General features: G+C 34.7%; 6 protein-coding genes across 9 annotated transcripts; 2 read left to right on the plus strand and 4 right to left on the minus strand.

Annotated features, from left to right (window-relative positions):
- Positions 1-8,217: 8,217 nt before the first annotated feature.
- On the plus strand, positions 8,218-15,304 carry PHT4;1 (phosphate transporter 4;1). The gene is made up of 10 exons (XM_047310576.2): positions 8,218-8,676; positions 10,127-10,234; positions 10,346-10,501; positions 10,745-10,960; positions 11,190-11,399; positions 12,406-12,543; positions 13,100-13,201; positions 13,635-13,700; positions 13,864-13,948; positions 14,822-15,304. Exons 1-10 carry the CDS (start codon positions 8,329-8,331, stop codon positions 14,917-14,919), a joined length of 1,527 nt encoding a protein of 508 aa, XP_047166532.2. The 5' UTR covers positions 8,218-8,328; the 3' UTR covers positions 14,920-15,304.
- Positions 15,305-16,348: 1,044 nt separating this feature from the next.
- Positions 16,349-18,358, minus strand: LOC124835605 (cytochrome P450 86A1-like). The gene is made up of 2 exons (XM_047310570.2): positions 17,656-18,358; positions 16,349-17,453 (listed from the first exon to the last, which is right to left on the minus strand). Exons 1-2 carry the CDS (start codon positions 18,339-18,341, stop codon positions 16,571-16,573), a joined length of 1,569 nt encoding a protein of 522 aa, XP_047166526.2. The 5' UTR covers positions 18,342-18,358; the 3' UTR covers positions 16,349-16,570.
- A 12,486-nt stretch (positions 18,359-30,844) lies between these two features.
- Positions 30,845-31,437, plus strand: LOC124835610 (thylakoid soluble phosphoprotein). The gene has a single exon (XM_047310577.2). It carries the CDS (start codon positions 30,946-30,948, stop codon positions 31,219-31,221), a length of 276 nt encoding a protein of 91 aa, XP_047166533.1. The 5' UTR covers positions 30,845-30,945; the 3' UTR covers positions 31,222-31,437.
- Positions 31,438-35,345: 3,908 nt separating this feature from the next.
- Positions 35,346-43,449, minus strand: THIC (thiaminC). 3 transcript variants are annotated; one of them, XM_088091901.1, is made up of 8 exons: positions 43,291-43,449; positions 43,048-43,167; positions 41,784-41,828; positions 39,314-39,636; positions 39,025-39,152; positions 37,491-38,317; positions 36,381-37,057; positions 35,346-35,545 (listed from the first exon to the last, which is right to left on the minus strand). In XM_088091901.1, the coding sequence occupies exons 4-8, from the start codon at positions 39,622-39,624 to the stop codon at positions 35,536-35,538; spliced, it is 1,953 nt and encodes a 650-aa protein (XP_087948027.1). In that variant the 5' UTR covers positions 39,625-39,636; positions 41,784-41,828; positions 43,048-43,167; positions 43,291-43,449; the 3' UTR covers positions 35,346-35,535. The 3 variants fall into 3 exon arrangements, with proteins under 3 accessions (XP_087948027.1, XP_087948028.1, XP_087948029.1); XM_088091902.1 differs by lacking the exon at positions 41,784-41,828; XM_088091903.1 differs by lacking the exon at positions 35,346-35,545 and having other exon boundaries at positions 36,377-37,057.
- A 4,652-nt stretch (positions 43,450-48,101) lies between these two features.
- Positions 48,102-54,936, minus strand: LOC148198672 (uncharacterized). Its single transcript, XM_088091405.1, has 5 exons — positions 54,663-54,936; positions 49,379-49,790; positions 49,071-49,294; positions 48,714-48,971; positions 48,102-48,615 (listed from the first exon to the last, which is right to left on the minus strand). The coding sequence occupies exons 1-5, from the start codon at positions 54,881-54,883 to the stop codon at positions 48,102-48,104; spliced, it is 1,629 nt and encodes a 542-aa protein (XP_087947531.1). The 5' UTR covers positions 54,884-54,936.
- Positions 54,937-58,974: 4,038 nt separating this feature from the next.
- Positions 58,975-69,079, minus strand: LOC124828373 (ATP-dependent zinc metalloprotease FTSH 9, chloroplastic-like). 2 transcript variants are annotated; one of them, XM_088091900.1, is made up of 13 exons: positions 68,061-69,079; positions 65,293-65,358; positions 65,051-65,185; positions 64,841-64,906; positions 63,669-63,854; positions 63,141-63,227; positions 62,932-63,045; positions 62,695-62,819; positions 61,605-61,713; positions 61,186-61,311; positions 60,213-60,533; positions 60,014-60,137; positions 58,975-59,457 (listed from the first exon to the last, which is right to left on the minus strand). In XM_088091900.1, exons 1-13 carry the CDS (start codon positions 68,862-68,864, stop codon positions 59,345-59,347), a joined length of 2,376 nt encoding a protein of 791 aa, XP_087948026.1. In that variant the 5' UTR covers positions 68,865-69,079; the 3' UTR covers positions 58,975-59,344. The 2 variants fall into 2 exon arrangements, with proteins under 2 accessions (XP_087948026.1, XP_047157614.1); XM_047301658.2 differs by having other exon boundaries at positions 60,213-60,536; positions 68,061-69,073.
- Between the last annotated feature and the right edge of the window lie 3,010 nt (positions 69,080-72,089).

The raw sequence follows: 72,089 nt of genomic DNA on the forward strand, positions 1-72,089 counted from the left end.
CTTGTTTAACGTCATTAGCTTGACGGATTACTCAATGAAGTGCAACTGTTGATGTTGGTGTGCTCCTTCCACCAACTCTTCTTGAACCACATTCTAGCCACCAAATCAACTCTCAAAGCTTGAATTCTTCTTTTTAGCCCTTCCACTACCTTGACATCTTTAAATACTCAATCCTCTTGATTAACTTTTGCTTGCTAGGCTTGAGTTCCTTGTCTCTCATCAAAGGGTGGTGGTGACTAGTCTTTCTCTTTTCCTTCTCCCTTTCTTCATCTTTCACTTAGCACTTGGAGCATCTTCAAAGGAGGAAGAATTTGGGGCAGCTTGTGATGCTCAAGCTAGTTGTCTCCTTGTGTCCTATAATTCCTTCAATCTTTGGGTCTTCATGATGCTTTTGAGGCTGCAGTCCTCCTTATGTGAACATCTCCCTGCATACACTTAGACACAACTAGGCTAAAGCCACAAATTAGCCCAAGTAAAAGTGAAAATCTATTTACAACAAAAGAGTTAGTTATATATACAAAATCAAGTCTACATAAGTTAGAAACCTCACAAAAGTCTAGTATTGACACGAGTCCCCGGCAACGGCGCCAAAAACTTGATGACCCAAAACTTGTTAGCCGTTGCTAGGACTCGGGTTCAATCCCCAAGGACAACATGTGAATCATCTTCCATCCCTAGAATCAATGAACCACAAGGACTCCTATTTCAGTTCAAGGTTTCATCTTACGTCCCCATAATCCATAAAACCCCAAAATCAAGCCATGAACGTTCCCATTACATGCAAGCTTTAAGATTGGAAACAAGAATACTAGCAATTGATAGAAAAGGCATATATATAATCAAATCATTCAACAATTACACAAGAATTCAAAGGCTACAACTAATCCCAACAAAGATGGGTTTGGTTCTCCATTTCCATGGAGAACCCTAAAGCTTACAAAATGGCCATGGAAGAAGATGAAGAACCCAAGAGGAAGAAGGGAGTGTTCCCACGAACCCTACCAGCCCTCCAAGCTCTCCTCTGAGTGAAATCGCGCCTCCAAAGATCCAAAGACCCCAAATGCTTCGAGACAACTTCAATAAATAGGCAATTTTGACACATCAGCAGCGTCACCGCTCAGCTGTACCCCAGCGGCAGCCCAGCGACAGCATTCCAGAGAGCTGGCGCTCAGCTGTACGCCAGCTGCACGCCAGCGACAACATTCCAGAGAGCTGGCGCTCAGCTGCACAAAACTTGTACCGCTCAGCGGCAGAAGGTCGGATCAGGTGGCGCTCAGCTGCACAGGACTGTACCGCTCAGCTACAGCAAGTCGGATCAGGTGGCGCTCAGCTGCACGCCAGCTGCACCCCAGCCACAGCATTCCAAAATTCTCTCTTTTTTACTTGCTTTTGTGACTGGTTAAGCTCTATACATTGGTGGAGGTTCTTCTAAGCTTAATATTACCTACAAAATAAGGGGATTAGTGATGATAATACATCAATGTAGCCTAAAACACATTTATTTAGAAAACATGACAAAAGAAGAGGATTAAACAAGTTACAAGTTAGAAAGGAGTTGATTTTGCTACTAAATTGATGCTTAAATAATGGTAAAAATTAGCATTATCAGGTCCATTGACCACGGGGCTTTGTTTCCTGTATATTGTTAGTAGGAACAGAAGAACCAGATGCAATAACATCCCAAATTTCACAATTAATAGATTCAATAAATATTTGCATTCTTACCTTCCAGAATGCATAGTTCTCACCTGTGAATAGTGGGGGTCTATTGATTGATGCACCCTCTGCAAAGGTTTGATGTGATCCTGCCATTTGAATGACTATCAAAGCAAGCTCTGATGCCAATTGTTAGAATCGCTGCAACGGAATTATTAGCGTGGAACAAACCAAGAGGGGGGGTGAATTGGTTATATACTTTTATTGTGCCTTTTATTATTTTTCTCTTAATTTTTCTTACTGGGCGAATGATTAAATATAAATGACAGAGTAAGGGAAAGAGAAAAATTACACAGGTGATTTTATCCTGGTTCAGATCACTAGGATCCTACGTCCAGTCGCTTATCTCAAACAAGATAAACCTTTTTCACTAACACAAAACACTTACAAATATTAGTCACAAAGAAAAACAATTTGTAAGAGTTTAGAAATACCACCTCTCTTGAAACCACAAGAGATGAACTTACACTTCCTTTGAATCTTCACAAAGGATGATACCACCTCTCTTGAAACCACAAGAGACGAACTTACACTTCCTTTGAATCTTCACAAAGGATGACCACCTCCTTCGAATGCTTCACGAAGGATGATTCTCTTCCACGCACTTCCTCGGACACACCAAGGATGAACAAGCTATTCCTCTGTCACCGCAATAGCACTTCAGGACTTTGCAGACAAGAGTTTCCTTAGCTTCAACAATCTCACAGAGTTCTCAAAGAGTTCAGAGATCTTTTGCACAAGGGAAGAGTTATTTTTGAGATAAAGAGTGAGCCATTTTATAGACTCAGCCTAATACCCTTCCATTATTTGAAAACGGGCCATCTAACGCATTTAATCGATTAACATAAATATTAATCGATTAATAATGAGTACAACGGCTAGTTTTTCAAATCTGAAACCCCCAACGGCTATTTTTTCAAATCTGAAACCCCCAACGGCTAGTGTTAATTGATTATTCTCAAGGAATAATCGATTAACTAAATAAATCAAATATAAATTACAAGAATCAACCCTAATACATATTTGAGCACTATTACATCAACTTTGATTATTATAAAAGCTTTATAAAATACAGAGATCTTCAATTTGTCTTTGTGGATCTTGACTTGTGCAAATATGTTCATCATCAAAACTTCATCTTTGATTTTTGCTAACACCCATGTCATCAAAAACTTAACTCCATTAAACCAATTTAACGGTAGGGGCCCAATTGAGTCAATTTTTCATTAAAAAGGACTAAATTGACGAAACTGATAAGACATGGATCTAACTGAGAAAAATCCACATAAATTGGAACTTCTGAAGGAGTTTAACCTTTAATTTTTTTGTATAGCATAATAAAGTGTGACTTTTTTCAAAATTTAATGATCAACATTAATAAAATATTATAATAAGTTCTTTAATATTACTCATGACATGAAACTTTAATTATTGATATCCGTAACATTGGTACTTTGTGTGTATTTAGGTCAGAATGAATTTGAAAGAGGCTCAAATGTTTGTATTGATTTATTTGCAAAGAAGTGAGAGCATGCATATTGGAAGAAAGGGATTCACAAAGTGTTTTAGTGTGAAGAAATGGAAGAAAGGTATACTAAAGTGTCATGTGTTTTTAGACTATGCTCGAAAAAGATTTGTGGTCTGCATATTTAACCCTTTGAAAATGGTAGTTGAATGCATATAGTAGAGTTCATACTTTCAATTTTCTTGTGGTTGTTTGTATGAGTTGAGTTTGTGGTGTGTGTGAAGTGTGGGTGAGTTGAGGTTGGTGGAGTTGTTACTCATGAAGGGGTTTTCCTGGACAAGCATTAGGAATGATGGTTGCTAAAGTTCATTAGAGGAGCAAAGGTAAGATGTCATGGCTAAAATTTTTCAATTTTCTTTGACTACATTTGCATAGCTTGGAGTTAGCTTAAGGTTGATCTATATTATTGTTGTGTTGTTGGTGTTTTGGTGAAGGAACATGTGATTTTGTATATGTTCAAACATCCTATGTTTATTTCATTGCATAGATCATCAACAAGTATGTTCCAAACATCATATGTTATGTATATATATGTAGTCCTTTGGTTGATCCATAAGTGTAATGTGTTCACTAACCTTCATAGTGACAATTGGTGAGGCATGAACCAATTATGCTTGAATGAAAATTGGTTATGTGTGACGTATAACCAGTTATGGGGTTGTTTGTGTGAAGAACGTATCCCTTTAATTAAACACTTCAAAAATAGTTTTTTTAATATTTGACTTTTGTCTTATAAATACTCATGAGATACGAGAGACAATTATAAGTTTATATATACAAATAAATAGTTTGGTTGACTAATATTATCATTGACTTATAGTACAATATTGTCATTGAACTAATATAATGAAATACTAGTAAAGTCAACATTTTCTCTCTCTAAAAAGGTAAACATTATAAGATTTACTTAAGTATAAAATATTAAATATTTATGGTGTATTTGTCAGGAAGACTTTTGAAATAACACATGAAAGAGATTTTTCATATTTGGATGAGGGAGATACAGATGACGATATGGTAGGTGTGAAATTTAATTTAATTTCACACCTACATGAACAATTAAAAATGCATACATAAGTAGAAATACTTACAATCCTTTGCATTATTGCTTATGGATTAAATATGTTGTGGAAAAAGAGATCATTGTGGATAGAAGTTAGTGTCATATTTTGTGCATACTGAGCAATGTCGTGATGTTATTCACATGAGACCAGAAACATTCATTAACTTATGTCAACAACTAAGGGCTAATGAATGATGTATTATGGTCAAAATTAAAGGAATAAATCGCTAAATGTTTACACACCTTGAACATGATGTAAAAAAATTAAATGTTTCATTTTCTCCATTAAACTAGGAAAACTATGGCAAACACTTTTGTAATGTGTTGAATGCAATTCTCATGATGGAAGGAGAATTTTTAATTCAATCATCTAGTAAGGTCCAACCTCATATCCTAAAAAACAACAAAATTTACCCACATTTTAAGGTAACATTATTATAAATTAAAGTGTTACTAGACATACTACTACTTTGTTATTCCTTATGATTCTTAAGGGTCATATATGGATTTCATATATAAAGGTCCCAAGATCAAATGCTCCTTACTTTATGGTAAGAAAAGATTGGTAAACTCCTAATGTATTCATAACTGGTGATTTTGACATGAAATTCATATATATTCTAGTCGGTTGGAAAGCAATAACATCTAATTTAAGAATATTAAAGGATTCCTTTATCACAAAGGATTAATTGCTAATAACAAAAGGTTAGTTCATTTTTGTTTTGTGTACTTCGTGTGTCAAGACTTAGTGTTAATTAGTATAAATACAATCATATTAGGAGTACACTAACTTAGGGATGTTAGATCTTTGTTGAAAAGACAAATAAATACAACATATTTTATATACCACCTAATAAGAACTCCCAAAGAGGTTCACATAAACCACGAGAGTTGTTTAATCATTATCGTTTGTAATTTAAAAATGTAATTGAAAAGACATTTGACGTGCTAAAAAATATTTCCCATAATAGTTACTGGAACAAAACCCCATTACTCTTTTGGGATAATGAGAAATATAGCTTTAATATATTGACATTATGAAATATTTTAATAATTTTGTTATTTAGTTTATCTAAATGATTGTTATTAGAAACATAAAATGTCTAATGATTAATGATTTCATTTGTTTGAATATGTGTAGTCATCGTTTCATCTTCATCAATTAGAAGATAGAAAAATGTCAAACAAACAAAAGGAAAAACTCTTACCACAAATTATGAAGTTCTTCATAAAAATCTATCAGTAACTGAGAATATATTGAATCTAACATGACTTATTAGCAAGTGTGATCAAATGATAGTTCTAATATTAATATTGAAGATAATGAATTTTTCATATTTTGTATTGGAGTATTTTATTCTAACCTAAAAGTTACTTAACTTGGTAACTTCTACACGACAAAAATCAAAAACATGAAAATTGATTGTACATGGCTAATCTTTATCAAAGTAAAAAAAATGTTATTCTCAAACATTCCTAAAGAGCTCCATTACAATTGTGAGATGATATTAAGTATTATGATCATACAAGATATGTAAGATTGAAATGTTAGGAATACAACTACTTTGAACATTAAGTACAAAGACCAACTTTGCACAATTATTACATAAACACATTTTTATGTCATGGACCACGAAAAATAACATTTTAATTAATTAACTTCACTATATCATGCAACACATGATCAAATGTAGGAACAACGTGTCTTTTTCATGTGACATTCTTATCATATACATCATGAATTATTATAGGATGAACTTATTTATCGATGTATTTGTCCAATTAGGCTAGTCACACTATTTTGCTAAAAAAATCTTTAAAAAATTAATGTTGTTAATGCTTATGAGACCTAACAATATAATAATGTGATCAACGAGATAAATAACATTCTAACAATTAAGACTCATCAATACATAACAACCATATTGACATACAATAACACCTAACCCATCATGATGTTAAAATGTTTTCACAAATTTTAAATAATATTCAATAAACATATAAAGGATTAAATACTTTGAAAATAAATGTCAATAAAAATATTATGAAGATATATTGAAAAATTGATTGATGACTTCAAATATTCTACCGAAAGAAGAAACTCACGATATCATTATTTTGTTTTTCAATTATTGTAATTTAAATATGTTTCTTCATATTATTTTATTATACCATTGTATGTTTAATATTAATTACATACTGTATTTTTACACAATTTCATATATTTTTTAAGTTTTACTAAATTTACGATTTCACTTAAATATTTTATATTTATTTCTATTTATTAAAATTTATTTTCAACGACTTATACTTTTCTCGATAACGTGATATAATTCATAGTGATTTTTTTTTTTAAATAGAGCATATAAATAGTAAATTTTAATGTTTTAACCACTCGCAAGCAGTGTGTAAAAATAATAAATTATATTTTATTTTGAATATATTTTAATGAGAGTAAAATTGTAATTTTATAATTTTATTAATTAATTTTTTTTATTTATCACACTCATCAAATTATTTACAAAACTTTTTTCTAATTTTACATTTTTTATCTTTTAATCTAAAACAATCTCATTTTCTACTCTTTTGCTTACAAATGCACACATTTGGTGTGCTTTTTTTATGGTAAAATATCAGGATACAAATTTTTTTGTTATTACATATATTTTGGTGGTGTGAGTCGTGGTATGAAGAAGCGACTTCATTATAGTCAAAGTAGAAATCATAGGCTATGGAATCGTGTTTTTCTTAGTGAAATTATAGATACTAAACATTATTTTACATTAAAACATTATAGTGAGTGGGGACATAGGATACATAAGAGAGGAAATTATCCATTTTACAAAATTTCATCCTTTAGAATCTTCAACAATTACAATTAAAACATCTATTGAGTGCCAAATTTCCTTTTGATTATTTTTTTTTCATAAATAAATTATCTCTTTAATATTATTAATAATTAAATCAAAATTGAAAATTATATTATTATTTATATGAACCATATAATTACTTACAAAAATAATTACTGATTACTATATTTTCTATCCTAAAAAATTACAATTTTTATCTATTTCATACTCAACTATCATCCACTACGTCTTTTTCCTTTTAATTATTTTAAAAAAATAAATACAAACTATCACATTAATATATTCTTATTTTCAAAAGAAAAAAAAAACAAAATTAGTGTTCATAACACATGACTTCTGATATAAAAAAAATAAAAATAAATTGTATGACCTTTAAAAATGACTTCATGTTTGCAAATATAGTTACCCTATGACTTCTATTTTAATTATAATAAAACCCACGACCAAACTTTATAATAAAAAAAATTCTTCAAACCACAACTTAGACCAAACTTTGTAATAAAGAAAAATTGACCATTCTAATATTTTACCAAAAGAAAAAAAATTCACGATATAAATATATTTCTCTCTCTTTTTTAGTTTACATATTTCAAATCCACCTCTTAATCCAAATATATATTTAATTTATCATATATATATATATATATGTTTTTTTTCTTTTCTGTAATTATTTTAGAAAAAAAGAGAGAAGTTTTCATATAAATTTTAACACTTAGATATTTATTAAGATATGTTTCAACAAGTTCTAAAAAATAATCTTTATAAAATAAAATTTTACTTTTCATGAATTAAAATTAGATTATAAAATAAATGCACTTTTTGTTATATAATAATAATAATAAATTTCAGGATTTTATCTCTGACTTAAAATACAATTAGGAGGAATTATATCAGGAATTTAATTAAATTGGAACCTATAAAACCGGACAATGATTAATTATTAATTACACAAGAACTAGGATCTTTTTCTGTACGCAATCTCCACGTGTCCAAACAAGAGCCAGTGCTGATAAAAAATCCCGTATCTTTCCTTAAAATATCAACGGTGGTGTCACAGTAACTGCAACCCAAGAACCAAGAGAAGAAGAAGAAGAGAAGCAGAGAAGAAGAAGAAGACAATAAGAAGAAGAAAAGAAGAGAAGAAGGAAGCCACGATGAGTGGCAGAGCTATTGTTTCCTGTTTTTCTCATCCATCAACGTCGTGCTACATCCCTTTATCGCGCCGGACCCAGTTCGCACATGCACCTCCACCGTCGCCGCTCCTGCTCTCGCGGCGGAGTCACCTCCTCGCTGCCGGCGGAAGGGGAGGCGGGAAGATGTGGGCCAATGTGAAGTCGGAGAAGAACGTGTCGGAGTCCCGTAAGTACGAGGATGTTGTCGTTCAGAAGGCGCGGGATTTGCATGACATGGAGGAGGAAGGAAAGTGGTGGAAGGTGTTCCCTAAGAGATGGGTCATTGTGGTTCTCTGCTTCTCTGCTTTTCTTCTGTGTAACATGGATAGGGTATGTACCTCTGCCCTTTGTTTTTTCAACTGCATTGATCCTTTCTCATTGCATGCAATTTTGTTTATGGAGAAGAAGCTGTAGGACCGTTTTGTACTGAATTTAAGTTGAGCCAATTCGATTAAGCATGCCAGTTTCAGTGTTTGGAGAACTTACATTGGCTAGTTATGTAATCATAATAGTGTATGAGTGAGGGACAACTCTTCTAACTTCATGGACTGGATTTTGAGGATTGGGTTAGTTTCAAACTTAATTTAGCTTTTGAGGATTGAATTAGCTCCGAACTTAAATTTCAAGATGACACGAGAGTCTATCTCAGGGGTTACTATTTATAGAGACTTTGGTATTATAGCATGTTTAAGCCTCTCACATTGAGTAGTATGAAATGTTTCATAGAGTGAGCACTAAAATGGAAATTCTTTCCATGTAAAATGCAAATTCATTGGAAAGATTATTGAATCTTGCTGAAATTTATATTTTGTGGCTCATTCTTTTACGTTTGATGGCACTAGAAATTTTAGTAGTTCATATTTATTGTTATTGGAATTAGTTGAGATGCATACAAATTTGCAGTATTAATTTGTCACTACTTATAATTAGGATAAATGGCATTAAGGGCAATTAGGCTAGATATTCATCTATTAAATATTTCTTAATCCTTATGCAATACCCTTAAACATGAAAAGAAATGGGAAGGAGGGAGTAGCTGATGGTTTCTCTAGTGCTCGCGTGGTTATCAAGTGGATTGAATCAGATTCAAATCATTTTTTAAGATGGTATCCAAAAATCATATTTTGCGTGGTTTATCTTAGTTGTTGTTGTTAGGGTCACCAAGCTACCTATGCTTGACATGTCCAGATATGAGCTAGTTTATATTTTTCTTACTTTTTTTTGGATTTGAATTAGTCCCAAACTCAAATAAGAAGGGGGTACTTTAAGGATTTGTCAGGACAGGTAAAGTCTCCTTTGGAGATTTCTACACCTTGAATGGATTAATATTCCACTGTACACCTTGGATTATGCCAAAAGAAAAATACTGAATCTGATTAGTAGCTAAATTTCATTTACTCGTAGTTAACATTTTTAGTGTGAGCATGAAAGAAATTTTAGAAGTTTTCAGAAAGTGTTATGCTGTTCATATAAAGGTTTTGTAGTTTTTGGAGTTACAAAATAATTTGTTGTATTGGTACGAGGTTAAGGGTAACAGCTTTGGATTATAGGTATCATGAATGTTAACCTTCAAATGTAAGAATCTTGGGTAGGTTTTAGTGTGTAGACTTTATACAACACATAATGTATTGAATTATGTATAAATATTTTCTATATTTAGGTTTTGTTTGAAAATATTTCATAACAGGGTTCACTGAATTAAATCCATCTAATTTAGTACTGCTGTGGAATCTTCGGGGGGCTTGATTCTTAGAAACTTTCATTCATTTCTCATTTGCAGGTAAATATGAGCATTGCTATACTTCCTATGTCTGCAGAGTACAAGTGGAACCCCAGCACTGTAGGTTTGATACAGTCTTCTTTCTTTTGGGGATACCTCCTTACTCAGGTAAATGTGATTTTGTTTTGAAAAAGCTAATTGACTAGTAACATTTTCCAGTTTGTATGGCTTAGAATTTAAGGCCACCCATCTGAAGCATAGGGTAGATCTTTGTTGCAGATTGCTGGTGGAATATGGGCAGATACAGTGGGAGGAAAGCAGGTATTGGGATTTGGGGTGGTTTGGTGGTCTGTTGCGACAGCCCTCACTCCTATAGCTGCCAAACTTGGATTGCCTTTCCTACTAGTTGCTCGTGTATTCATGGGGATTGGTGAGGTATGTTAAAAGTTAAAATGTTCCAAATAGTACTGCATTCTACTAGGAGAACTTTTAATGTTACTACTATGTTGGTAAAAGAAGAAATCTAGTAAATTAAAACAATGGAATATTCTTTTCTTGTAATCCATATTGTGACTTATTTTTGGTAATGATTTTATTTATCCAGTTGATGATGATACAATTTGATGATAGTTCTGTTCCATATGAAGCTCACTTGTTTTGGCCTTATGCTCTTTGTAGGGTGTTGCTATGCCAGCCATGAATAATATTCTGTCAAAATGGGTTCCTGTGTCAGAGAGAAGTAGATCACTAGCACTTGTCTACAGTGGCATGTATCTTGGATCAGTCACTGGACTGGCCTTTTCTCCCTTTCTAATTCATCAATTTGGATGGCCATCAGTATTTTACTCCTTTGGTTCTCTCGGAACAGTATGGTTTTCCGTGTGGCTTAGTAAGGTATGATTTGAACATGTTCAATTATTTCCTTTATGGAGATGCTTACATATTGAACTTGGAAATACTTGTTCAAATATTTTCTTGATACAAGTGTTCTTTTTTGTCTTGAAGTTGATTCTTTATAATGAATTTTCTGACAGAACATTTTTTGTTTCTGAAAAGATTACATATATTGGTAGAATTTTCTTTGCTCGAGTGCTCATTTTTTCTGTGATTGTGGGAGCTGTAGGCACATAGTTCACCTCTTGAAGATCCTGAACTACGGCCTGCAGAAAAGAAGCTCATTACTACGAACTGTTTGTCCAAGGAACCTGTGAAAACAATACCTTGGAGATTAATTTTGTCAAAACCTCCAGTCTGGGCTCTAATAGCATCCCATTTTTGCCACAACTGGGGAACTTTCATTCTTCTTACATGGATGCCAACATACTATAACCAAGTAGGTCGATCTATCTTTTTGTAGGTATGTTGCTCATTGATGTGATGCAGACACAGATCCATGTTCATTTTTTCCTTTTAGTTCCTACAAGGTTGTGTATGAATTTAGCTAGATGATAAGGTTGCCAGTACCTATATAAGGAAAGTACTTGTGGAACGGCAGCTTAAATTAAATATTGTGCCATCCTGGATTGGGTATAATATCAAACAATGGACCGGGAAGACTGCAATTTGGTAGTATAACTAAAGTAGGAAACTAGTCAAATTATGTAAATAATATAAGAAGGTTAGATACATAGATTATTAGATCATTTGTATTGCTTGCTTCTCATCATTTTTTCCGCAGCCATTGAAACCATTTTGCATTGACTTTTCTGTAAGTGTAATTCTGGGAGATTAGGCAAGTTGGAAGCCTTTATTTTTGTTTAAGTTTTAATTTTGTTTGCTTGTACTTTTGTTCTTCCCGGAAGTTAATATCTTCCTTCCCCATACCCGACTAGAGGGAAGCCTAGTGTTTTAAGTCACTCTTTTCAATTTTGTATAATTCCAATTATTAGGATTATTTGCTTGTGAACATAAATGTCATGCTATTGTTTTGCTAATTCTTTTGGTTTTGCTGAAGGTTTTATTTTCTAATTCTTATACCTATAATAACAGGGACTAGAATTTATTATATATTCTATCTTTCACCTAAAATCCTAATCTCCCCCATTTGTTTCAGTATCTTCTCATCCAGTTGTCACATAATCCTGTTAATTGGAAGTACTCAATGTCGTGAACTTCATTATGCGAGCATGCTTGTTGATGTTTAACGTTTTATCCTACTTGGCACATTTGTTAAGCCTCTACCATCAACATTATCAATATTCAAGCTTATAGAGTTCAGCTTTTAGTTGGAGATATGTTAATATCCTGACGTATAAAATATTTTGATTTGTAATCTTCTTGATATTTGGAAAACAATTGACACTGTTTAAAGTGGGCTAAAGTTATTTTCTTATATCTAGGTCTTGAAGTTCAATCTTACAGAATCTGGGCTATTTTGTGTTCTACCGTGGTTGATAATGGCACTTTCTGCGAATGTTGGTGGTTGGATTGCAGACACTCTAGTGAGCAAGGGTGTATCAGTTACAACGGTCCGCAAGGTATCTCTCCCTTTTATTTGTTTATTTTGCCTTATAGCTTCTCGGAAAAATAGTTTTTTGGATAAATTCCTGACCAATTTCCTTTGCATAAACTATAAAGGGCTAGGGAACTATTGCATATCCTCTAATTAAAGTAATAATGAAAACAAATGAACAGAACACGAATCTCTTGTTTTGTTTGCATAACTGTCTCAAATTTGTCAGAGTTTTTTTTATATATTAATAAGTTCATGCTGGATAATATTTTTGTTTCTTAATTTTAATGATTTTAATTTGAAAAAAATCATTAATACCTGTTACTATATATATTTTTAAGTTGTATTGTAACCAAAGTTTTTGGGCTACAATTTACTTACATGTGGCATTATGACCTTTTTAAGAGGTGCATAAAATGTTTTATTACTACATTTAGAGAAAGATCCTCTTTGCCTTCTCTATCCTTAAGTATCTAACAGCTTTTTGACTATTTCTACTAAAAAATTTGTACTCGTTTACTTAACATGATTCCATTGCTATAAAGTTCCAAGCTTCACTGTGTAGTTATACATCTTTGCAGATAATGCAAACAATTGGATTTCTTGGACCAGCTTTCTTCTTAACTCAATTGAGCCACGTTAATTCTCCTGTGATGGCTGTTTTGTGTATGACGTGCAGTCAGGTTTGTTTACTGTTTTGTATTTAACTTATTTTTAACTCTGAGAAGGTCGTTTCTAGGTAATCCTAATATAAAATCTGTTTATATTCGTGTCTTATATCTTTCTGGGGAAAGTTACATACTTGTGTGAATTTTTTTAAACGAGTTCACATAAATATTATGGCTGCTTTTGTTCGTACTGCTCAATCTGAAAATTTGACTGGCTAATGTAAATTTTCTAGTCAATAGTGTCTTGGAACTTCTCTTAAAACAGTAGAACTGCACATTCTCAATCTGCCATTCTTCGTAAAGTTGAAACCTGTTGTTTCATTCATTCATTCAGTTCATTTACACCTTATTCATCTTCTCTATCCTTCGGTTGCTTAGGGCACCCTGAGGGATTTTCACTAGTAGAAGTTTTCTCTTTCATAACTTGTTTCAAATTCATACTGAATAGGGTACTGATGCTTTCTCTCAATCCGGATTGTATTCAAATCATCAAGATATTGCCCCTCGATATTCTGTAAGTGGATTCATTTTACATGTATTCTTCTGCAATTTGGAATTCTACATGTAAGAAATATTCTTATGGCTATCTACAGTCATCTCACAATTAGTTGGTTAAATAATTGTCATTTGGCAAGGAAAAGGAACAAATCATATTTATTTCCTCTTTTTATCCTTAGGGGATATTGCTAGGTCTATCTAATACTGCTGGAGTATTGGCTGGTGTCTTTGGAACAGCAGCAACAGGTTACATTCTGCAGCATGGTATGTATTTCTTGCTCATATTTCCTATGTGACTGAATGTCAGCGATTAGGATCTTGAAAGATTAAGCTATTAGGTGAAAGATCATGAAGATTTTATTAGTCTTGATACTGAAGATTGAGCATATGTTTATGGTGCACAATCTGTGAAGAGTCTCAGTGAGCCTTTTGTTATTGGTATACTTTTAGCAACATGGTGATGTTTCCATACTGTATTCTAGACCACTAACCCAGAATTGTTTTTATTTAATTATTTATTCTTTATGTTTTCATTTTGATGGTGAGAATGGAATCAAATCAATAAAGTAAAGAAAACAAAATAAAATCAAACTTACGCAATGTTGAAGCTTTGTAAGCAATAGCTGCTGGGTAAACTTAAATGTGGGTAGTGAAATTTAATAGTGTTGGAAGAATTAAGTGTTTTAGGAGATTGCAAAGGTTAGGATTGCTCTTAGTAATGATTGTGGCATGCAATAGAGTTCATTAATTATGGGTTAGGTAGTTGTATTTAATGGATGTAGTTGAAGGGTCAAGACAAAAGGGTTTATAAATAGTTTTTGTTCTACTTAATGTATTCATATAACAAGATAAGAGAGTGTTTATCTAGAAAGACTTGATTGTCAACAATAGCATGAGTTAAACTGAGGTTCATCCTATTTGGTTTTCCTTCTTTCCCTATTAGAAAATTCATTTCCTTGTTCTTTAAATTATATGGACATAAGTGGTCATGTAATTAAAGTTTTACACTACTGTTGATTTTATAAAATATTCGCCATCCTGTTAGTTTTGTAGCATAATTTCTTGTGCTTAATACTTCAATGAAATCTGATATGTGACAAGAGTATAATACTGTTAGTTATCTTTGAATATTTTCAGGCTCCTGGGATGATGTTTTCAAGGTTTCAGTTGGGTTGTATTTGGTTGGAACTGTGGTGTTTAATCTTTTTTCAACTGGGGAAAAGGTCTTGGAATAACATACTCTTATTAATCACTGGTACTTGCCATGCCACATGTATACATATTCTCCAGTACTTTCCCCCAGAAGAAGCACTACAAGAAGAATAGGAACTCATTTATCTTAGGCTTCTGTGCCTCACAAAATGGTAAATTTATGGACAGAGGAGCATTGAACATAGAGCAGAGAGATGAGAATGTGTTCTTGAAAGATGAATTGACATAATTTAGTCCCTGATGTTTTATCAAAGGAAAAGGGACTGGTAATTATGTTTTTCCCATTTTTGGTGGGAAGATCATTGTAGTTGCTTAATTTAAAGTCATACATGTAAATATAAATTCCACACCAACACATCAATTTTGTATCAATTCATCAAGAAAAGTGATTGTGTTATCATTCCTCAAGTAGCTTTGGCATTCCAATTTCTTATCTGCCAGTTTTGCTTCCATCTTTTGGTCAAATAAGTTGGTAATGTCAGTCTTGCAGATTACATCCCATAATGGACCGGTGAATGCTTCCATTTCTTTTTTTATGGGCATCAACTCGTCTTTTTATCTTTTCTTATGTGGGTTTAAGGATTTGAGACGTTTTACTTTCTCAAATTTTCGTGGTTTGATAACCTTTTTTTAATATGAATTGATTTTGAGATGAAATTTGTCGTTGGGACTTACGTCGGTTTTTTTTACTCGAGTTTATATTATGAATATCTTTATATGAACAATTGATACAAAGCTAACATTATGATAATAATTTATTTAAATTTTAAAAATAAAAAATAACGATAACTAATGCATTTGAATGTATTTAGTTTAAAAACTTAATTTAAACATCAGATCACTTTGCTTTACGAAATTGAGAAAGAAACGATAAGTGTTAATGAAGTATTATATAAAATTTTAGAATGTTTAAATATCATGTCATGTAAATGAAACACTTAGAAATAGTTAATCCAACATCAAAACTCGATTAAAATATATTGAAAATATTTATAAAATATTTAAAATTTAGAAATTCTTTGGTGTAGTAATCACGTTGTCACCTTAATTGAATTTCTTGTATTGAAAACTTTATCTCCTAGTCTTAATTAACCCTAAGATGAAATATTTTCTATTCCAACTTTCAATCATATAAAAGGAAAATTCTTCACCAAATATTACTTCTGATGGTAATCTAAATTTCAATGTCCTGAACAATCAATTTTACGAAAGCAGAGGAATAGGATTGGTAAGTTTGGTTTGGGTATCTACAATGCACATTTTAATGACTTTAACGGACAATTTCGCAAGCTCATGTTCGAAAGAAGCAGAACAATTTCCAAGTGATTAAACTAAATTTACAAGCAAATATTTCAGCAGTAAAATAAGATGTTACATTCATGCAATTTCCAATAATAATATATTAATAATAATAATAATAATTATAATCTCTCTCCTTCAAACAAATTCACATTTCCAATAATTATATATTTTGTGTATTCATTTTATTGATCAACAACATAAGAATATGTAAACCCATTTCCCAACAACTGCAAAGGTAAACCAACCAACCAACCAAACAACAAACATTTTCACTTTTTACCGTACAAAATAAAACACGAATAAATTGACAGGTGTGAGAACGAAATGATCATATTGTCCTTTACACTGTGCATGGCCGAAATAGCCTTTTCTCTATGCTGACATGGCAGTATGTGGACGAAGCTGACGTGGCTGCAGGAACACACGAAGCCCATTCTTCATGAAGAGAGTCAGTGACATCTTCTGCTGCACACGATGACCGGGAACCGGCGACAGGCGGTAACGCAGAAGCACAGCTGAAGCCACAGATTTCATCTGCAGGTAAGCCAAGTCCTTTCCCAAGCAGGTTCTCGGTCCAGCGTTAAACGCAACGAACTTGTAACCGTCTTTTGGCGGTTCGAACCGGTCTCCTTTAACCGATAAAAACCGCTCCGGTTTAAACTCCATGCAGTCCTCTCCCCACACACTCTTCATTCTCCCCATCGCGTAAATCGAATACGTCACAGTCGAACCAGCCGGAACAGCCGTGCCATCCGGCAACACGTCGTCCGCCACAGCGTGCTTGAAATCCTCCGGCACCGACGGATACAAACGCAGCGTTTCGGCCAGCGTGGCTTTCAAGTAAACCAGCCTCTCCGCCTCCTCGAAGTCCACCGCCTCCTCCGTCCACCTCCGCCGGTCTCCGCCTCGCGTGGAAGTGAGCACCGCCGTAAGTTCCGCGAGGATCTTATCCTCCACGGCGGGGTGGTTCATTACGAGCCAGAAGAACCAGCTTAGCGCCACTGATGACGTGTCCCTGCCAGCTAGGATGAAGTTGAGCGCGATCTGACGCAGCGTTGCGGCGCTCAGCGGCTTTCCCGCGGCGTCGCGCTTCTTCATGAACCTTGATAGCAAGTCGTCGGAAGGCGATTTCTCGCGAGCTGAAACGGCGTCGTTCATGTAAGTTTCGACGATCTTCAAACTCTGCTCCAGTTTCTTCTCTTTACCGATGCCAAGAAGCTTCTCGAATCTCCATATTATGCCCGGGTATAAAAGCCTAATAATACGTAAATAAAAAAAATGTAAAAAGTATAGAAAATAAAAAATGTAAAAAATGACTTTCACATTATTTAAAATTATCATAAATAATAATTTATAGTTCTTGTAGTACCTCACGAAAACTCTAAAAGTTTTTAAATTAATAATTAGAAGAAACCATTATTACGCGAGCATAAAAAAAAGTAAGGGTGTATGTATACCTTTGCAAGGTGATTTCTGTGGCAGTGTCAAAGGCAACAGTGAAGGGGTTTTCCCGGAGATCCGGTGAGAGAGTTTCAGGGTCTTTTCCAAAGGTGAGTCCACAAATGTTATCAAAGGTTAAACGTAGAAGAAGGTCTTGCAAATCCACTGATACGTTTTCCTTAGCAGCTTTGTCCAGGATACACCATAGCCTGTTTTTTATGGTCCGGTTCACCCACCGAGCCATGGCTTGCCTTAGGGTTCGGGTGGTGAACTCGAGCGCGGCGGTTTTCCGCTGCATAAGCCACGTTTCACCGTCGCTATTGAAAATTCCCTGCCCTAGGAGGTCGTGGAACGCCGCCTGCCAGTGCGGCCCTTTAGGGTAGTTGTCGAACCGGGTTCGGAGAATGTGTTCGATGTTTCTAGGACAGCTTGTGACGGTAAAAAATCCCTGCTTGCGAGCAAAGAAAGGGAGACTGAGAGTGCATGTTTGGTAAGTGGGGGAACCTCCTGTTTGGCGTAGGTTTGAAGCGATCCAGTCATGAACCCTATTCCGGTTCACCACTAATTCTGGAACGCTGCCAATCATTGGCCACACTTTTGGACCCCTTAGGGTTCGAGCCAAGAAATAAAACCAAAGAAAATATGTGGATAAAAGAGCAGCAGCTAGGGTTAAGAGGAGAGGGAGAGTATCCATTTGCACCATGGTATACGTTGTTTTAGTATAACTTGTGAGAAATGGGGTTTGAAGTTTGAAGTGATTGAAGGGGGTTTTTATACATGTTTATACGATGATATAATGGCAAAGGTTTAGGAGAGGTGGTTCGGAATTTTTTTGCAGTAAGAGTCGCTGTTAGGTTGTAGAAAGTGTGTTTACGAGGTGACGCACAAGCAAATGAAAAGCATCCACGCATATGTGCAGCAGCTTCTCCTGTGATAGAAGGGTTTTAGAGTGATTTTGTTTGATTATAAAACGTTTATTGGTTTGGCTATTCTAATCTATTAAGTATTAGTTACATCCCCTCTTATAATTGTTTATGGTCTTCACTCTTTAGGAGAAAATGATCTCTTTAATGGCTAACTAAGGAGGGTTTGAGATGAATGGGCCATACCTTTTTACTCATCTCATTTTTTAATTGGATGGTGACATTTATTACATAATTAAGAGTTTTAGTGATCTCGTTTTTTAACAATTAAATTTAAATTAGGAAAATTTCTAACAATATATTATGTTTTATTTTCAACTATAAAAATATAATTGTTTTACAAAACCAAACTAATATTTATATATATTTCCAATTATAATCCTTATATAACATATATATATATATATATATATATATATATATATATATATATATATATATATATATATATATATATATATATATTAAAGTGCTAAATTTTATAAAACAACTTCCACTAGTACAAAACGCGGAAAAGAAGGCGGGCAATACGTCGCGGTTTTCAGAGAATCGAAGTATATGTACAGGCAGTGACATTTTTTCAATTTAAGTGAACTTATAGGCCTCGGTTCCCCGAGGCATAAATGCCAAATTACCTCGGTTAATGGTTAAAACGAGACGTAATCCTTTTTCAAATTGACCTACAGCATCGGTTGAATTGGACAGGGACAGTAAAATGAGTATAGACATCGGGTTTGGTAAAGAATCAAGTCAGTATTAGTTTTTTATCTTCAAAAGTGCAGAACCCTAATCTCCAGTTCGTCTTCCTTTTCTCCGCGCAGTTCTTCTTCCTCTGCTCCCGCGCAGTTCTTCTTTCGTCGCTCCGTTATCGCCGCACATCTAACCTCCTCCCGCGGAAGCCTGTTCCTCCGTCTCTGCTCCCAATGCCCATAGCAACATCGTCGTTGTCCCACCCCCAAACCTATCACGCCTCCCACCCTCGCAACCCTAACCCTACCACCAATCAGAATCGCCACCGGACGCGATCTCGCTCCGCCACGGGAAGCGATCTAGACGCGATTTCGCTCCGGCACCGGACGCGATCTGGACACGATATCGATCCGCCATCGGACGCGATCTGGACGCGATCTTTCTGCGCCACCGGACGCGATCTCGCTCCGCCACCAAACGAGATCTGGACGCGATCTCGCAACGCCACCGAATGCAATCTGGACACGATCTGGCTCCGCCACCAGACGCGATCTCGCTCTACCACCGGACGCGATCTGGCTCTGCCACCGGACACGATCTCTCTCCTCCACCGGATGCGATCTTGCTCTGCCCCCTCGTCGAACTGGCATCGCTTCCTTGCTCTCGCCTCCGCCCCCCAAGCTCGACAAGTTTGTTCCGTCGCACCTCTGGCCTGGGTTCGTGCCCCAGGAGGAGACCCACCTGGGCCGGGTTCTTTCTTTATCAATTGTTTTGGGTTTGATAGTTGTCGTTTTGTGGTTGTAGGCATCACCAACACCATTGAAAATATTGTTCAATTTTTTTTCAGAGTTTTGCTACTGGTCCATGGAGTGCGGTTGTCCAATTGGCTAATACAAGATGGCAGCCCATCACTATATGGAGTGGTTCATGAAAGGCTCCTTGCTATGTACATTTGTGCTGGTCATGGAATTGAGGCAGAGAAATAGTTGAGGGAGATGAAGCTTGTGGGTAAGGAAGCTGATGGACATCTTTGTGACATTGTTCTTGCCATTTGTACTTCACAGAAATAGGGCAATGCCATTTCGTGATGAGTCGTGATAGTCTAGGAGGATATCTTTTGCATCTTGCTGATTTGTGAAAAGATTATCCCTTGTTTCTTCTGGTTGAAGAGGTTGGCAACATTTGATATTGATGATTATTGTACTACTTAGTGGAAACTGACAAATTTTAGATTATAGTATATGTTATATTAATTTTAGATTACAGTATATGATATTGATGTTTTATTGTTTCATTGTTAGAGTATATGTTATATTAATTTATTTAAAATCTGAAGTAGAGCACTGAAAGAAGGACTTTGTTTTATAGGATGAATGTAAGTGTCACAATAGCATTTTTTTTATTGAATTTCCCAATATATTACTTCGGTTCAAAAGAGAACCAAGGCACAATCCTATTATTTTTGTTTTGGTCCACAACCGAGGCAAAAGGAGTAGACCTTTTACCTCGCTCGTATATGCTTCGGTTCCAGAACCGCTGCCTATAGGCAAAAACAACCGATGTCGTATCTCTTTATTGTACTAGTGTTCATTAAAGAATGCAATCATAATTGTTCGAACTTTTGGATAGGTGACAAGATCTAAATACATTGAGAAATTTTGATATATGCTTTTGAGGGTTGGAATAAAAAAGAAAATTCACTTCCAAAAGACTCTTTTATGTTTAAATTACTAGAAAAATTTGAATATTTATGAATAAAAGAGAGAGGATGAGAAAGTGTGTATTTCCTGGCGAAATACCATATGTATTTATAAGTTTATAGATCTTATGACTTATATGTAAAAACAGACAATATAAAGATGATATCAAATAATATCAATAAAAATAATAGCTTGTCATATATATGATATCACAAAATAATCATAATAATGTGATACCTTACTTGATTAACTAAATATTATGTAGATATATGGTATTAAAGAATATCATAATAATCAAGCCACCGAGATTTGGTCATATATTTTGTTAATATATGAATATGTACACCAACAAATATATTTTAGAATATTATATAATCACTTTAGGTTAGTATAGAATGTGCCTTGTTAGGCCATTTCACTTAGCATAAGTGTTGAGTCGAGTATGTATATAAACCCCCTAGGCTCGGAAGTTTGATTAGCGCATATGGAATACATGTTACGAGTGTGGCTGACCCTCTAGCCAAGATGTAGTCGGCTTTATGTTTAGGTGGATGTTTGGTTGTATTGTATGTGGTAATCTTTGACTTTACAAATGGATTGGTTGTTCGGCTGAGTTGTGGGTGGTCGTCTTTGACCATGTTGAGAGTGCTTTGCATTATTAACTTGGGCAGGATCTGATGTTGATTATCTTAGCAAGCTTTATGTTGTCAGTTTAGGCAAGCTTTGTATGTGCTATCGACTTTGGCAAACTCGTGTATCGGCTTAGTGGGCATAATTTGATGCTATCATCTAGGTAGAATAAGGTGTCGCCTTAGCAGGCTTAAATTGTGTTACTGTGTAAGTAATTCGGGTGCCACATTTGTGGGCTTATGTTATTGTCTAAATAACTTGGTGCCTCGTTTGAGGACTTTGCTTATGTTATTGTCCAAGTAATTTGATGTCTCGTCTATGGGTTTTGCTTGTTATTATCTAAGTAAATAGGTGCCTTGTATGAAGGCTTTCGTTTTTGTTACTATCTAGATAACTCAGTGCCTCATTTGAGGGCTTTTGTTTATTATATCATCTAGATAACTCGGTGCCTCATTTGAGGGCTTTGCTTATGTTACTGTCTAAGTAACTCAATGTCTCGTTTGAGGGCTTTGCTTATGTTATTGTCTAAGTAACTCGGTGTCTTGTTTGAAGGCTTTGCTTATGTTACTATCTAAGTAACTTGGTGTCTTGTTTAAGGGCTTTACTTATGTTAATGTCTAAGTAACTTGATTCCTCGTTTGAAAGTTATGCTTATTTTGTCTAAGTAATTTGGTGCCTTGTTTGAGGTTTGCTCAACTTGAAGCTTTTCTTCATTGTGCATTTCCTCAAAATGTTGTTGGCATCAAGAAGTTTCGTTGACCTCTACTAGTATCATAATGTCAGTGTTATACGCTAGTCGGAAAGGTAGACAACCACTAGAAAAATGTCATTATGTATATTATGTTAGCACATCATATTAGGAGCATAATTCTATGAGGTTGTGTAACCTTAGGATTAGTATGTAGCGACAAGGTCTCAAAAATTGTTGTCATTACATGTGTTTGTCATTCTATAGTATCTTTGCAATTATAGATTGTTGTATACTAGATTATATATAGACTAACCTATTAGTCTCTTCCTCAACACTATTGTTAGTATAGGTACCTATAAGATGCATAGACCTTGCAAATTATTTTGTAAAAGGGTTAAAGTATCCCAAGTACTCTAATTTAATTTTTTATTACCTTATTTGAAAGTAATAAGTGTTTAATTAAAACATATTTTAATTAGTTCTGAGTTACTAAACATAGTAAATGATTATATAATGAATGTACTATAAAAAAATAAATAAATGTAAAAAAAATTGCATAACTCAAATAAAAAAATACTAATTCATCTTTTAAACATTACAAAATAAAAAAGGGTTTCAAAGTCACACGTTTCACGTTAGGTACAACAAAAATCTCATGTTAAAAATGTGTGATAGTATTTTTATAAATATTTTGTTCAAAATTGACATCAAACATGTTCCTAACAAATGTTAATTTTCAAATTAACATCAATTCTACCAACGGACATTAAATATCGTTTAGGTCCTAAGTTATTTAATGTATATTGGTTCTAGGGTCAACATTAAATTAGAAATTAACCTCCGGTGGGAGGTTGATTGAGATTTGACATCCAACATCAATTGCCCTTTTAAAATCTTAGAAAACAGTGTCAATCCCCACCTTTCTTTGTTTTCCTTTGCCCGAAACCTCTCACCAAAGTGCAATGATGACACCAAACTCGTAAGAACAAGTTCTTCAACCCATTTCATTCTATCTTGTTGTTGCAATGTTTGTTTGGGCTCAAGCTCTCATTCTCTTCAATTGCATTTCACATTAAAGATAATCTTTTCATTCACTTTGAAAATTTTTATAATATATTATTACATTGTATATTAATTTTTCATAATTTCAGTAAAAATAAATATTAACAAAAAATTGAAAAATAAAAGACCAGAAATTAAGATATGTTGTAACATATACTTTCATTTGTATATGTTGCAGGGACAACATATGCTGATTAACGTCTCCCACTATATCGTCGGATATTCAACAAACATAAAAATTTAAAATGACATACATAATTTTTTGTGTGTTTTAGTGAAATGAGAAACGTAATCAAAACTTTGAAAAGAAAATCGAGTTAAAGTTTCAATATAAATTAATTCCTATTTATTATTGACTCTGTGTAAATTTATTTTTTCAACGCAGAAAAAAAGTACTAGATATATTTTCCTCAGAAATTGATGAACTTTCCTCACAAATTCCTATTTATTTAATTTTTATAACTTTAGTTTCTTTAATACGTGTTTTTTTTACATTTATATTATAGATTATTCATCGGAAATAAAAATGATGAGTATCTAATATAATCAATCTGCAATGTATATCAGTTTAGTATTTTCTTCTTATATGTATGTTATTAATATAAAAAATTTCAAGTAAGAAGACGTATATTCATAATACGAAATATGTGAAGTCTAAGTGAATCGACCAATATAAAACTTAAAGAAAATCGATTAGGTGCTTTAATCAGTTGAAAAAACAATATGAATTAACAGTATCCCAATTTCGATCAAGTCAACGACATCTCAACATCAATTAAATGAAAAATGTCTTAATTAAAGTTAAATCGATCACACATAGACACCAGAAAAAAATTATGGAAAAAGAAGACATAACCACGAGAGAAAAAAAAATTAAAATTTGTAATTTTAAATAAATTTTATAATTTTATAGCTGTAACTTAATTTAGTCAATTTCAAATATTTAAATTTATTTCTTAAAAATGATCTAAACATAACTTTGTTATAAAAATATTTGAAAGCCTTTATAAATAGTCTCGAAAAATTACTCATTCAAACACTAAAATGAGCTTAATCATTTTTGTTTTCTATCATACCTAAAATATACATTAATTAAAAGTCACACAAAAGTGATACAAACCTTTCACCTTTCATATACTTTCTATCATTTTGTTCCTAACGAAACTTTAATTAGCGTCTGGTTAGCGTCCCTTAGAAATCTTAATTAAACTAATCTAACCAACATCCATAAGTTAAATAAGTTTCAGTGAAAGCAAAGTAAGTACATAGTTTTACCTAATTTTTCTCTCTTATGTATGACCATTATTGAATGAATATGCAAAAGTCGTACCTTTTATTGGTACCAATACAGTGTAGAGTGTAAGAGAAAGAGTAGTTAGAGACGGTTTAACCAAAGAGAGAAAATGGGTTTGCTACAAAATTTGGAAATAAAATCTATGGTTTTGAACAAAAACCAGAAGACTTTCCTGCTTTAACTCGAGTTTAGAGTGGAAAACTTTGGAAATGAAATCTATGATTCTAAGATTTTTCTTCTTCTTCTTTCTCTGATTTTTAAGTCAAATGGTTTCTCAAATTCAAATTAGTGCAATCTAACAAGTTTGACAAAAGTATGGTCTTATACAATATGCTCCTAATAGACATTTAATTCATGTATTGAATATTTGACAGTGTGGTTAAAATTTGGTATATAGCAGCAAGTTATAACTCACTCTCGTGTAGTTGGTTAAATTTAGGTTTTGAACTTTTTACTTTGAATTTCAGATTTGAATCTTGTAGAATACAATTAAAAATGTTTCATTAATTTAACATGAATTTGTTGTTCATAATTATTATAAAAGAAGTATAATATCTTACATCAATTTCTTTTAAATAATAAAGGTTTAATCATTCCGGAGTTCCCTATTTTTGGACAGAATCTCAATTCGGTCCTTTTTTTTTTCTCGGCGTCTCAATTGGCTCTTATTTTTGTAAAAATTGCAACAATTCGGTCCTTACCGTCAAATTGAATCCAACGGCGTCAGTGTCTTGTTGACGTGACACGCTGGAATGAGTACGTGTAAGGACTACTCTGTCTGACGTGTATATTTATATTTTTTTAAAAACAAACAAATGAAAAGTAGGGTTTTGGTGTTTTTGATGATGGTGCTAAAGACGGAAATGGTAGCCGCGGAGGTGGCGGCTGGGGAGAAACCCACTGACCCTGGCGGTGGTCGTCGATGGAGTCCAGAGGAGGCAGAGCTCTTACCTTTAGGGTATGAATTTGGGGATTTAGGTTTTAATTAAAGTTGACGTTGACAGAGAGATGCACAAACCCAAACCCTTGTCGTTCCACGTTGACAGATTGCAAAGTTCAATCAATTTCACTAACTTTTTTAGATGTGGTTTCTGCAAATCCACCTTCTTCCAATGCCTCCCTTCTTCTAGGGTTCTCTTCCATCTTATTTCACTCTGCCAAGCTGGAGGCTCATTGCTGGCTCATGAAGAATTTTACTTGAGAAAATCTTTTTCCATTATTGCAGAAGCAAAAGAAAAACAAAATGGAATCTAGAGTTAGGTTATACTCAGTTGATGAGTTCAGATTGGACCCCAAATGGCTGATTGATCCTAAGCATCTCTTTGTTGGACCACAGATTGGAGAGGGAACTCATGCTAAAGTCTATGAGGGAAAGTAAGTTCGTATATTCAAACCCCATTTCCTATTTCCTATTTCCTCTCCCCAAGGTTAAATTTTTAATATTTTCTTATTGGGAAATTGTATATCTCATGTTGGATGTCATTTACTTTTGGATTTGTAATTATTGATTGTGTATGTTATTTACTGATTTGTAAAGCTTATTGGAAAATTGCATATCTCATGCCTTGATCTGAATAATTGTTTTGAAATTTTTGATGAAGTTTCTTGTTTTGTCAATCAGCTTCTAATTCTTTTTGCTGGGTTTTAAAATCCCTCAACTCTGTCCTTTAACTTTTCTCCTAATTTTACAAAGTTTTTAATTTTAAAACTATCTTAATACACATCATTTATCCACGTCAAGCAAAAAAATCAGTACAAATCAGTACAAATCAGTACAGTGTGCCACGTTTATAAGATACTGACGCCGTTTTGGCTCAATTTAACGGCAAGGGCCGAATTGTTGCAATTTTTACAAAAATAGGACTCAATTGAGACACCGAAAAAGAAAAGGACCAAATTGAGATTCTGCCCAAAAATAGGGACCTCTGGAATGATTAAACCAATAATAAATTAAAAATATATACTTTAATCAATATTCTTATAAATTATTTTTAAATTTAGCTGATTTTTAAAATAAATAAATAAAAATTTCTTTAAACATGTGTCTTTACACACATTTTAATTATTATTAAAAAAATTTCTAACATATTTTCAACATATTTAGTATGTTAAAGAATGATTATATTTAAAGTATTACTTTTTTTATATACTATTTTTTCTTCTATGATTTTTAATTACTTGGTCATTTAATAAAATTAAATTTATAAAATATATTTTAATTATATTTTTTAAAATAATATTATTTTAAAAAAATATATGTTTATTGATAATAATATATAAAAACAACTGTGACAAAAAAAATTGTGTTAAAAACTTTATCAAAAAAAATTATATTTATCATTTTTATATTAAAAATAATATGAATATTATTATTATTGAATATTCTTCTTTCTTTTAGTATGTAAAAACTTAAATTAATTTTATCTATTAAAAATTAACATTAATGATGTCTTCATACAACTTTGTATAAGGTTTTAAATAATTATATTTAAAACAAAATAAATTAAAATATTGTATTTAGTAATTAATTTCAAAAGTTTAAAATATATATTTGTAATAAAAAATTACACTATTTAATATTATATGATTTTTGTTGTACTTAATAATTCATTTTAAATATTTAAAAGATAAATTTGTAATAAAAACAATCATATTTCTTAATATTATCATATTTGTTTTACATTTTTTAATTCATCTTTTATTATTTTCAACTCCAAATGTAACCACTTATAATTTTAGTAAAACTAAAACAAAAGATAAAAGTTAGCAAACTAATTATCTTAAAATATACCATTAATGTATATATAGTCACTAAATGAGTATAAAAAGATACATTAAACCTGTATATTGATTATATTGATTATATGAGTCTATAAATACATAGTAGATGAGTAAAGAATTAAACCTGTATATTGATTATATGAATCTATAAATACATAGTAGATGAGTAAAGAAAAAAAATAGAAGAGTTCAACAATACACATTGGATAATTTTGTCCAACACTGATGAGATGAGTATAAGTATAACAATATACATTAAACGAGTCTATCTATCTCCTTATTAGACGAGTATAGCTAAAAAAATATTAGAGAAGTCATTTCATTCATTAATTAAACTAATATAACAAAAAATATTAAGTTAGTCTTGCAATATACATTAGACCAATATGTTCATACATTGATTAAATTAGTATAATAAAAATCATTAGACAAGTCTAGCAATATACATTTGACAAATTTGTCCATATACTAATTAAACAAATATAGTAAAAAAATTAGACAAGTCATTTCATTCATTGATTAAACAAATATAACAAAAAACATGAAACAAATCTATCGATGCATTGATTAAACAAGTCAAACAAAAATCATTAAATGAGTTTTTCTGTACAATTAATGGACAAGTATAACAAAAAAACATTTAACGAAACATTTTATACATTGATTACACGAGTCTTGGATTACTCATCATAGGAGTTTGTCCAAACATTGACTAGACGAGTACCAACAACACACAATGGTGGGATGCCCTGATCAATATACATTAGACAATTTTATTTATACATAAATTAAACAAGTTTATTAATACAATACAATTTTGTCCATTTATTAATTGAACGAGTCTTGCAAAACATTTTAGACAAATCTGAACAAACACTCATTAAACAACTTTGCTAATAACTTAATTAAATGAATTTAGCAAAAATCATTGCTTGAGTCATTTCATACATTAAGTATATGAGTCTAAGAATACTTATTAGACAAGTTTGTCCATACATTAATTAGATATGTCTATAAAAAAACACTAGACCAGTTTGTTCATACATTGATAAGACAAGTTTAGCAAACTAAATTACACAAGTCTTTTCTTTCACAGATTAGACAAATCTATTAATATACATTAGACAGGTCTTGCAATACACATTAGATTGGTTTGAATATATAATGATTAAACGAGTCTAGTAGTACAAATTATACAAGTGTGTTCATATACTTATGAGACAAGTTTAATAATGATTATTAGAAGAGTTTGTTAATACATTGATTATACAAGTCTAGGAATACACATCAGACTAGTATTTTCATACACTTATTAGACGAGTATTGTAAAAAATATTATACGAGTCTAACGATACACATTATAAGAGAATGTAGATACACGAATTAAAAGAGTATAACAAAAATATATTAGATGAGTCATTCCATACATTGATTAGATGAGTTTAGAAATACATATTAGACAAGTCATTCATATATTGATTAGACAAATCTAACAATATACATTAGACAAGCTTTTTCATACATATATTAGACGAATCTATTAACACACATTGGACGAGTATGTTCATTCACTTATTAGATAAATTTTGCAATATACATTAGACGAGTCTGTTCATACTCTAATTAAACGAGTTTAGCAATACACATTAGACGAATCTATTCATTCACTAATTAGACAAGTATTTTATGCATAAAACATAAAACAAGTCATTACATACATCAATTAGACAAGTCTAAGAATATGAATTAGGTGGGTCTATCCATCCACTAATTAAACGAGTCTTGTAACACACATTAAATATGTTAGTCTATACACTAATTAAATGAGTCTAGCAATATACATTAGACAAGTCTGTTTATAAACATATTATATAAGTCTATTAATAAACGTTAGACAATTTTATTCATTCTCATATTAGATCTGTCTTGTTATTATACACATTAGACAAGTATGTTCATACACATTAGATGAGTGTACCAATAGACATTAGATGAGTATGTCCATATACTGATAGCATTAGATATTAGACAAATATGTTGATGTAGTGATTATGCAAGTTTAGTCATCATTAGACCAATATGTTCATATATTGATTTGTATTTATGATGACTATACTAAACATATTTTTGCATAATTGTATTTTTAGATATTTTTACTCTATATTTTTTCACATGTTATATTCTTTGTATTTTTACAAAATTTACTCTTTATATTTCTACATATATTAACTTTCTAAATTATGAATAATTTTTCATATTTATTTTATTCAAAATTTAATTATAAACTTAAAAATATTATTATTATTTTCTTGAACCTGTAAGTACCTTTTAATATAATATATATTTAAATATCTTTTATTTATTAATTTAAAAAAAAAACATGCGTCACGACTTTAAAACTAGTTTACATCCTTCCCATTTCACTAAATTTCTGTTGAATATCTACTTACTGAACTATTTAAACAATTTATAGCCTAAATGTACTATGAAACCCCAATTATTTAAACCGATGTTGTAAGAGTATTTCTTTCTCCACTCCATCAAATTTCTTTCTGCAGCCAAATTTCCAGAATTTTTGATCCGTAACAGGAGTGACATGAGTGTCTTCAGGAAATAATTTTCAGAATTAGTTTATTGTTTTTCGGAAAACAAAATTTGGTTTGATAGGGTATAGGAAGAAATTTGATAGGGTGTAGAAATAAACACCGAAGTTTTAAATATCCTTTTGAAAGATCCTAATTTTTGTTGGGGCAGGGGTTGCCATTGAAAAGGGTATAAACCTAAACTCTTTTACTCCTTCAAGGTCAGAAAAAAAGTTTCCAAAATTGATTTAATGCATTCTGGAAAATAAAATCCGAAATTATGAGATACAAGAAGAAATTGCCATAAGTTAGAAAAGAGAAAATTTCTTTCTGTACCCCATCTTTTATTTTTTTTCTCCACATACATATATTTGATGGACAAAAATACCCTTTTAAAATCCTTGAAATTTTATTAAAAATGTTATCGAGAACATATTAACAAGATTTTAGAATAAGGAAACAAGATATGCTTAGAAAAAGAAAAGGACAAAGGTGAATTTTTAAAAAAAGGAGGTGTAAGAAGAAGAACATAGAGTGAGAAAAAGAGAAACTCATATTAATAAAGGCCCACTTTGAAGTAACCCAAAAAGGGGTGAGAAAAGGCACTGGATATGATGCATCCACACGTCAAATTAAGAGCCTCAGCAGGTGAGGATGAACCTTCAACTTGGCATGCAACACAATTTTCCTTTCATTGTGAAGAAAATTATGTACCACAAAAATTAGCCACTATCAAGATAAGACTCTTGTGGAGAACTCATGCCACAGTGTCCCATATCATCATTTACAACTCAATCCAACGGCTCACATTCACTTGTGAGGTGCAGCCACAAGACATGATATATATTATCATGACATACACATTTTATCTAAAGTTTCACCAAAACTTGTTCACCCCATTTGTCTTCTGAATTCTCATCACTAACACAAGTGGTAGATTCATTGGCTTGGAACATGGCTTCTATCATCATGTCATTTGCTCCAGCCACTGGAAGAGTTTTTGCAGCCACTGCTGCAAAGGGTGCTGGTGGAAGCAAAGAGGAGAAAGGTTTCTTTGATTGGATCCTTGGAGGGTTGCAGAAGGAAGACCAGCTGCTAGAGACTGATCCTATTCTCAAGAAGGTGGAGGAGAAGAATGGAGGCACCACCTCCACTGGCCGCAACAAGAACTCTGTTGCAGTGCCACAAAAGAAGAAAGGAGGTTTTGGAGGCCTCTTTGCCAAGAACTGAACCAGTGATTTACTCTACATTTTTATTTACTTGTCTTCTCAAACTCAATCATCCTTCTCTTCTCCACCTAGATTCCAATCTCTTGATCTTATGGAATATTTTATGTTTGGCTCTTCTGGCTCATTGTATTACACAATTATATCGATTCATTTTGGATCAGTTACCAACCAGGTACAATCTGTTAACAATTTGGATATATTTTCAGTTTTTTGGTTATTTACTTTCCTTACTACTTTAGGCCTTTAAGTTAAAAGATGTGCCTTGTCTGTCATAAATGGTAATGCCTTACAAATTCCAAGATGCCATTTCTTTTAATATTTCTTACAACAGAAAAGGCAGAGTTTACAGATTTTTGCTTCCAAGATGAACATTCAATGAAATCAAATACAACCCTTGTTAAAATTGCATGATAAGCTTAAACATCATGTTATTGTTGTTAGTCTGTGTAGGAGATATGTTCAAGAAAAGAAACGATTATATTCTGTTTAGTTTGTTAATGATTCCAAAATGTTAACTTGCCGTTCAGTAAGTGTTGTCAAATTCCAATGATTAGATGGAACTGATCCAAGTTGGGAATTTCAACCTTAAATGATTGCTATCCCATGGACTTGGAACATATTGAACCTTCTATTTTGAGGTTAGGCTCTAACGTTGGAATCAGATAACCTTCACAGTAGCACTATTATTTCTTGCAAAATTGACAGCACAAAACCATTCAGATTTCAAGACTGTCAAGAACTATTAGTGATGGTTGTAAGATCATTACTTATTTTGAAAATGGCATGAAGCTAATAAGTTACTGTCATAAACAATGTATGAAAAGTAAGGATAAGTGTTTCTGAAAGATCGAGAAGAAAGGAAATTTAAACGACCTGTTAGATGGTTTTAAACAAATATTGCTAATTACTCGTGTTCACAGCTAAACATAAGATTCAATCATTGTAACTCAGTATATCAGTCAATTATGGAAGATAAATGCTAAAAGGAAAGAACCAATGCAAGTGTATTAAAAGTCACACATACTGTTTCAGTTGAAATGAAATGCATGTTGTTAGAATCTCATCAAAAGAAAATACAACCGATCATGTTTGCATAGAGACATACTACACATATTTTCATCCAACAATAACCTTCTGGGGATATCGTTATTATTTTGTAAAACTGAACACATGCAAGAGAACAGACACTGAAATACGGCATCAAGAACTCTTTAATCTTTAATTTTACAGTTTATGATTCAAAGTTTTTCAAATGAGCATGTGAGAAATCTTCTCCTGGTGTTGCGGTTACCGAATTTGATCTAGAGAAGGAGGTGTGGATGAACTCAATGCAGTCCTCAACAGCTTCTGTCCGATAATAATCAACAGATACTCCAATTGGTTTTGATCTTCCCATGGAAGAGGAACCTCGGTTAGAAGATTTTCTCACAGGCCTCAAGCATATAGCTTTTGTCACTTTATCTGCAACAACCTTCAGAAATTCAATAGGGGAAAATTCAGACGGCCAAGGAATCCTGAACTTGCAGCTCCTCCCATGCTTGTTACAAAATGATCTCCTGGTGTTTTTTCTCCAGGACAAGCCTGTTTGATTCATTGAGTGTTCCTCTTTTCTTTCTTTGCATAACCATAATGTTATATACAAAAGAGGGAGAGAAGCAAGAGAGAGTGTATGCGACAAGTGATGTGATAACAGACAAAAAGGAATTGTAGGTAAGACCCAACAACACAGTTGTTGGAAAGGTTGGAAATTTGAAAAAAGGAAGCTCTTGTGTGCTTAAGTGAGAAAACCAACCGTAGTTTCCAGGTATATTGGTAAAGGTTTTGTAGTAATCTTGTGACCTTGAAATGTATTTGACCTTTTGAACGTATAATGTAGTGATACAAGTATTTATACCTTTACCACCTTTGATGATGAAGTATATCATAAAGGCACAAGTTTGTGGTTTGTGGAGGTACACAATTCATCACTTTATCATAACTAGACCTCCTTTGAAAGATATCCGGTGTCATATGTGATGAAGTTAATTTGATACATCAGATTATGAAGAGAATTATGTGATTATCGAACTAGTAGTCTTTATACTGTATTACTGAGAATTCTGTAACTATGACATTGCTAAGTGTTCAATCCAATAAATCACGATTTTGTTTAAAGTCTCGTATCGATTAGAGATAAAATTAATTTATAATACATAAATAAATACAAATCTTATTTTTCAAGTCTGTTTTATTGAGTTAAATTAGACTTAAAGTTCATTGTATTTATTTTATATAAGAGTAAGTTTGTGATAAAAAGGTGTGCCAAAGGCAAGAAGGTGGGTTAAGGAGGTGAGAAAAGAGTAAAAACAAAACTAACCTAAGCAGATACACTTGCTCTCTGTATTTTCTGTTTCTGATGCACTGCACCATTGACTATGCAGTCAAACATTGTAGAGAACACTATCATGATGCTTTACTTGGGAAAAAACATAACTAGGTGGGTCCCACATTCCTGTTCATAAGGTAGGTATCCATGCAAGGAAAATTGGGGTGGAGGCTATCTAAGTTGAGTAGTAGGAAGAATTTTGGTTTAAAAGACTCAACTTTTTGGCATGTTACAAGAGCATTCAAAATCTTCACCAAAAATTCATCTCTACTAAATTGTAAATGGTCATTTGTAATGTGTTTAATCACTTAACACTCCTGTAGGAACAAATGAAGTATTAACACTATGTAGGAACAACAAGCCAAAAATTATCATTAAACTAAAACGAGAAACTGTGGTAAGGATGATGAAAATAAGGCATTTTTGTTCCTGCACTCTGTCAAATTTCTCCTTGCATCCATCATTCTCGAATTTATTTTTCTGAATACACTAAATTAATTCCGGAGACATAATATCCAAAATAGTAGAGATACAAGAAGATATATGATAAGGCGCAAGAAGAAAAATAAACCCAAAAATACAAACTATTTGTATCCCCACTTACAAATTGAAGTTGGGGCCATTTGTTCCTGTATCTCCATAATTTTAACCTGCACTTCCACAATTCGTGTATTTTAGAATATACAATCAAAAATATAATTTTTTGTATTTTAGATTATATATTTTAAAATATAAAATAAAAAATACATTTTAAATTGTATAATCTGAAATATATTTATATTTGGTTACAGAATACAAAAATTTGTTTTTTAAATGGTATATTTTTAGAATACATAATAATAAATAAATTTTGAGTTGTATATTTCAAAATACAAAATTTTTATTTCGGACTATATAATCCAATTTATGAGGATACAGGAAAAAAATTATGGAAATACAGGAAGGTACCTCATGTGGGTAGTTATAAATTGAAAGAGATAGTTCCACCAACAAAGTTCATTTATAAGGAGTGAACTTACTGGCTAGAATGTTTGGCCAAGTGCTACCCTATCTGTAAATATGAGCTACAACAAAACTCATGTTTCTTCCTCCATCCTATTAAATTTCTTCCTATCCATCACAGACTTCCTTGAGCAGGGGTGGGATGAATGTTTTCCAGAAAAATATTTTTGGAATTAGTCTAGTATTAAAACTAGCATGTTTGTCTCATCAGAGACTTAAAAAGCATGACATTCTTTCAAAACATTCTTTACTTTTACTGAAGTCCATATGAAACTCACTACAAAATAAGAGACTAAAACTAATTGAAAAATAGAGCTACAGTAGTAGGACCCGCATGAATTTCCTTGATAAAAAAATTGTTGAATAGTGTTGCTAGCATTTCTCTTCTTATATGTGAAGGTGGATTTTATGCTGAATTATAAGATCTTGAATCTAAGGACAGTATACTACTAATTCAGATCATGCCGCCGTACATTTTAAACACTTCTAACCATGACCAAATGGCATGGCCAACGAGCTGTCTGCTGCATCCCAGTATTAGCTGGTCCAAATTGCGTATACAACGCGCAATTCCTGCAGAAGCATAAAAAAGAGAAAAATGCACGCTCCCTGCGCAGGCATCACCCTGATCAGGTTCAAAGGGACTGTCTCAGCCTGATCTGCTAGCTTTCTATCTTGATAGCGAGAGCTTATACAGATTCAGGCACCCCTGGTGCATCTCGGGTGTTAATAAAATAGCCCAAAAGATAAAGATGGTATTCAATATGATACTAGAGCAATTCATTGCTGAGAATTGGATAACAAAACAAATGTTGACTAAAGATGAAGTTCATAAACGCTCTCTACAAACAGAACTTATTCGCCTACTCCTACTGCTTGAAATGCATTCCCACCCTGAGAGGCCAGCTGGGAAGCTAGCTCCATGTTCTTCCAAATGATTTACTCCATTCATTCAGTCCTGCAAAATAATATGCATAAGATATTCCATCTTCCGCTGACAAACACCTAAACAAGGCAAATGGTTGGCAAACCATTTCCATAACAGTAAACCATTAAGTGTGCGTAATTGCATTAGGGGGAAAAGTGTATAATTGCACGAGAAGGGAAAGTTATATGGTGCCATATGGAGCTCACTACAGACGCAGGTGCTATGAAGATGCCATAGGTTTAATCCTCCTACACAACCTGGGGTGCTAGCACCATCAAAGGTCAGAAGTTTCTTAAAGTTGAGACTTTAAGAAGTACTAGAGCATAAACTAATTCAAATTATTATGCCATGAATTCAAATGGTTATTTGGTATCATAAAAGTGTACGATGAACAATGAAAGTGGAAATATAGTTTACCCACACCTAGTCATTATGATAATAATAGAGGGTGAGCCTTGGTGCAACTGTAAGGTTGCTAACTTGTAGCCTTGGGTTCTAGTGATGGGAATTAACCTTCTCCTTGGTATGATGGCCTAAGTTTAACTCTCCCCAAACCCATGATGATAGGACCCCTATGTACCCTGCTACCCATTTGTAGTCATTTTCATTTAAATAGCCTGAATAGATTGGCTTCTATGAGGAAATATCAACATTCAGCAGGACAAGATGGTGCTTCATGTTGTAGTCACTAAAGGAGACAAATACTTCGGCCAATAATGTGGCTTTTATGAGATTTTTACTTAGATTAGGTTTCCAACAAGCATATTTAATGAATTGATTCACAGCAACCCATTATAATCCATGTCAAATGGAATGAGAAAAAGAACGTCATATTAAAAAACTAAAATATTTTATCCAGTCTCACCTCTCCTTGGAGTTTACGTAAGCTTCTGGCAAGTAAATCTCTCCACCAGCTTCACCATGTTGCTCCCCACTGATAGTTTTCTTGGCAGCTTGAAATTCAGCACTCATAGCATCCATCCCACGCTGCAAAGCTTCCTCAGCAGTTCCATAGCCATATTTCTCAGCATACTTTCTCACATCTTCTGTTATCTTCATAGAGCAAAATTTAGGGCCACACATTGAACAGAAATGTGCCACTTTCGCACCATCTGATGGCAAGGTTTCATCATGGAAGGCCATGGCTGTCATTGGATCCAATGACAAAGCAAACTGGTCCATCCATCGAAATTCAAATCTTGCCTTGCTTAACGCATCATCCCAGGCCTGAGCATGTGGGTGACATTTGGCTAAATCAGCTGCATGAGCTGCTATCTTATAAGCTATCACTCCAGCCTTAACATCATCCCGGTTTGGCAACCCAAGGTGTTCTTTTGGAGTCACATAACAGAGAAGAGCTGTACCAAGTGCACCAATATTTGCAGCACCGATTGCAGAGGTAATGTGATCATAGCCAGGAGCAATATCAGTTGTTAAAGGACCAAGGGTGTAAAAAGGTGCTTCATTACACCATTCTAACTGTTTCTGCATGTTTTCAGGAATCTTGTGCATTGGGATATGTCCAGGTCCTTCATTCATCACCTGTAAAGTAACTCAAAGTAAACAGATGGTGATAGCTTAATATCATACGAAATAGATAGAATCACCATGCAACAATATATACATGAAAACATTGTGTACTATATTTAGTTTCGCAGTTGGCCACCTAGGAACTTCATTGATCATCAAAGCAGTGGCAAATTCAACAGCATTTAAAATATACCTCTCGCGATGGATTGTTAGTCTATTCCTATCGAAGTTATTATCTCTAATAATAATAAAATGTGACTAGAATTATGCCTAGAAACTCCTAATTGTTCATGCTAAAGAACTACTAATAATGAAAAGTAACACGTTAAACAGATATGTATGCAGAGACTGTGATGTTGAAATAAAAATTGAAATTAGAGGCTAAATCATTTCATCCTGCCATAAATGTATGAGTTTCGAGCTGTGAAAATGTTATGTGTATCACCTGCACATCCTTTTCCCATGCTCTACGGGTCAGTTCTCCTTGGGTCAAGAGTTCAGCAAATTGAGCCGTGTCATTTGCATCGTAGATGGATCCAGGTCTTAGACCATCACCAATGGATAGGGCCACATCATACTGATTGCAGATGTCAAGAATGTCATCCCAGTGCTCATAAGCAAAATTCTCTTTGTGATAAGCTAAGCACCACTTAGCATGAATAGATCCTCCCCTGGAGACAATTCCTGTCATGCGTTTTGCTGTTAATGGAATATATCTCAGAAGAACTCCTGCATGGATGGTGAAGTAATCTACACCCTGTTCAGCTTGTTCAATCAGGGTGTCCCTGAAAACCTCCCAGGTAAGATTTTCAGCAATTCCATTAACTTTTTCAAGTGCTTGATAAATAGGTACAGTTCCAACTGGTACAGAGGAGTTGCGTAAGATCCACTCTCGAGTTTCGTGGATGTGGCGACCAGTTGAGAGATCCATGACTGTATCAGCTCCCCACATAGTTGCCCACTGAACCTTGTAAACCTCCTCTTCTATGGAGCTAGCAACTGCAGAATTTCCAATATTGGCATTTACTTTCACCAAAAAGTTTCTTCCAACAATCATGGGCTCTAACTCCAAGTGTTTTTTGTTGGAAGGAATGATAGCACGTCCACGAGCAACTTCTGACCTCACAAACTCTGGGTCAAGCTTCTCACGAGCGGCACAATAAAGCATCTCCTCAGTGATAATTCCCTGCTTGGCATAGTACATCTGAGTAAATCTTGGTGGACCTATTTTCTGCCTCCTGTCAACCCACTCTTGACGCAATTTTGGGAGTCCTAATCATCAAATCCATGAAAACATATCAATTGAATAATGTAAGTTTTCAAAAGCTTCGTGCAAATATAGATAAAAGGCCAAAAACATATTCTTCAATGATTGCCCGGAATAATATTTCACCACTTTGATGTTTTGTTCAAGTAAAAATGAAACAGGGTAGATTAAGGGATACATGCAAATGCAAATGTTAATTTGGCTGAATTCATTTCTAAAACAACAGATTTCAAAACAAGAGTATGATGATTTAATGCAATTGCTGAAATTAAAATCCTTGATGAATTGAGCACGTACATATATGGATAATGGTAGCAAGTTGGAGAAACTTGGGATTAGCATAAACTGACACTAGGTTCAAACTATACAACAGAAAAAGAAATACCATCCGCAACAAGATTGCATAGAACGGACGGGATAACTTATCTTGTTACAGTTTTAATTTTGCGAGAGCAGATATGAACATTTACAATTAGGAAATGATTTCTGCCCAAATATCATCACGAGGATTGCAAATGATGCTAGACAGACGATAACAGCAATAATAGCAATAATGATAAAATCGAAGAATGTATCTATGAATGGAATTATAGCTGTTTCATTCATGCCGAAAAAAAGTCATTAACACAACATTAATCACAAAGAAAATGAATGAACTAGAGTAAAGATGCATGACGTAAAATAAATGCACAAAAATGTTAGAATTACATACCTATCCTGGGGTTTATATTTTGGGGACCACTAGTGTCATAGGTATCAAAGTGTCCTTCCTCCCCAGAGAGGTGAACTCTACGAAAGGGAATTTTGAGCACATGACCAGTTTCTTCATGAGTCACTTCCCTGTGCACATGAATGGATCATAAATTAATTCTGGTAAGTTATCCAAGGACCCCTCTTGAGTTCTGTCCATGTCCAGTTTGTTCAGAGAGACATGGAAAGCCATGCTATCTGTAATTAAATTCTACTAATTGTATGAACTAACAAAAGAAGAAGATAATCACCTGTGTTCTTTAGTGCTCTTTGGAAAGCACTGTTCAAAGGAAGGAAGGGGAAGAAAATCAGGAGAAGCAGGGTCAATAGTGTGCTTCTTTTGATTGGTTTTGTCTGAATTGGTAGTTGGAGGATCAAATGTTAATGTGGCTCTAGGTACCAAGGTCATGGAAGGTGGAACAAGTTCCTTCTTCCAAGCACTTGAAACACGTCCAACAACATCAAATCCAGGCAAGAATGTAGAACTTGGAAATTTCGATTGAGAAGCATGGTTGCCATTCTTGCAAACAAGTGGTGTCACATTAGCATGCACTGATGCCATCTTGATACAGAACTACAGTATTGTTTTGAAAGACAAACGTTAGTTATTTTACAACAGCCTGCAGCATAATGTCTAAATATGTGTATCTCAATACTCAGTTATCAATAGATTCGTGTGTCAAAAGAAATATTCCATTTTCAATTTCTACAAATTAGTTGGTCAATTAATTTCATAATCATCCTCTTTAGGCTGATATTCAGATTAGAGAGCTGCTTAGAAAAGGAATCTGACCCTGAGTTTTCACTTCAAAACAAATGATATTGGTTTTTCATCATCTTTACGGAAAATGTTAAAAAAAGGAAAAAGGGTTTAACTCCTCTAAAGCAATGGATGCACTTTAGAGGCTAAAGTACCAAGTTATCCTCAGTAACAAAAAGACAAAATTTTATGTACAGTGAACTATGAAACTGTTAAAAGGCAGAGTGCTGATTAGTAATCATCAAAAACAGTTATATATGTTTTTAATCTTCTAAATACGACCATTTTTAGTTCTCTATAAATAAACTGTTTCCCTTTGATTCCTCATGTATCTTAACATATCATGTGTTGTAGAACTGTCAAGTCAGCCCCTTTAATAAGATTTGGCCCTAACCCATGTGGGTTAGGGCCAAAAAAGCCCACAGGACCAAAAATAATCTTTTATTGAAAAAGCCCACAGGGCTAAAAGCCCCCAAAGCCCTATGGGTCAGGGCCAGCCCATGGGCCTTTTTTTTACAAAAATTTATGTACAGAAATATAAAATCATCATATCAAACTATACCAAACAGATCACTCACACAAGGCATTATGCAGGCACCAAAGAATAAAAAATCTAGTCAAATCAATCCTGCATTCTTTCTTGGTACATGGATATCAGGGAGCAACCAGTTAATACCAAGAGAAAAACATCACCATGTTTCATCCATCAATTACTACTAAGATAAAAATAAACAATGTTCCATTTGTCAGATTCAGTACAAGACAACACCAGAGTCATTGCTCATTGACATCCGGAGATGTTTCTTCTCCGCAAGCTTTATCAACACAACATAAGTATACCAGTATACCATGCAATAATCATGAACAGAGTAGAGTTCCAGTTCAAATCCTAAATTGAGAAACCGAAAAGCTATCCAATAAGTTTGCTCTTCTACCCATGCGAGGATGTGTTGGTATATTTTGAAACATACTTTCTGTTAGAACAGAGCAATATTAAAAATTAACAGATGAATTGTAGTTTAGTGAAAACAACTAATAGAAACTCAATCAATAAAGTCCCATTAAGAAGTATGTGCGCTGTAACACCACATAATATTCACATCCATGCAAGTAAATGGTAAACCAACAAGCAACAAAACTTATTGTTTGAAGTTTTTGAGGCTTCTTCAAACTCTCCTTTAAAAGCCATCTCCAGCTTCAGAGTAATGCAATATTAAATCAAGATTAGCTTAAAATGAACTTCCAGCAGTCATAAAATATAAATATTTGCATTATCCATAGAAGTTGAATCCTACACCAAATGCGGGGATATATTAGAGCATTTAATCTCTTCCTCTATACCAACTTTCAATTTTATTCTTTTGCATTTTCAACTTCTTTGGATATTTTTATGAGGGCATCATAAAATATAAATATTTGCATAGATAAATCATTACAGCAAGAGAATTTCAGGAGGAACCAAAACCCTCCCAAACCATTCTCACTTTAAACTTTCAGATGGACCAGGAGTTTCAGATGCAAGATCATCAACCAAAGTTAAAGGGTTACTCTTAAAGTGGTCCATATTTAAGAGGCAAATTTAAGGCAGAAAAAGAGGAAGACAAAAGATGCCCAAAATAGATCCAAATCCTGTTATTAAATATGAACCAAACAAGTTTAAAGGTCACAAAATCACTATTAAAATCATTATAGCTAACAACATAAAGCATAATATGAAAAGACAACAACATATTAAAATCATGATATTAAAATTATTTATCCATATATGAAAAGACAACAACATAAAGCATAATACCTAATATGAAAATTCAAACAAAAAAAGAATGTTATCTTAATAAGAAAAAAAGAATATCCCACTCATTCAATACTCAGAATGCAGGCTGCAGGAGTTCAATAAAACAAAAAAACAAAAAGTAAAACAAAAGGCAGATAAAACAAAATGGATCATTAGTAACATTTACCCGTTATGTTTTTATCCCGTGGAGTATCAATCAAAAGTGAAATACCTGTTAACAGAACAAGCAGTGTATTGGTTGTCCGCGTTTAAAACTTATAGGTAATCAACAAACACAATATTTAAAAAACGAAACCAACCAAAGGAGAACAACAGCAAATTAACAATATAATAACATGAAGGAAAAAATTACTAAATTTATTGAATCTGAAATTGAGAAATGATAAAAATTACATTGAATAAAAAGAATACTTCTTCTTGAAGCTTAAATTTGTTTTCTTGTGAAAGTTATCTTCTTAAAAAGGAAAATACTATATCCATATGATGCATATCATGGAATAAAGAGACCGGTCAATCTTATAAATTATAAGTTATAATGCAGTGTTCACTCAAATGGTTATAATGTAGTGTCATATAACTCTTTCCTAATGAAAATGACACATCAACTTTTCATTTTAACCTATGTTCTCTAGCCAATTTCAAGGTTAACCACTACTCACCCCCTCATAAAGTTATGTAAATATCATTACACAATCTGGTTTTCTGCCATCTGAAAATGATATTTGGATATCATCTAAGATATTACCGTCCTAAGATATCAAAAGTGCTCATCACTTCACACTCATAACATATCAAACACATTTTACTGACAAGGATTAATAAGAACATTTAAGAGATTATATTTGTACATTTTATGATCCGCCACATTGAATTCCTGCCAGTCAAAGAAGGGAGCTGAGAAGAAATTTTTTTTCACCAAAATCCTAAAGGGGCAACTGAGATAATGGTGGGTCCATTTTGTATGACACTTGGTTTCCTAATATCCATGCACCAAAGTTGCAAAGGAAGAATGCTACGCATACAGACAAATTTTTACATACTTTCCTTCAACAAAAAAACAATTAAACCCTTGACCTTTGTCTACGAATACATTGGATAGCATTTTCTGCAATCAAACAAAATCAATATCCAAGAAAACTTTATGGGAACCAGTTAACAATTTTTATTTAAAAGCCACAATTTCTGACACCATTTGTTTGAAAATTCTCAAAACATAATCAACAATTAGCACTTTGATGGGAGAGACTATATATCTATATATCTATACATACAATTTTGTTACTTGCTTTAGGTAAAAAAAGGGAAAATGAAATTCTCAGAAAAGGAATCTGCAGGGGTCTCCATAAGTGATTTGGTAGCTTATGAATCATTGATGAAATGGGACACAAAAATCTTTAGAAAAAACACGAAAGTATTTGAAAGAAGCTAACCTTGATTCTTCTTCGCCGCCTGTACCACCGCTGCCGTCAAGAGCTGTTGTTGACTCTACTTTGTGTTGTCGTCCACCATGCGCCGCCGTCTTCCGTCGACTCTGTACTGTCGTCTGCCGTCTACCAATCATCCAAAAAATATCAAAAGGGAAAATAAACACATATGTGTGTGCATAGAGGTAAAAGAATACCAGGACACATACAACAGATGAAAAACACACCAAAAATGAGAAGAGAGAGGACCTGAAGGAAGAATGGTTGGTCTTATCTGCAATAAGGCAACGAATGGCACAATGAGTTGTGCAGTGAATGGTTGAAGAAAAGTGTAGGAGAGTGTTGAATTTATACAGAATGGAGAATAGAGAATGGTTGCATGAACCAAAAGTGGATGATGAGTGAGGTGGATCTCGTGATTCGAGCTTAGATATTTTCAAACCAAAGCTCTAAAATCCACTAATAATTGGATGACATGTAAGCAAACAACACACGACCATCTTTCGAGACAAAAATTTTTATGACATGTTGTAATTTGTTAATTTTAAAGTTTTAAGATAATATAATTTGTTAACATCATTTTTAATTTATTAAAATGGAAAGAGAAAAATTAGTTATAATATTGAATAGAAAAAACTGATACCAGATATACATACTTTGAAATAAGAAAATTGAAAGAGATATAATTGATAACTCATTTAAAATTATATTAAAAATAATTAAGTTAAAATTGCATTAAAAAATAAAAAATGATTAGCTTTCATGATTCAAGTAAAAAAATAATAATAAATGGAGTTATTAACATTAGTAAAGATAGATATAATGAAAGTTACAGAAAGTTCAAAGGGTATTTTAAAAAGCATTATTTACAAGAGTTTCTTAAATTGTTTCTTATGGTCTGCACAACACTTTTGTGATTTCTATCATGTCAAACACATTTAATTTTTCTTCTATAGTATCACTTTTTTTTTTAGATAAAAAGGATGCTTTTATATATTTTTTTAATTCTATCTCAAAAATATTTATTTAAAAACTTTACTTGAAAATTCAAGGTTTTCTTTTTTTAATTTTCCTTATACACAGTTTTCTTAAGCCCAAGAAATTCGACGTATTGTATAAGATTTATTCTTCAATTTTTTTTTTCAAAAAAATAACTAGTTAGAAAATCATCTCTATAGATGCTCTTATCTTTAAAAAAAATAAATTCATAGAAAATGATTATTTAAATTATATAGAGTTTAATAAAATGATACTCGAATATTTTATTAAAAAATAACTACCTATAAATAGATTTTTCTATTTCGAGTTCATTTTTATAAAACCTTACTATCTCTAAAAAAAATTCTTAATCTTTTTCTGATTTCTCTCTAAGAAATATAATTCATCATTTATTTGTTCTTCTATTAGAGATCACCATTTAGTTCACAAGAGATAATCTACAACTTTATCCAATAACCGTAAATGGAGTGAGTTCTTTTCTACCTTTTATAAAATCAAATTTGTGTTTATCAATTGCGTGTGAGTATGATTAGGTTGCATGTGACTCAAGTATGCTCAAAATGATTCTCTGCCTATTTCTGGTCTTGGTGGTATGATCATATCATTGATTTGATGTTCATGTGTGTAAATAGAGTTACTTGTGAGATTAATATGATGGAGAAGTGTCTTAAAAAGTTTTAGGAGTATCAGACAGGGTAAAGGGAGCTAGATATAATTATTGTCATTTTTGTTTTATTTGGATTGACTTGGTGATACTTGGTAATTATGATTTAGATTGAATGGTTTCCATATCGTGGTTGTGATCTCAAATGTATAGATTAATCTTATTTCGAGTTAGCTTAGTATATGTCAAATGAAAATGTATTATGCATGATGCTTGTTAAATTCATTTTCTGAGTTGTGAAATTTGGGGTTAGCACTCTGAAAGGATACTTGTAATTTCAATGAATCAATTTAAGGACATTGGTTCTCTTTTGATATAAAGAAATAAAACATTTAATTAGAGTTATGAGTACTGCCATATATGCATTTTTAAGTTTGTGTTATGCAAACTCCTTAGTGCTTAGTGAATGTCAATTTTGGGTTTGAAAAAGTTAGAGTATGTCTGCTAATTGGACAAGTAGACTCTTGTTGAGCGAAAGTCAATTTCATATTTGATAGAGTCAAAGGAGGATGGATCATTGGATAAATTTTCTCTCACTAGACGAATTATTATACACTTTTTTACATTATTGGACTTGTTGAGCGAGCCATTTGTTCGCTAAGTGGGTGTCTTTCCAGGGATAACTCGCTGAGTGAGTAAATCAACTTGTTGGACAAGTCTATCACATGTTGTATGGAATATATGTTCTGATATATGAGTGATCTTTGAGAAACTATTGTGTTTTTGGAGTAATTAGTGTTTTAAAGGAATATGTGTTGGGTACAAACAAAGTCCCACATCGGATAAAATAAGAGATGAACATGGGTTTATATACTCATAACATATCTCCATTGTTAAGAGGCCTTTTGGAGTGGTACCAAAAGCAAATTCGTGAGGGCTTGGCCCAAAGCGGACAATATCTTATCACTGTTACAATATGAACATGCTTTATGATAAAAGAAATTGTTATGGTTTGATAGATGAAAAGGTAATAATTTCTAAGAGAAAATGCTACTATATTTGTTTGATGTGTAGAGTGTATTGATATTAAAATTTATGGTAAAATTGTCTTGATTTTACTAATAATTGAACTCATAGAAAAAAATACTTAAAGTGAGAATTGAAAGAAATCTTTATCAATAGATTGGGCATATTAATACACTTAGTTATGAAGAGATTGTGTTTAACCTAGATGAGTATAAAAGAATCATGAATGTCTTTATGCTTGTAATATTATTTAGTTTGTATTCTATACCATGATGTTTTATTGTAAATATATGGTTTAATGTCTCCGTAGGTCCCTATTTTGGTCATGAATTTCAAATAGGTCCTCGTCATTTTCGGCGTATCAATTGAGTCCTTGTTTTTGTAAAATTGAATCAATTACAGGCCTGCCGTTAACTTGGACAAACGCCCGTTACGGTATTGGTTAGGTGGCATGGTTGAGTGCAGTAACTAATCCGACGTGGCATTTAAAACGGTTTTTGTATTAAATAATTGGTATGCACGTGTGTTTATTCAGTTTTCGGTAAGGGCATACTAGGAAATTTGAAAAAATTGAAGGCCAACAGGTTTTAATTGACGAATGCACATGAGATTGGGGGAAGAAATTGAGGGTTTTTAATATTAGGGTTCGCGTGAGAGGCCAAAAATGGGATCCTAAGTTGGATCCAAAAATCAGGTGTATCTTTGTTCGATTGGAAGTGGGAGGGTGCGCGTTGTTTGTTGGATTCGAAGTGGGAGGGTGCGCGTTCTTTGTTGGATTCGAAGTGGGAGGGTGCGCGTTCTTTGTTCGATTCGAAGTTGGAGGGTGCGCGTTCTTTGTTCGATTCGAAGTGGGAGGGTGCGCGTTCTTTGTTCGATTCGAAGTACGAGGTCGAAGTTGTAGTTTTGCGACGCAGGTGGGTGTAGTACTAGTTGTTCGAAGAGAATGTCGAAGGAGCACTCTTGGTATTCATCGAGTTGCAGTGCCAGGCGGAAGGAAAATGGTACGCCTTCACCGATCTGCTACTGTGGTCAAAGTTGTGTGGTGAGAACTGCCAAAACTACGAAGAATCGGGGCAAGCAATTTTGGGGATGCTCCAAGTATAAGGTATGTTAGATTCAACTCAACCTAATCAAGTTCTGGTACTGTTTGTGAGAAGAAGGTGGTACTCCCTAATGAAGTTGAATGCTGTCTTTACAGAATGGTGGTGAAGAAAGTGGTTGCAACTTCTTCGAATGGTGCAATGATATTGGTGGTGACGAAAGGGGAAGTTTGTTCAACAGTGAAGGAAAGAAAGAAACACTAGTGAAGAGTGAAGACATGGATAGTACTAGGAAAATGATACTGAATTTACAAAAATCAGTTTTCATTGTTGAAAAGTTGATGAAGGTGGTGATGTTGTTGGTGTCTGTTTTATGTGTAATACAGATAGTTTTAGTTTCAATGTTGATGACGAAAGGATGATTCCTTGTAACTTTGTTGTAGGTTTTGTCTGTTGTAATGAAATGAATGAAATGAATGAAATGGAAGAGTTGTTATAAATTCAGTCCATATACTGTGTACAAAATTACTGCTAAATTAAACAATTGTTATAATGGTAAATCATATTTATAGAATAAGCAGTTTGATTGACGAAATGCTAAATTACAGCATTGTTATCCTGATCAGACCACAATTTGATTGTTACATTGCTGAGATAGTATTGACGAGCGTCCAATGCGGGTCCTATCTTGACGAGCGTCCACTGCGGGTCCTATCTTGACGAGCGTCCAATGCGGGTCCTCGCTGGACGAGCGTCAACTGCGCGTCTTCGCTGGACGAGCGTTCGGTTTAGTCGTCCTCCCTCGTGTACCGCTCGTCCACCTACGTCCGTGCTCAAGACCGTTCGGTGTGGTCGTCCTCCCTTGTCTAGCGCTCGTCCAACTACGTCCGTGCTGAAGAGCGTTCGGTGTGGTCGTCCTCCCGTGTGTAGCGCTCGTCCAACTACGTCCGTGTTGAAGACCGTTCGGTCTGGTCGTCCACCCTCGTGCATCGCTCTTCCAACAACCTCCGTGCTGCAGAGCGTTTGGTCTGGTCGTCCCCTATCGTTGTATATAAGACGTCCGTCCAAGAAGGAAATTGTAATATAACCAAAACATTTTAATACATCCAAAACAGTTCCTGGTCATTGACAAAATAGTTCCTGGTCATTGTAATACATCCAAAACAGTTCCTGGTCATTGACAAAGTAGTTCCTGCTCATTGTAATACATCCAAAACAGTGTAATACATCCAAAACCATACATAGTTGGCATCATTGTAATACATCCAAAACCATACACACATCTATAGTTCAGCAAAATTACAAAGCAGTAAAACAATCAACCTTGTTCCTTAGACTATTACATAACCAAAGTTCCTAAAACTTGGCATCGTTGTCATTTATACAGACATCTATAGTTCAGCTTGCTCATCATTCATACACACTTCAGATAATTGCGATGATGGCATGATTGGTTCTTGGGTTGCTTTCGGGCAACGACTCCTGTTGTGCCCAACCTCCCTACATATCCCGCATCTCTTCCGCAAACCACCCTTGCTCACTCGTGAATCATCCTTTCTGATCTCCCACTGCTCCAGTCTTCTTTTCCTTTTAGGTCTTCCAGGCATAACCTTTTTCCTAGGAGGCATGACATCCGGATGTGGTGTTAGGTCCCACATGTTGTTGCCGTTGATGGGATATACGATTGATGCATAGGTTTCTTCATATGTGGACTTTAGAAAGCAAGCCGGAATGAACTGCTGCCCATCAATATTAAGAAACTTCATTGCGGCAAGGGAGTGACAACATGGAATTCCTGTGATGCTCCATCTCCTGCACGAGCATAAGAACTCGTCTATGTTTACAACAAATTTTTCTCCACTTTGGGAGACGTGTCTTACTTCAAACAGTTTGTGTGCTGACCAGCTATAAAGAAATAAAAAATTTAAACAACACATTTAAGTGTATGACATAAAGTTTACCAAGGAATGAATAAACATTTATGAAGTTATGAAGAAAGTTACCTAGGTATCCAATTCTTGGTTGCTTGGGATTCCTTTGTAAATCTCGCCTGGATCTTTGGACAAATTGGTCCTGAAAATGATTGTATCTTATCCCTGTTTTTTGCCCATCTTTGCATTATGTATACCCTAATTTCTTCCAGCATTGTTATGATTGGTTTAGTCCTGGTGTGAACCAAGACACTGTTGAAAGCCTCACTGATATTGTTGACCAATGTGTCACATTTTGGTGTTGGACTGAATCTGGACCTTGACCAATATCTACAACAGATGATATATACACATGTTAAAACTGCAACTAATATGGACAAACATAAAATAATATACAAAGGGCAAAAATAATTAATACAAATTGTCAACCTTGGAGGGATGGCAATCAAATGCTTGAATGCGTCTTCATTTATATCTTTAATGTTTCTCATCTCCCTTTCCCAGTTTTGTGGATGAGTGGCAGTAGCTGCCCTCCACATCAGCTGTTTCAGATTTTTACCAGGAAACTTTTTCCTAAAGTTTGAATATAAGTGTCTGACACAAAATCTCTGGTCAACACCTGGGAGTAACTGTTGTATGGCTGGTAGTAGACCCTGTGGTGTTAACGTAAATGATTTATCACCATATCAAATTAATGAACCAATATACCAAAGAAGCAATTTAAATATGATTATTACCTTTTGTTGGTCCGAGACAAAAGTAATTGAAGAACACACTTCTCCACCACCAAGATCATCAATTAAAAGTTCCAAAAACCACATCCATGAATCTTTGTTTTCGACTTCTACCACCGCATATGCAATGGGCAACATTTGATCATTTCCATCCCTCCCAACAGCCGTCAACAGCTCACCACCATACTTCCCTTTCAAAAAGGCTCCATCCAATCCAATTATTGGCCTACAGCAGACAAAACTGTCTTTGCATGCCTTCAGACAACAGTAAAATCTCTTGAAAATTAACACACCCTCATTATTCTCAACATGGACCTTAACTGTAGATCCTGGATTTCTTTCCAACAACTCATGCGCATAATCATATATCCTCTTATATTGTTCATTAAAGGACCCATCAATTTCATTAGAAGCTGTTAGATGTTAAGATGTGTGTTTCTGTTATTTGGGCTTAGTCTATTATGTATTAAGGGCATTGGCCCATATCTTACAATATAAATAAATTACCCTATGTGTATGCAACACACACAAGGGATATTCTCTCCCAATCTTCTCTATTTCTCATATGGTATCAGAGCACAGGAATAGTTCCAGTCAACTCCACGGTCTCCGGCACCCCTCACTGCCGCCGTCGCTGCTGCTGCCGCCGTCGCCGTCGCCGTCGCCGCCGCCGCCGCCGCCGCCGTCGCCGGAGTTCCAGAATCGACCGGCGACCACACCATCGGAATCGTCTCGGCCGGGCGACCACCGTCGTACGAAGATCGCGGCGAACGGACCTCCCACGCGCCTCCACGCGCCGCCGCAAGAGTCGCCGCTGCCGCCGCTGCCGCCGCGCGTGCCGGCGCGTCGCCGGAGCTTTCCGCCGCCGATCAGCACCGCCGTGATCGCCTCCTCGCCCTCTTTCTGGATCTGTGGTCGTTGCGTCAATCGGAGCACTTTGAATTTTTAGGGTTTCTCCTTCCCTATGGCGTCTTCCTCGTCTACAAACACCTCTATTGGTGGCTCATCTTCTGATCCTTCAATATATACCAATTATGTGAATGTACACTTGTCCATTGACAAGTTAGATGGCACAAATTATGCAACATGGGCGTCCGACATCAAACTTTGGTTGAAGAGTCAAGGGTACTTAGATCATCTTACTCAAAATGTGACTACTGCTCCCATAGATGACACTTCCCGCTGGATGAAAATTGATGCTCAGTTGTGCATTGTTATAAAGTCCACCATTCACTCCTCACTGAAACAAATGTTTCGATCCTATGAAACATGTTCAGAAGTATGGGCACAAGCGAAGTTGTTATACACCAATGACACTCAGCGTCTTTATGGTGTTTGTCAGGACCTATTAACTGTTATTGGTCCGCGCAATCCTGGTCCTATGGCAGAATATTTGGGTAAAATTCATGCCCTTCTTCATGACTTTAATGATATATTACCTCCTGCTTCCACTCCTGCTGAAGAATTGGAACAGCGATCAAAGTTCTTCATGTTGTTGGCATTATACGGACTCTCTGATGATGTTTCTCATGTCCGTGATCAGATTTTGGGTTCTCCTGTCATACCCAACTTTACTTCTACTTGTTCTGCTCTTTTGCGTATACCGAGCAAACCCGTCACTGAGACATCCCCTCATACTGATGATTCCTCTGTTATGGCTGCTCAACGTGATGATCGAAGTCGGTCTCGCAAGCCAAGTAAAGGACGTCCAAAATGTGACCATTGTGGCAAGTTAGGCCACAAAATTGATAGATGTTATGCTCTCCATGGACGTCCTCCTCGACCTGTAGCAATGGCAAATTCTGATCCACCTCCCCGATCACCGTCTGCAGACCATCCTACTTCATCTAATATCGTAGACAAACCTGCAATCTTTAACGAATTTCTCAAATGGTATGAGGATCATCAGCACTCTGGTTCCACTACATCTGCATCTGTTGCACGTACAGGTACACCTTTTGTTGGTCTAACTCACTCCCTTGGACCTTGGGTCCTTGACTCAGGCGCCACAGATCATATCACTGGTAACAAGTCCTTGTTTTCTTCCTTGTCATGTCCGAATAATTTACCCTCAGTAACAATGGCTGATGGGTCTAGAGTCTCATCTCATGGTATTGGTACTGTTAATATTTTTCCATCCATATCCATCGATCATGTACTTTATGTGCCTGGGTCTCCCTTCAACTTATTGTCCATTAGTCGTTTAACTCGTACTCTTAATTGTGTTATTTCGTTTACTAAAGATTCTGTTTGGTTGCAGGACCGGAGTTCGAAACACATGATTGGCACAGGATGTGAGTCTCATGGCCTTTATCATCTCCGCCCTTCTCCACATGTTGGCGTTGTCATGGAGTCACCATCCCTTCTTCATGCTCAGTTCGGTCATCCCAGTCTTGCCAAACTACAACAACTTGTCCCAAGGTTGTCCACATTATCAAGTTTGTCGTGTGAGTCTTGTCAGTTAGGGAAGCATACTCGTAGTTCCTTTCCTCGTAGTGTCTCACAACGGGCGTCGTCTCCTTTTTCATTGGTTCATTCTGACATTTGGGGACCTAGTCGTGTTAAGTCCATTTTAGGTTTTCAGTATTTTGTTACCTTTATTGATGACTATTCCAGATGTACTTGGTTATTTTTAATGAAGAATCGTTCTGAGTTGTTTTCTATTTTTCAATCTTTTTTCAATGAAATAAAAACACAGTTTGGGGTTTCTATTCGAAATTTACGTAGTGATAATGGCCGTGAATACCTTTCTCAACCGTTTAAACAGTTTATGGCTTCTCATGGCATTCTTCACCAAACCTCATGTGCTTATACCCCTCAACAAAATGGGGTGGCTGAGCGCAAGAATAGACACCTTATTGAAACAACTCGTACACTTCTTATTCATGGTCAAGTACCCTCCCGTTTTTGGGGTGATGCAGTTCTCACAGCATGTTATCTTATCAACCGCATGCCATCTTCCGTCCTAGATAACAAAATCCCTCATTCTATCTTATTTCCTCAAGACCCTCTGCATCCATTACCTCTTCGAGTTTTTGGGTCTACATGTTTTGTTCATGATTTTAGTCCTGGTCTTGATAAGTTATCTCCTCGGTCTCACAAATGTGTCTTCTTAGGATTTCCACGGTCACAAAAGGGCTATAAGTGTTTTTCCCCTTCCCTCAATCGTCATTTTATCTCTGCTGATGTCACTTTTGATGAGTCTTCTTTTTACTTTTCACATCTATCTTCTAGTTCTGTACCTCTCCCTGTTACTGTTGATATTCCTCTTATATGTGATCCTCCTGGTGATGCTCCACCCATTTTGTCTTCTCCTTCTTTAGACTCTCCTTCACCACAGGATCATCCTTCACCTCCACCCCTTCAGGTTTATAGTCGCCGTAATCGTCTCCCTCATGACTCACTTCCGGTGCCGCCTCATGTGTCTCCTCCGGCTCCAGCAACTGAGTCTGACTTGCCTATTGCCCTCCGTAAAGGTATACGCTCTACCCGTAACCCTTCCCCCCATTATACTGTTCTTAATTACAACAGATTATCTCCATCTTTTTATACTTGTCTCTCATCCATTTCTTCTGTGTCAATTCCCAAATCTGTGAGTGATGCCTTAACTCATCCTGGTTGGCGTCAAGCTATGATGGATGAATTAAGTGCTTTACAGGAAAGTGGAACTTGGGAGCTGGTCCAATTACCATCTGGAAAGTCTGTTGTTGGTTGCAGGTGGGTGTATGCTATCAAGGTTGGTCCTGATGGCACGATTGATCGTCTGAAAGCTCGACTGGTTGCCAAAGGCTACACACAGATTTTTGGTTTGGATTATGGTGATACTTTTTCTCCAGTGGCAAAAATGACCTCTGTTCGCCTCTTCATTGCCATGGCCGCTCTTCGCCAATGGCCTCTTTACCAACTTGATGTCAAAAATGCTTTCCTCAATGGTGATTTGCATGAAGAAATTTATATGGAGCAACCGCCTGGCTTTGTTGCTCAGGGGGAGTCATCTGGATTGGTATGTCGTCTTCGCAAATCCTTATATGGCCTAAAACAGTCTCCTCGGGCCTGGTTTGGTAAATTCAGTTGTGTTGTTCAACAATTTGGTATGTCTCGCAGTGAAGCAGATCATTCGGTGTTCTATCGCCACTCGAGTGCTGGATGTATCTACTTAATAGTGTATGTCGATGATATTGTTCTCACAGGAAGCGACTATCTTGGCATCTCTCAGATGAAACAACACCTTTGTCATCATTTTCAAACCAAAGATCTTGGCAAACTCCGGTACTTTTTGGGTATTGAAGTAGCACAATCCAATGATGGTATTGTCATATCTCAGAGGAAGTATGCGTTAGACATCTTGGAGGAAACAGGGTTAATGAATTGTAAATCTGTTGAGACACCTATGGACCCTAACATCAAACTCCTACCAAATCAGGGGGAGCCTTTCTCAGATCCTGAACGGTACAGAAGACTAGTTGGTAAATTAAACTATCTTACTGTTACGCGTCCTGACATTTCTTTCGCAGTTAGTGTGGTGAGTCAATTTCTAAACTCCCCATGTGAAGACCATTGGGAGGCAGTTGTTCGCATACTGAAGTATATTAAAAGATCACCTGGAAAAGGTTTGCTATATGGCCCTAACAACGATACAAAAATTGTTTGTTATTCAGATGCTGATTGGGCTGGTTCCCCTTCTGATAGGAGGTCTACTTCTGGATATTGTGTCTCTATTGGTAGCAACCTGATATCTTGGAAAAGTAAGAAGCAAAGTGTTGTGGCAAGGTCTAGTGCAGAAGCAGAATATAGAGCTATGGCATCAGCTACTTGCGAGCTTGTGTGGCTTAAACAATTGCTTAGTGAATTGAAATTTGGAGATGTCACTCACATGATACTTATATGTGATAATCAAGCTGCTCTCCATATTAGCTCTAACCCTGTCTTCCATGAGAGAACCAAACACATTGAAGTTGATTGTCATTTCATTCGAGAAAAAATCATATCCGGAGATATCAAGACTGAGTTTGTTAACTCAAGCAACCAGTTGGCAGACATATTCACTAAGTCCTTACGAGGACCTAGAATTGATTATCTTTGTAACAAGCTTGGAACATATGATTTATATGCTCCAGCTTGAGGGGGAGTGTTAGATGTTAAGATGTGTGTTTCTGTTATTTGGGCTTAGTCTATTATGTATTAAGGGCATTGGCCCATATCTTACAATATAAATAAATTACCCTATGTGTATGCAACACACACAAGGGATATTCTCTCCCAATCTTCTCTATTTCTCATAGAAGCAATAGCTTTGGCTCTATAAGCCATAGACCTTGATATACCTATGTTCCACTTCCTTTGAACTTTTTCACGAATATCAACACCCTTCATCTTAGGATTTTCCTGAACTGTTTTCACCAACTTTTTGCTCAACCACTTGGCGTCAACTAACTTCAGGTTGAACTCCCTGCTGCATGTATGAATGTCTTTTTTAGTTCTCAGCTGCCATGATTTTACAGCCTCCATATAACCAAAGTATATGGTCCATGGGCATTCTCCTTTTGCACCAAAGCACTTCATCCTCAATCTTCTCTTGTCATTTTTTACAAACTTTATATTCCTCCCATTTTCCAAGGCATACCCTTTTACAGCATCTAAAATATCTTGCTTTTGTGCAAAAAAAGTCCCAACTTCCCATGTAAAGTCTACCATACTTTTTGGCATACAAAAAATACCAAACCTCCCATAACCTTCACTGTCATTAACCTCTTCATCACTATCTGTTGCACTAAGAAATTCCTCAGATTTCCACTCAAAATCTGACAATCCTCTATCGTCATGATCATCACATTCAACACTGACATTATCACGGTCATCATCACTATCATAAAGACTTTCTACTTCTACTTCTGCTTCGACATTACAATCTACATCACCATCTATATCACATTCAACACTCACATCTACTAGGCCCTCTAAGCACTCATTAATTCCATGTACATCACCTTCTTCAGTAGATGTACTCCAACTACAAACATAAACTTCATCCTCCACGACTCCTTCACACACATTCAACTCTTGCTCTTCTTCAACCTCATGCAACTCTTGTACGTGACCATGACTTTCAACCTCTACTTCAACAGCACCACCATCTTCTTCACCCTCGTTCACCTCTTGTAACTCACCATCTACTTCAACAGCACCACCATCTTCTTCACCCTCGTTCACCTCTTGTAACTCACCATCTACTTCAACAGCACCACCATCTTCTTCACCCTCGTTCACCTCTTGTAACTCACCATCAACTACATCATTTACTTCAACACCGTCACCATCTTCTTCACAAACATTGACCTCTTCTAAGTCACCATCACCTTCACCATTTACTTTAACAGAATCACCATCTTCTTCAACCTCTTTTTGTACTGTACCATTACCTTCAACTTCTCCTTCCTCATTAGTAATGTCTTCAAGCATATGAATGACTTCGGGATCAGAAACTACATGGAGAATGTATAAGTGAACTTCACCATTAAGCCTAGCTAAGTTAGCCATATGCATGGCACCTCTGTCATCAATCAATTGTTCCAACCTATTTTCCAACACTAAACCCCCTCCTAAACAGTACCATAAATCTTTAAAATTCTCATATCCTAAACTTTTCACTACACTGACAATCACAAAAAAACTCCACGTGTCAGGGTCAAAGGACAAAGTTGTTGTCTCCCCTTCATACTTTAGGGTACTATCATTAATGAACTTTCCTCCATGGTGGAACACACACACAATAGCGTCCTCCATTACGCACAACACACAATAAATATATCTACAGACCTATTATGAAAACATGTCACGACAAAAAAAATATATATTAAAACAGGCACAGAGATCAAATAACTTTAAACATACGCACTCAGACAAAGTCAAATAACTTTAAACATACATGGGGGACCACCAAAATGCAATCAAAACCAGAGACCAAACCATACAGCAATGGGGGACCACCACAAGTGATTGTAGTTTCGATTGAATCAAAACGAATACAATAAAGCAGAAACACTTACCTCCACTGACCACGTGCTTCAGCTTCTTGCTTCCAACAACAAAAGGACCCACAGACACCGCCCACTGCATGCACTCTGCCGCTTCAGTCTCGAACTTACGATCGCGATTTTTGGCCTCTCACGCGAACCCTAATAATAAAAAGGTTTAATTCTTTCCCCAATCTCAGTTGCCCAATCTCAGTTGCCCTTATAATTTTTTCAAAATTCCTACTTTACCCTTACCCAAAACTGAATAAACACACGTGCATACCAATTATTTTATACAATAACCGTTTTAAATGCCACGTCTGCACTCAACCATGCCACCTAACCAATACCGTAACGGGCGTTTGTCCAAATTAACGGCAGGCCTGTAATTGATTAAATTTTACAAAAACAAGGACTCAATTGATACGCCGAAAATGACGAGGACTTATTTGAAATTCATGACCAAAATAGGGACCTACGGAGACATTAAACCTAAATATATATATATATATATATATATATATATATATATATATATAAATCTTTTCTTATGTCCATAATCTAGAATTATTAGTATCATCTTTAACGATTCTAACTTATCATTGTACTTGTCTTTGCTACAGTGTTATTGTCTTCTGATTGTGTTTATTCACATTAGTAGAGTAGAGAATGATGATGGGTTGATAGAGAGCATCATTGATGCTGCCAAAAAAGGACATATGACAACCGACATAGTTGTGATTGGTAGAAGAGAAATATTTTATACTAGTCAAAAGATCTTTTCTTATATTTTTAAATACTATTTTGAAGAAACTTTTATATTAGAATACAATACACAATATATTTTTATCTTTATTGTCTATGTGTCTTTTATAGCTTAATGTAGAAATATGATTATTGCCTTTAATGCCGCAATTTGGGTTGTTACAGTTATAAAAAGATAACAAAATAATTTTAATGAATATATACTTGAAATTAACAATTTTTTTAAATAAAATTTAAATTAATATTTATATTTATTACTTCTTATTGCTTTAAGGATAACAAAATAAACATGATAAATTATAAATCCATTTTCTATTTTATTATCAATATAATTGAATAACATGATAAATTATTTTTTAACAAAAATATTATTTTAAACGTTAAATTTAACTTATAATTATTACCAAAAGCTAGTTAACAATCTCATTAATTAAATTTATTTATTAAACTTAACAATAATATATATCTTATATAAGTTAAGCATTACGAACAAAATATGACAATAAATTTAGTTTCTCATGTATGCATATATTATTTTGTATTGTATATAATTAATTTTCAGAACTTCATCTAATATAAATTCATCCAAATCATTAATTAAAATATATATTATAATTCTTATTAACAACCTTAAACTTAAAGATTTATTGATTGAAGGGGATGAATGGGTAAAAAAATGGATCTATTTGAGAATAGAATCACATGTTGTTGTCTCAGTACTTGTTTGTCCAATGCAATGAATGTCAGTACTTTACCCCACATGAAAAAGTTAATCATGCAATTCTACTATTATTGCTTGCATTTAACTTTTTCTTTTATCTTATCTTCCTTACAACAACAAACTGACAGCAAGAGGACGAAAGAAATAAGTCATGATGTTTTGGTACAACAGGATCCAAGACAAACCACATGTGCGTATCGAGCTGTAAGATCACTTTTCCTCTTTTATTATATATAATGTTGGTTGAACATTCCTCTGATTCACAATAACTAGTATTATTTGGAATTAATATCCAAGAGAATTTTTATTAACATAAACTTTTTTTTTAACAACATTCAATTAACAAAATTGAATAAAAAATAATTGTAACTAACATCAGCTAAAAAATATTTTTAATTATTAAATATTTAAATTAAAATAAATTGTGTATTTGATCATAATTGAAACATTATATTAAAATAAAAAAACATTAAAATTTAACAAATTTAAAACACCTTGGCCAGGGAGAACATTTTACAAATAAAACAACTCGAATATTAAAAGTTTCAAAATCAATATATTAACATAAACTCAATTCAAACGTCATGTAATTTTTTAAACTTGAAATCAATTAAGGTTTGGAATCAAAAGAAAACTTAAAACTGTTTCACTTCAACCTTTAGAGTAGTGGAAAGGCCGGAGACCATGAGTGACATGAAATGACACCATAAACATAAACATTTAGCAGGTCATTCTAACCAAAACGTACGAAATGTTGCATTCAGACGCCAACAGATATTTTAGACTTGCTTCAAAATATCAATCATCTTACTATAACAATACAAAATCATCACTGTCATTAGTGCCTGGAAAATGGACTAGGTACAAAATAATAAATTCGTTTATTATCCAAAGGTCGATGTTTCATGTTTTCTTTTATGGAAGAAAAGAGGTATTACCTCAACTCGATTGCGGTTGATTATGATTTATGGGCCACAGATCTGTTTTATTTTATGGAAGAAAAGAGGCCAGGCCACCATTTGGAAATGGACATCGTTAAATTGTCCCTAGCAATTCTGACAAGATATTTTTGGAGTAAAAGATAGCAGAATCCATAATACTTCACAGTATCAAACTGTACAGAAATAATTACATTTGCAGGCAATCACATGTGACCACAATAATTGTCAGTGTAAAAACAAAATTCAGCTAACAACATTTATGTAATAAAGGGACACCAATTAATGAGTAAATTTTGCACCTTTCCATTTCCCATGGCTTTGGAGAGTGAATTATAACACAAACAACAGGCTGGCTACTTGTTAAAAACGATGCCAAAAATTCACCTTACAGAACTGTACATAGTTGTAATGGTGAATTCATGCTATTTGAGATATAACTTCACTGTCTTCAGGGAAATGATGTCAACTCATATCCCAAGTTACAGTCCACATAAGTTATAACAGACAGATCTTGACTATCAGGTATGTCTTACGATGGGAGAAGAGGTTGTTGTGCACCTTTGACAAAGGTGGCAAGCTCTGTTGGTGCTACCACCATTCTTAACCACTTTTGTAGCTCTTCACCCTCAACTTTCTCCTTTTCTGAAGAATAAGCACCACTACAACATCAGAACTAAGCCCAGAATGACGAGTTTCAACATCAGTATCGTATACATTCACGAAAGTAAATGATGCTAACATCTCAAATTAATTAAAATCCCTTACATGACCAATTTTTTGAATAATAAACTCCAGGTGGAATGAACTTGTAAGCCTAAATCTAATCTCCACTCCTACTTGATACATTTTAGAAGCTGTAAATCCAAATCTAGCATAATTATTCGTGCAATTTCACTGATGGCTTAATGACACAAATGAATATACAAACAACACATGCATACGGTCAGATGAGCATTTGTTCACACTTCAGACCAAACAGCTAATGCCAGGGGGCATGTAACATTGGTATCAAGAGTTATGAACACGTTCAAGAATAATTCATTATATTATTTATTTAAACAGTACTACCTTAACACTAAACATATCAATCAATCATTAAAGTATGTTATAAGATATTACATGTATTCATTGCTATTAATTTGTAATGGCCAGAGAACACTGCTAGATCACCTAAATTAAGAACAGTAAGCATAATTACCTTCCAAATCAGCACCAAGACCCTCCAAAACAGTTGGATTTGCTCGGATAATGGATAGTGCTACAGCCAGTGCAGACTGCAGTAATGTTTGCACCTCTTTTTGAACAAGATCAACAAGATGTCCCTGTTGAATTCAGACCAAAATCAGCATAAGAAAGAAATTGAATAGGAAGAAGAAAAAGTTACAGAACTGCAAGACCTGATCCCTTCCCCAAGGAACTGCTCCCCCAAACTCATCAACTCCACCACTAGAAAGTGTGGCTATTGAAACAGGGCCTATGGTCTGATTAAGACCATATTCAGCTATAGCCTTGTATGCCATGTCAGTTGCCCGTCGTATGTCATCAAGTGCTCCTGTTGATACTCGACCAGAAAAAGCAATTTCTTCAGCAGCACGTCCTCCAAGAAGGGTAACCAGGCGACCATGCAACTCATCAACAAATAGCAAGTATCTATCCTCGGTTGTTGGAGGAATATAAGTAAATCCCAAAGCCCCTCCTGACCTTGGCAATATACTTAGCTTCTGATGACAAACACCATATTAAGGCATTGAATCATACTTAAAAAGTATTTAAAGATTAATGAAGATCAACATATAGATTTGCAAGATACAAGTTATATATGCACAAGTAGTCAGCAAATTTTAAGAGTAGCTTCTACAACTGTGAGTACTTGTTTACAAATAATATGACGATGAATAAAAAAATGAAGCACACCCCAAACTTAATGGAGCACGGTATATACAGTACTTTGCCTGCAGAAGCTCCTGTCTCAGATTTTCACAATTTCACCTTACTTCTATTTATCAGATATCGCTCCAGAACTTTTTACATTATTCACCATAACAGCTAGAATTTCTAAATATCAACAATGCAAAATTGCTAGTGAAAATTAACCCATCCACCTCATCTCTCATCCCCAACCCCATAGAGATAAGAAAAAACAATTTCTGGCCAATGGCTAAGAATCTCAAAAGCAAAGCCAATATGAACTAGAAATAATCAATCATCACAGTAAATTTAAACATAAATAAAGTAATTCTAGTTGTAGGTTAATATACCAAGAATCCTAAATACTAGCAACTGAAATCCAAAATTTCAAATAGGCAATATGCATCCTCAATCCGAATGAGCATTTTTTAGTTACCAGTATGAGCATCTTCAACCATTTACCTCAACACGTGGTTGTCCAGGAAGAAGCTTTGCAACTGCAGTACCTACTACAGCATGACCAGCCTCATGTCGTGCAACTACAGCCTTCTCGCTTCCTTGCAACTTGGCAGTCTTCTTCTCTATGCCCTAAAACAAATAATGTTTCATATTAACACAACCAATTGCAGAACTGAAATTTTTAATTTCATGGTCATTTGACAGAGAAAAATCTGACCAAACTACAAGCAGTAGCAGTTAAGTGTGTACAAATTAGATACATAAACATCCAAGATCATTAAAAGAAGCAAAGGACATCAAAATTTTGGTTATCACTTGAGTACAAGTTAGACTACTTTTATCCATACCATACAACTAAGTAGAGCAGTAAGCACCAACTAATTAGAGTGAATTATAGGCCATCTTGAGAAAGTTTGACTTACAGCTATAGATCTTTCTACAGCTTGGATGAAATCAAGTTTTTCCACCACAGTTTTATTTTGTCTTCCCGCAAGTAGAGCCGCCTCATTTACAAGGTTTGCAAGATCAGCTCTGTAACAATATAACAAGCAAGGTAGTCAAATTCGGGAATTCTACCTTTAGGAAAGGGGTAAAAATTGTTATGAGAATCATAAGATTTAACAAAATTAATACACATTTGGTAATATTCTTATAAATTAATATATACGCAAATTAGTGTGTGTATATATAACCCATATTCCATAAATGTCATGAATCATATTAACAAGTCATAGCCCATAAATTAGTAAAAGCTTAACAACACTAAAACACAAGTACAAAAAACATCAAGTTATAGCTAACACGACATAAAACTTGAAAACCTCAAGCAAATAGTAATATTTTAATCTTAGAGTCTAGATGTCTAATCTTATAAATGCGCCACATTATAATCACAAGGATCCAACATTTGATCCTCATCTTCAGCTCCATCAACTGGGAACAAGGCAACAGAAAAAAAAAAGGTGGGTGTGGGGAACAACGAGATAGCAAGAGGGTGCACTCAAACAGAAACGGCAAAAGCATAAAAACCCTGCGTCAACAGAGAAACAAAGAAATTCAAGCAAAAAATAGAACAGAGAACAGAGACAAAATGATGGGTAGCAGCTGCACTTCAGTTTTCATTGTTGCAGATGCCTAGTGAAGAAGGAGCACCTCAATGTCAGGGTTCCCTAATTGAACAAAATGAAAGCAACTTCGAACAGTGTCGAACCAAATTGGGGATCACTAACTTAAAGCTGGTACAAAAAAATCATTTAAAAAAATTCATAGCATGTCAGTTTCAATTAATAAAAAAATCACACGCTTTTAGAGATTTTATGACTTGAATCCAAATTTCATTGGCCATTTGAATTTTTCAGAGGGATTAAAATATGATTTTTTTACTAGCATTGTACAAGTACAACAACAATAGTTTTATCCCACTAGGTGAGGTAATGATGAACAAGATTCCAACTGAAATTCAAATCTCCATATTTTCAAAAGAGGGAGAGTAGGCGAGAGCAGCATACTTACCCAGTAAAACCAGTGGTCATACAAGCAATGTCACCAAGGTCAACATCCTTGGCTAAAGGAAGTTCCTTCTTGGAAACGTGAACTTTTAGGATGGCTTCTCTTCCAATCCTATCGGGTGTTTCTACCTAAGAATTATGGGAAATTTAGTAAAGATATACATAATGTTGATAATTGTCAATATCAATGTTTAAACCATAGGATGTCATGTACTAAAAATTAAAAAATAAAAATACAGACCATAACGACGCGATCAAATCTTCCTGGCCGTCGAAGTGCGGGGTCCAAGACATCTGACCTATTAGTAGCTCCAAGAACAATCACTGCAGAACTGCTATCAAACCCGTCCATCTCCTGCAATGCAACTTTTAACAAATTAGTTTTATTAAAGTAGGTTTAACTGGACTTATTTCTTTACATTCACAAGAAAATGTCAAAGGAATGCTGACAGTGAGCAACTGATTCAAGGTTTGCTCCCGTTCATCATTGCTGACCATGCGAAATTTTCCATCACGACTTTTAGCAACAGCATCTATCTGCATACCAAAAGAAATATTCTTCTGTTTAATAAAGTGGGTGTGTTTTGGATAACTGCAAAAAGTTAAATTATTTCCATAATCAATTATTGTTATAATCGATTATAGTTAGAATAACATTTTGTTCCATTAAGTGTGCCAAAAAGTTATTTTAAGATAATTAATTTCATTTGGACACGGCAAAAAATATGTACAAAACTTAAAAAGAAAAATAAACTGTTAAGAAATAGTTATTAGTTCTAAATTTTCATACTCATAAAAACTAATTCATTTTTTCAGAGAAAAACAAATCTTTTACAAATTTCAGCTATTATCTCAAAAATGCCGCTGAAATTGCAAACAGCTTTACTATCCCAAAAACAGCCGAAATCTTTAATTAATCTTTCACAAATATGTTGAACCAAATGATCCAGCAGAACAGAAGAATATATATTTTTATACCTCATCAATAAAGATTATGGCGGGAGCCTCCCTTTTTGCCCTTGCAAATAGATCTCTAACACGGGAGGCACCCATACCAACATACAATTCTACGAACTCACTAGCAGAACAACTTATAAATGGCACATCAGCTTCCCCAGCCACAGCCTTTGCAAGTAAAGTCTTACCTGTGCCAGGAAGACCCACCTGTAAGATAACCAATAGATATTCACTGCCTAGATATCAATCTAAATCAATATTAAAAATCCTCACATACAGAAAAGACAAGTTAAAACCTTTCAAGAATTAATGCCCAAGACTGTCTATGCCATGCACATCATGATGCGGTCCCCTATATTGCGAGCTAATGATTACTTAAAATATGAGAATATGTTAAGAGGTATTAGACTTTGAAAGGATTTAAAAGTTTTTTTGGATAAAAAATTCTTATGTTATTCAGTCACAACTATCAGAATTCTTCAGGAGGACAACAAATTCATTGATATTCAATTACAAATACTTACAACTTATAAAACTCTTCCAGTATTCAACAATTACAAATTTCAATAGATTAGGATTAAGGATAGATTTCATGTGATTTTTAATACGAGACTTGCCTAGAAGCTTATTCTTTCTTTTCCAACTAGTTGTCAGTTTTCTTTCTCCCATTACACATAATCTTTCTCTTTTCATTGAAGACAAGGTCATGGCTGCGCTGATAGATTTTTAGCTAAACCAGTTGACAAATTTTCACACTCAGCATTATTAGATAACAAAATTGAACTTACTATTGATGCCCAAGAGCAAGAATGAGAAAATATTAATGTGTAGAGGGCTAGTACAGCTTATATATGAGCACAAATGTTGCTTAGCATGACATAGAGCTAGAATCTATTAGTTATTAAAAAAATTATATTGGTTTTACTTTTCCTTTTCTAATCCTTATCATTTATTCGTTGTTTCTTCATTGAATCTGGTTATATTTAATGTTTTTTATAAACCTACGGAATATTTCCAAATCTCATAATGATAAAATCTTTTCAAATCATTTAAATTCTGATATAAATAAAATATTTTGACATATGTGGCCCATTCTCAAACAATGAATCACAGCTATAGTGTTAGCTAATAACAACATATGGTTTCAGCCCAGTATACGAGTATCATTTTCAGACACTGTAGCTATAACTTACCAAAAGAACACCACGAGGTGGGCGAGCACCAAGCCTTACGTATCTGTCTGGATTTCGAAGAAATTCCTGGCAAGTGAACATCAGCATTGTCAAAACTAAAAACTTGTATCACCAGAAAAACTGAAGAGAATATAAGATAAAGCTAAACAATAAAAAGCCTTTAACCCTACAGACTGTAAGTGGTGAAAATAACAAGAGAGTCCAGCTTACCACAATCTCTTCTAACTCCTCTTTAGCTTCATCAACACCAGCAATATCAGCAAAAGTTACTGTTTCTCCTTGATCAGATGACTTCCTACCAGCAGAAGTGCCTGATTTGCGGTTCCGAATCTGACCAGCTGTATGCTGTCAAGCATACAATTATTTAGAAAAAATATCATTTTAAAGCGGTAGGAAGCCTAGGTTGTATGAGAAGGTCCAAGGAAATAAGATGGGACAGAATGCAAACTCACCTGAGAAAAGCTTCCAGGGACTCTATGGAGAAGCCCAGCAAGCACAGCAGCATAAAACAAGGCTATCTGTGAATATGAGAATGAAGTCAGTATGCCTCGTGTGATGAATCATATCATCATGGAATCAACCTTAAAAACCGAGGAAACTTATAACTAATTGGAATAAGCAGGTGAATATTTTGAACAAGCTATACAACATTGAATTGATAATGGATTACTAGTGAAAGTGAAAATAACCGTGTCATAAACTACAAATACAATATTGCATACCAAACAAATTTCGAAAAGCTTTTGTTATTTTGGGCAGATGGTTCACATGAATCCAATATAAAAGTTAGCTATTATTAAATGATCAAGGTAATTCAATGCTTTAAGAAATTAATACTCTAAATAGGATTATTGTGGCTTTCTGAAAATTATCCTTCTAAACTGGCATAATAATGATTCACAAAGGATGGGAGATGCATCCACAACTCTGCTCTTAAAGAAGGAAACACTTAAGTGCCAAGATTTTAGTCCGCCCCTTCATTGTATTGGTAAAACAATTGTTTTGCTTCATTCTAAGAAATTGTTGAGAACGTGCCTTTGGATGTTGCATACTTTTAGCAAGATTTCAGACTTGTTCCAGTTTGAATATATCAAATTATTTTCATTCATTAGTCGTTAGTGGATTAGCTAGTTCCTACTTTTCAGCTAAGTTATTAGTGTGACTGCTAGAATAATGGGATGTGATATCTTGGTCAGTTATTTCTGAATGAATTTAAATTAAGTTGTGTAAAGATAATAAGATGCTATAGAAAACACTTTCTGTTGCACTCTATTCTTTTATCAATTTCTGTATCTTCACTGTTTTCTCCCGTTAGCCACTGCCTTTGTTTTCTTAAACCAAACTGTTGGTATTATAACTCTCTTCTTGAGGACCTGCGTCTGTGTTTTACAATACCATGGATTCTGAAGCAAGTTTTTCCCAAGCTGCCCTCCCAATCTTTGATGGGGGAAACTGCGACCCCTGGAAAGTGAGAAATGAATCTTACTTGGAGGTATTTGATCTTTGAAAAACTGTGAAAGAGGATTATGATGTCCTTCAGCTGTTGGACAATCCTACCATGACCCATATCAACAATCCTAAGGAGAATAAAACTCAAATAAACAAAGGCAAAAATCATGCCTTTAATTAAGCTGGTATCTCTACACCATCCTCACTAGGACCATGACTCTCAAATCTGCAAAAACAATTTGGGATTATGTAAAGGTGAAATATGTTGGAGATGAAAGAATACAAAGCATGCAAGTGCTTAATTTACAGAGGAAATTTGAGTTTCAAAGGATGAAAATAAAAGCTGCATAATTAAAGATCCAACAGGCCTTGGAATGTTCAAAGTCAACATGGGGAGCAAAAGCCAATGAAGGAGAAGTAAATTGCATTTCCACTTATAGCAAGCTCAGTTGATCTTTGGCACAAAAGGCTATGTCATTTCCACATTTGGAAAAGAACTACATGCTGAAAAATCAACTCGTCCAAGGAGTTCCTTCCTTGACAGAAAAGCCAACTGAATGTGAGGCTCATAAAATCGGGAAGCAAACAAAGAAACCATTTCCTAAAAGTAGTGGGACAGCCAGTCAAGGTTGCAGCTTGCTCACACTCATGTTGTTGAACCTCAAAGAACTTCATCACTAAAAGGAAGTCTCTATTATATAATATGTATTGCTGACCTAATGAGAATGTGTTGGATTTACTTTCTTAAATACAAATTAGAAGTAGTTGTGGTGTTCTAGTAATTCAAAGCACGTGTTGAAAATCCAACCAATTGTTGTATTCAGATTTTGAGGTTGGACAGTGGAAGAGAGTACATAGCTAATTAGTTTCAACAAACTTTTCATGAGACTGGGATTGGGCATCAATTGATGAAAGACTTCTTTGGTCAAGAAATCTATCCATCACTCAAAACAGCACACACTCACTCACCAGATTACTGGAAACAGAACTGTATTATTATTGTAACCAAAGAATACAGAAATAGGAGAGCACTCTCTCCTCCAAGGGTTTCCCATTCACAAAGAGCCAAAGCTCATTTTATCAAAGTTAAGAGGACCATATTAATTCATTTTTAAAATTTGAGGACCAAAATGTATCAAAGTTTCAAACAAGGATCATTTCCAATTTCACATCAATGTTTAAGGATTAAAAACATACTTAACCTAAGAAAATATTTAGAAGGATGCTAAGACTTACAGTTATTTGTAGAAAATACAAACCTTGAGTTTTGTATTAAAACTCAAGGATGAAAATAGGGTAGAAAATTAATGTTGGTAGTTACTAGCTAGTCCCATACTAGAAACTACAGGATGGTTGTAATGTGTTTAATATAACCATGGATGGTGAGGTGCATCTATCAGATGGTAGATTTTGTAAAAGAATACTCACTACAGGAAAGGTTTGTTTATGTGAAAGCAGGTGTATTGTTATTTTGTGTATGATGTAAATGTCCATCATTATACTTTGTTACTTAATCATTTGGTGTTCTATAAGAGGATCTTCATATCCAATTCCGGAACCAATCTCCTCACAAAACAAAAGCCCGGTCCCACTATGTGAAGTTGGCTAAATGGATCGTATGGTGTCATTGCTCTAAACTAAATTCAGATAAGCTATAACTCACATTAAAAAGTCTCTAGCACCACAGTAATAATGCTATTACTAGTTTAATTCTCAAACTTCATATATCACTAAAACTAAACACATAACACAGGTGTTGCCACATTCTTACCAGTGCAGAGTTAAAGAATCCACCAGATCGCTTATCCGGGGACCCAAACTCCACCTTATTGTCCAGCATCTTTTCATAGGGAGTTCTAATATCACTTGGCCTTGTGGTAGTGTAAACTATCCTCTTAGTTGGCGCAACACTCTTCACCAAGGATTCTGATTCTTGCATCCTAATAATATTACTACTACTACTACCACCATTCCCTGCAACATCGTCCCCACCACCATCCTGGCTTGTTCCAACGCCAGCCTTCAACTTGAACATGATGTGGACCCCATCCACCTCCACTTTCTGCACCTGGTCACTATTGATCTTACTCAAAAACTCGCTATAAGGCACACTCACAAACACCGTCGGAGCCTTCGGGTCCGACCCGGGCAGTGGGGTTCCGGGTCGTAACAACCGCATGACGAAGAACCCAATCCCTATTTGCAAAAGCAGAATCCCAATTTCCTGAACCTGAATCAGTGGCTGCCACCGCCACCGCAACCGGCGCCACCGCGACCACCACCCGTCCTTCCGCCGGTTCGAACCGGCATCGTCTTCCTCGGTCTTCTCCTCGCCGGAATCGGCCGCAGAATCTGGTTCTCCGGCAGAACGACACGCCCATGATGATCGGTGGTGACCCCACAATCCGTACCTAAGAGGACCGTCGGGAAAAATTGGGCATCGGAAACGATGGAGGGTGTCGTAGAGGGAGGGAAGAGAAACCCTAGAACTTGCGCGGGAAAATGGTTGGTAGGGTTTAAATTTCGTGTGGGTTAAAGCTGAGAAATAGTGATAATGATAATCTAAAGGTAACATTCGAAGTGAGTAAGAGAGACCCGAATACGAAATATTGGAACTTAAAACGTGGGTATTGGAGTTTGCAGAGTTGCAACAATGGTGGGAAGGCGAAAGAAGAAAGAAGAAAGAAGAAAGAGAAAGAGAAGGTTATTTGAAAGAGAATGATAACCTTTGGATTGAGGGGGACTTGGAAGATCTGAACCGTCGATTTCCTTGTTTTTCGACACTCTAGTCAATGGTCAATAATATTCCCATCACTCATGTTTTGCTTCTCTCCTGAGTTTTGTATTTTTGTATTGTTTTTCTTTATTTCATACGCATGCATGAGATTACTATGCGTATCAATAATTTAACTTGTGTTCCTTATGTTGTCAAAAAAATAAATTGTTATCTGTTTAATAAAAAATGGCATGTCATTCCAAAAATAAAATATATAACTGATGTGTGGATAAGATTTTGAATAAGACTCATTCTTGGGTTTCCAATAAATTCAAGTTCACCTTGAGGATGGTTCATCGAGAAGAGTGTGGAACCAAGGAGCCTAATTATTTTTGTGCATTAAATTATGCTGAGAATATTAAAAATCATAGTCAAATATCAACTATTAAAAACGCACCTAAAACCCCTCTGAACGGACGTCAGGTGTCAAGCAACGAGGATCCGAAAATCAGATAGTGAAATACAGGTGTCAGCAGAGGAGCGGACGTTCGTTTTAAACAAAACTGATTTTTCTGAAATTCGCGTCACACTCTCTGCATGCACTCTTCTTCTCCAAAACTCTGATCTTTCATTTCTCCTCCTTCTCTTTAAAAAGCTCTCCCTTCTCTCTACCAAAACTCACCATTTCTCTATTTCGATATCCATTCAGGCACCGTAGAAGCACTCCCGGCGTCCAGAGCTTCAGTTTGAACCGAACAGTTTCGAGTTCTAAACTGGTAAGTTTTTCTTTTCCTTAGTCGTTCGTTCTCTGGTACATGCAAACCAAGTACCGGTTGCATGCTGTTATCTTGTCTGAACCATTATTGGTTTTTGGCTGTTTGGTTAGTTTGAAGAGTTGTGGAACGTAAGGGTAGAAGGATCTGTAGTCAGACGAACCGTATTCTGTCACTAGGACGATCGTTCACGCTCAGAGGTAAGGGAAGCTTATTAATTTAATTCGTATGATTATGTGTTGCATGAATGTTTGTTGATTTGATTGGATATGAAAAATGATTGTGCTATGTTATGATGCATGAAATATATGAAATTTCTATGTTTGGATGGTATGAAATATGAAAATTGATTATGATATGAATGTATAAAGTTATGAAACTATATGTTAAGAAATGAGTTGAAATATAAATAATTCTGGTATGAAATTTCCCCTATGAAAGGGTGTGTTCGTCACTGAACGGTCATTGACTGTTCGGTATTTTTTAGTAATCTTGGTTAGAATTGGATTCTTTCATTTGGGAAGAATCCTAGTTGAGGACGAGCGTCTTCGTGTGGTAATACTATGCTTGAGCGTTCGGCCAAGCGTAATTGCATCTGAGTATTCTATGATAAACTTAAATTGTGTAAATATATGTATTTGTATATTTTAGTTATTCTTAAACACTATTCCAATATTATATTATTATATTTATTAAGCCTTCTATTATAAGCTTAGTAGTGCTCGGTCTCACACCAAGCGCTCGTAATGAGTAGTGTTCGGTCTTATACCAAGCGCTCGTACTCGTTTATGGTATGATCTATCTTGATGAAAATAGTGTTCGTCCAACTTCAATAGAATTTCCCTCTACCGTGTTCGGTCATTGACTGGCATTAGGTTTCTTTACGTGAATTCTTCTAAGTATGATTATTTAAACGTCTTGACGTGTCTACATTCATTGGTTCCGGCCTAGAGCCTTAGTACTTGTCATGTTCTTTGAGGAGTTTGGTTTGAGCTCACGAGAGTCAGTTCACTTAACTGACTCATGTTGTACGTAATGTTCGTTCTTGTGACATATAGTTGTACTCGGTTTCTTCCTCAACCTGACAGTAACCCTCTCGGTCTTATTCTATTCTGGAACGGGAGACTTCTCTGACTCGTTCCAAGTGTCGTCCTTGTTCTGAGTGAGGGTGGAACGTACGGTATTTGATGTCCTTGATAATCCTTAAACAAAGATGGAATTTAAACGATTGATAATGAAAGATGAAGAAAATATGAGATGGATGAAATGTTGTGGATTATGAACGAGCGTTCCAGGGAGGAACGACTCGTGAATGAATATTGAAATTGTAAAGTATGAATGTGGTTATGCTAAGCTGGCGGTTCATCCTGATGTTCCGTGAGTTCTCGTCCTCATGTAGAGGGGAGTAGGTCATGTGTGGGAACGACAGGAGGTCCTAGTCCTTAGGGTTACTTTGGACAGATAGGACTAACCTCGGGTGGCAGCTGATGAGGGTATTCCAATTACTACATCACTCGGGTGCACGAATGTCGTAGCTACACAAATTTCATACAGTCCGGACAGTTAGTCTAGTATTAGGCCTTGCTTGAAACGTATGATGAAATATATCTTATGTGTTTGAATGTGAGAATTGTATGTTTATATTTGAATTAAATTATATAAGCTTACCCTGTGTTTTCCTGTCCTGTCTGGTTTGGTACGTCCGTCTTTGTCATTGCAATGATCATCCGTGTGGATGTGAGCAGAAGGAGACGAGCTGCTGAAAGAGGCGCTGGAAGAAAAAAATTTGATCGAGGTAGAAGTGAAGACTGAAGAGTAGTCTATTGTAAGGCGGTCGTTCGATCACTTTTCCCCTTTTGAGCTATTTTGACCATTCTGTATAGATTTTGTAAACCGTTCGGTCAGGTTTGCTTATCTTATATAGTTTACAATCACTCTTTTGTAAGGTCGTTCGGCCGTAAACGTGCGTTTGGTTTTATTTTAGTGTAAAGACTGATCTGAATTATTAATTAATGTGATTATTCTATTATATAGTTTTGGACTGTATTTTTGAGATGTTACATAAAAACTTGTAAAAAATTAATGTTATCTTAATAAATGTACTAAAAAATATATATTAGATTTATGATAAGTTAACATTATGTTCTTCTAGAGATGATTGATGTTGAGAAAGAACAACATGATTTGAAAATTTGTTCGTGTTTATTTCAAAAACGAAAATTCGACAAAAAAAAACGATAATTTACAAAATACACTCGCGAATGAATATATCATTTTATGTACTACCATTATTATTTTTACATTACACGTG

Source organism: Vigna umbellata, chromosome 5 (genome assembly GCF_029865625.1).
Source record: "Vigna umbellata cultivar VRB3 chromosome 5, Vumbellata_1.0, whole genome shotgun sequence".
Classification (NCBI taxonomy): Eukaryota; Viridiplantae; Streptophyta; class Magnoliopsida; order Fabales; family Fabaceae; genus Vigna; species Vigna umbellata.

Coding starts and splice junctions, on each gene's coding strand:
- LOC124835605 (XM_047310570.2), bottom strand. CDS start 18,341: ATGGTGCAAATGGATACTCTCCCTCTCCTCTTAACCCTAGCTGCTGCT. Junction 17,454..17,655: donor ACAGAAATCACCTTGCAAAG/GTATACATACAC, acceptor ACGTATTATTAG/GCTTTTATACCCGGGCATAA.
- LOC124835610 (XM_047310577.2), top strand. CDS start 30,946: ATGGCTTCTATCATCATGTCATTTGCTCCAGCCACTGGAAGAGTTTTT.
- THIC (XM_088091902.1), bottom strand. CDS start 39,624: ATGGCATCAGTGCATGCTAATGTGACACCACTTGTTTGCAAGAATGGC. Junction 39,153..39,313: donor AAGAGCACTAAAGAACACAG/GTGATTATCTTC, acceptor TCATGTGCACAG/GGAAGTGACTCATGAAGAAA. Junction 38,318..39,024: donor AAATATAAACCCCAGGATAG/GTATGTAATTCT, acceptor TTTGATGATTAG/GACTCCCAAAATTGCGTCAA.
- LOC148198672 (XM_088091405.1), bottom strand. CDS start 54,883: ATGGAGGCTGTAAAATCATGGCAGCTGAGAACTAAAAAAGACATTCAT. Junction 49,791..54,662: donor GCTTATAGAGCCAAAGCTAT/TGCTTCTATGAG, acceptor TTAACATCTAAC/AGCTTCTAATGAAATTGATG. Junction 49,295..49,378: donor TTGTCTCGGACCAACAAAAG/GTAATAATCATA, acceptor TTAACACCACAG/GGTCTACTACCAGCCATACA.
- LOC124828373 (XM_047301658.2), bottom strand. CDS start 68,864: ATGTTACCTTTAGATTATCATTATCACTATTTCTCAGCTTTAACCCAC. Junction 64,907..65,050: donor AGGAGTTAGAAGAGATTGTG/GTAAGCTGGACT, acceptor TTCACTTGCCAG/GAATTTCTTCGAAATCCAGA. Junction 59,458..60,013: donor TCTTGGTGCTGATTTGGAAG/GTAATTATGCTT, acceptor CTTATTCTTCAG/AAAAGGAGAAAGTTGAGGGT.